The following is a 71282-nucleotide window of genomic DNA, read 5'->3' on the forward strand; positions in this document are numbered from 1 at the left end:
CCTTTGACTGGGATGAACTGTGTTATTGATGGTTTACATCGTTGGGGGGGAGAAAGTCTCTCAAATATCGAGACTAATGACGATAAAGCGAATGTTTGTATTCATTTTGCATCTATACTCACTTGCCAGTTCATTAGGCACACTAGTGAATGCATTCTAATGTAAGAGTCCTGCATTAAATCTTAGCTTCATGGCTGTTCTAATGTTCAGTTGATGTTGACACAGAGCAGAGAAGTCCTGGTCACTTCCTGCAGAAATATGGCTTCTAATTATCTAATGAAAATATGAATTTGATTGCTCCATTTAAGTTGCTGGTCAGTGATCTCCTGGGAGGTCAGATCAAAAGTGTCCAGCTTCAAGTACAGGTGTGAACACACCCAGGACACATTTGAATGATCTGATCTCAGACCACATTTTGGGTGGACTGGGACACATTTGACCTAATTTCTTTGGTAGTGTGAACACAAAATGAGTCCTCGGTCAGTGTCAGCAGTGACATTACTCTGAGGATGGAAGCTTCCAGGGTTCAGACCTAATCTGAGCTCTGTCTCCAAAATAAAGAAGAACTTAACATGTGAGAGACTTTACAGCTTATTCCAAAATATGGATCATCTCCCCAAGTCAACAGCTGTTCATGGTTCTGATCCAGAGGTAGATCCATTGGAGACAGCAGCTGTTACAATATTCTACTGACCACTTGATGACGCTGGTTATTTACAGAGAGACAAACTGAGATCAGAACTCAAGTGCTGGCTGGGGACGCATGTGGAGACACATTTTAATTAATGCCAGGTGTGAACATAGGTACTGAAATCAGGTCACTGGCATTGCCCAGAACAGATGTTGATGCAAAGTTTGAATGGAGCCAAAGATGACAAAGCTCACCAAAATGTCTAGCTGTCAGGTTTGCACCCGAATGCACATGCTCATTAATGCCCTGACCATGAGTTCCCATTCGACAGGACACTAATAAAACTTGTGTGATTTTACAAACTCTAAAAGGTCATTAAATAAGAATAAGAAAAAAAGCCGTATAAGAAAGAAGAAAGCAGGTGAGATTTCTTAATTGTTTTTTGTTGCTTCTGGCTCTTCAGTGTAATCAAATCCTCACGGCCATCAATACATCACCGCTGACAGTAAACACCCACCCAACAATCACACAGTGACAGCACCACACACACTCAGTGACAGCAGTGTCCTCGGGCTGATCCCTTACTTTCATTTTCATCTGACAGGGAGATGCACCAGAGAGTGTGTGCCTCTCCTCTCCGGAAGCATTGTACAGCAAGTAACTACCGACACATCAGGTCTCTCTTGGACAGTAAATACAACAAACAAAGAGCTATTTCTGAAGGACTACCCGAAATAACAGAGCTTGAGGAGTGCCTTGTTTTTGAGTAATGAGTCGAAAATGTGAATGTAGTTTGCACTGAAAACTATAGGGATAAAACATTGGTTTAAAGGTTAAACAACTCAGAGCTGCAGTGCTGTAGTTTTAAATTAAAGAGGTGTGAAAAGTTTCCTTGTAATGATCCCGCGTGGCTGATCAATAATACAGATAAATATGTTTGTGTCTCATCTGCCTAAATGGTGACAACATGACAGTGTTTTATTCATGGTGAGTTATTGTACGTTAGGGATGTCCTCCCCTTGTATTCTCCGAGAGTCGACTCGATTCAGTCCAGTAAATAATTCTGTCAAAGTTAATGTAGTGTGGAGAGCTTGTACCTTGTGTTCTCGCTCTACTCCAGAAATGTTCTGGTCATCCAGCGCTGCCATAAACTTCCTAACCGTCTCTGGAATATTTTTCTCCTTGACGACTGTCCCCAGGAAACTTTCCTTTTAAACACAGCGGCGTTCAGTGTTTGTTGTTGTTGTTTGGGTGCAGCCTTTGCCTGAGTGGACTCCATGGATTCTATTTAGTGATTTTATTGGAGCTGTTGAATCCAGTTGGTAGTACTGAATGATGATCTCCTACTACCACCTCACCAAACATCCGCATTCAACTATTTACTGTCTGATGACTTCATCTAAAGGTCTTCCACACAGCTGACATGTTTTCATCTTCTTCTTCTGGGATTTTTGTCAGCTTTGACGCCAACCAACTGCCATTAAAATAAATGAGGAATCAAACATGTTGGCAATGCATTGGTTGTGGTTAATGGTAGACCTAATTTGTGACAGTGCTGAATCTGTCTCTATGCAGATGATAGAGTTTTGTACAAGAGAGTAAAAGACTCTCACCTGAGGCTGTGATATTCGCTATGTTGCTCTTTTTCTGTAATTGCTTGTCCTCTGGAGGATGACACGGGGGCTGGAGCCTATCCCAGATGTCCTTGGGCGAGAGGTGGGGTACACCCTGGACAAGTCGCCAGTCTATCGCAGGGCTGACACAGAGAGCCAGACAACCATTCACACTCACACCTATCACCAATTAACCTAACGAGCATGGAGAACATTCATTCATTCATTCATCTTCTATACCTGCTTATTCCTGTTAAGGGTCATGGAGAACATGCAAACATGCATTTTGATATTTGTTCCAAACTATCTCAGTCATTAATTCATCCATATTCTTCCAGAGACTTAGCATCGACCATACAAGTCTTTTCCAGTTATCTAATAATTAGTCCAAAATGAAGGACCAACCGACCACCAGCATGTTCAGAAGCCTCTAGAAGACTCTAGAGATGATTTTTACGCTTTGTCCCATTTTAGAGGAAGTGTTGAGGAGCCTCTGCAGTGCCAGGATGGAAGAATCCCCCCCAGAGAGGAACTTCTTAAAAAATTAAAGTTTTGCTCCATTTTAAACTGCAGGAGCTACAAGAATACGCTCAGCTCATGGGGTCTGTATTAAAAAGAAACAACAAAAAAAACATCCATTATTCATTCATTAAGAAAGAACTTTCCTTCTTCCACACAGCTTCAGGATGTATGCATGAAGGAGCACTTAAAAAAAGCTGTGAATACATGAAGACTTCAAATCCAGTAGTTTTCCAGGAGTCTGTTAACCAGAGTACTTCTTCAGTCAAACCAGATTCTCAAAGTGCTCTGCAACCACAGTGAAGCAGTCCTCTCCTAACCTGAGACGTCATGTGGTTTACATGAAAATCCACTTCCTGCTGGACTTGCACGTCTGCGCTCTTGCTTCTTCGTTCCCGACTTACGCTCCAGAAATCTCCACTCTCCGCCTCAGGAGCAGCACTTACACCATATGACGGCCGATTTCTCCACAGCTTTGACTCTAATATTTCCTGAGGGATTGTTTCAGTGAGACGGCAGATATAATGTTAATGTGCAACAGGCTCCATCTGTCTGTCTGGAAGTGGCCTCGTACAATCATGGAGGCTTTGGATAAAGTTGTACTCTGCATCACTGCTTTTCCACTTACTAAATAATTCCATTGGTTTAAAACAAATCTTCGGACTCAAAATAAATAACTTGACTGATTGTTATTAGGTCCGACAACCAAAAGATAATATATTTATATTTCCAAATTGAACGACAGATGCACCACATTAAAGGTTGGTTGATGTCACCATTTTCATGCAATGAAACATTTAAACTCTAAACGTACATGTTCAAGGACTATGCCACCAAACTCCATCCTAAAATCGTTCATTTTTAAATTTCTCTACAAGCAGCAAACAGTGCATACTTTATGAAACCCTGCCCAACATTCATTTTTAATACTTACCGCCGGCTGGTAAACTCAGCACTTTAGTGACACATGCTGATCAATAACAGTGTCCTCCTTGTTGCCTCCTTATATGATAACTGTTTTGTGGATATTTCTGTAAAAAAGAAAAGAAAAGAAATGCATTATCTTATCTCTCTCTTAAACAAACACCAACAGAGCTGACAGATACAGATTTGACAGATTAACCCAAGAGCATGGTGTGACATGATATCAATTCCCAAGTCTTCCAGAGATCGTTAAGACTCTTTAAGGGTAATTAGGCAGCTGACAGCCATTAGCGGGGCCTTGAGACTTCAAATACTTTAATTGGGTGTCTTGTTTGAATGTTTTCAGCTCTGAACGTGTGTGACTGAGGTTTGTGTTTACTGTACTGCATCTTTCAGGTACCTCATAGAGTATGTGTGAGCGTTAAACGTCTTTTCGGCTGCTCCTTAATGTTTGATATGTGGGGAGTGGCGGCCGCTGCTTCATGTATTTTTAAAGGTAAAAAGTTACTGAGGCATTCTCTGTGCTTTGTTCTGCCTTTTAGCTGGCCTACTTTAAACTTTGCTACAAGAGCAGCAGCTGCAGAGAATCACACCGGCTGTCGTAAAACAACACTTTCACACCTTCTGAAGAACCAAAGGCGGTTCAGTGCACCTACTCCACGAACAAGAACAAAATCTACACATGAAGCTGTGACGTTCACTATGTATCACAGCATCTGGAATCTAAAACGCACAAACTGGAATCTGATCAATTTGCTGTTCTGTATTTTTAGGGGTCTTTTAGAACCTTATGTGCACAGTTTAACTCTGGTTCCGTTCAGACCTTCCATTAACGTCCATCCTGGGCAATCAGATCACAGGTGAATAATATTGAATATGAGGAGGCTGTGTATGATTCATCATGTGGTTAATTATTGATTTTGTTTTATTGACATTTGGGTTTTTTGTCATTTCTTGGCACCAGAAATTGCCTAATCACCGTATTTGCGCAGTCATCACCATCAATGACGAGACGTTGCAGCTCTAAATCAAAGGCAATCAAGCCCATGCATGAAAGACGCTTGAACTTTACAACACTGCAATTTACACTCAATATTTGAACCCTAAATGTCACTATCAAATAACTCAACACTTCAGAGACTGGACTTCAACCAACGAGGAAAGTTGCAGTGTGATGGAGAAGAAAACATCGGATTGTGAGCGTCGAGGTTCAGATACAATACAACAAAAAAATGCAGGTGTTTTACTTTCACCTGTTTACATAGTGAGCCTGTATTATCTCCTCCCACAGTGGACCAGTATGTGTGCGTGCGTACATCGATTTATTCATGAGTGTTTTTCTAAAGCGTGTGTTCACGTTTTTGTGATTAATGTGCACATAAAACTTTCATCTGTACACGTGTACATGCATTAATATTTGACTTTGTGTGTGTGTGTGTGTGTGTGTGTGTGTGTGTGTCTGCACTTCTGAATGTGATTGTTGCTTTACTGTTAATAACCCTGTGCCAGTTTTTTACCCCCCGAGCATAAATTATTCAAATACACACACATCCATGCTATTGTGCGATTGTGTAAGTTGGTCTGTCGCTGCTGCTTTTATCCACTCTGCTCTTTGATCCATTGAAAACTGTGGGTTTATTGATCAGGATTATGAATTATGAATTGTTGCATTTGAAAGATTCACAGAGGAGATTAAATATTACCCTGAAATGCACAATTTAAACATAGTTGGTTTGATTAACAAAGCAGATTTAAGAGGATGTGGAGTAATGGTGCCAAGATCCACTTATCACAGGGCTTCCTCCAAGATGGTAGTGCCTGGTAATTCATGGTGGTGGTGAATTAGTGCCCACTTCAACGTGAAGTAGCAGCTTAATTCTACAATGAGGACATTTTCTTTCCTTGCCACGTCCCCAGAGGCAATTCTGGAGTCTGTTGGGGCTCAACAGTCAACCAACATTACAAAAAAAAAGTCTAATTTAGCTTATTGTTCCCCTCTAGTGTCGTATAAAAGGACAGGTACAAGTACTAGCTTAGTCACCTTCCTCCAGCCTCCCGGCTAAGATAACAAATTGACTGGTGGCGGTGTCTCGACTCTTTTAATTTCAAATTGGGTGCCAAGCAGAGTTGTGTTATGAGAGGGGGGGCCCTTAGCGGGGTCTCCTACTGTCACAGGAAGTGCATCATGGAGCTCATCACATCCTAAAAGGTTTTTAATAGCCTGAAAGTCACTGGTCTGTGTGCTAATAAAACACTCTGCTGCTGCTCCTATGGTTCCTGTGAGTCCAATATGAAGCTGTAATAATAAAAAACACTTTCACAGGGAGGGAGGCGAGTTTTTTTAATTTCTAACTGAAGCCTCTTTAAAACGGTCACAGACTGCTTACAGCTGCTGCTTACTGTACATGTATGTCTCGTTGATTTACAGGCTTAATTATGCTCTTGATGACACGGCTCTGAAAGCAGCAGCGTCGTTAATAGACTCCTCCGAACTTGTTTAAGGTTACTGTTAAATAATAATAAAAAAAAAAGCCTCACAACTTAAACAACAACTTTTAGCCTGTTCCACTGCAGACATTTCAAACAAAGCAGAAAACTCTGATGCTCAACAATTAACACAAAGTGCCACAGTTCGTAACGTCCACAAGAGGCTCCAACAGCATGTCATTCCCCAAAGACCACAATGCTAAATGGCAAAAAACTGTTAAGTTTCTTGTGTCATGTGGAGGCCCCTTAGGGAGGTATCCAACTGTCATTAAATACTTTACCATCACCACTGCTATAGTGTCATTTTTGTGGTGTCAAGTAAAGTCTCCTTAGGGAGGCCTTCTACCATCTGTATAGCGCCCTACTGGCCTGGGAACCCAGGCAGTTCCAAGGGAGGCCACCAAACAGTCATTAAAAACTTAAGGCATTGCCATCGCCGTAGTTTAAAATTTGTCATGTCAGGTGATGGGCCCCTTAAGGAAGTCTCTAACTGTCTGTGAAGGCCTATACGGGTCTGGGGCCCCAAGAAAGCCCAAGAGAGGTCTCCTATGGTCACTAAAAACTTAAGCATGGCCACTGTTGTAGTTTAAAATTTGTCGTGTCAGGGGGGAGTCCCTTAGGGAGATCTCCTACTGTCTGTGAAGTCCCCTGCTGCTGGCCTGGGTTCCCATGCACGTCCAAGGGAAACGCCCAGCAGTCACTAAAAACGTAAGCATTGCCACTGCTGTAGTTTAAATTTAGTCGTGTCAGATGAGGGCCTATTAGGGAGGTCCTCTACCATCTGTGAAGGTCTATACTGGTCTGGGGCCCCAAGCACGTACTAGGAAGATCTCCTACGATCATTAAAAACTTAGACATTGCCACTGCTGTGGTTTAAGTTTTGTCGTGTCAGGTGAGGGGCCCCTTAAGGAGGTCTCCTACCATGTGTGAAAGGCTCCTACTGGCCTGGGGCCCCAAGCAGGTCCTAGGGAGACCTCCCGACAGTCCTTAAAAACCTAGCCATTGCCACTGCTGTAGTTTAAAGTGTAAAAATATGTTATGATTTAATTGGGAACAGACTCATTTTACAGAACCTCCTCCTTTAACGTGGCCCTGACTAAAATGCTGTGGATGTAATTCAACAAACACCTCATCCTCCAGGAGTATAAATGCAGCTCTGAGCATTCAGGAGTCATCTGGCTGTTCAACAAAGCCTCCACCCCACCCCCCACCCTCCTCCTCCTCCTCCTCCTCCTTGTCATCTTGACAGATCTGTTTACCTGTCACCTGAGTGTGGGGGTCTCAGCAGGTGAAGCGAACCAATTACAGCTGTTACAGGCAGAATGTGAAGCGGACGCAGCCATAAATGGGAGCAAAAGTCTTTTAGAAGCAAAATGTTTCTGCTGATTTCAGCATCTCCGCTCTCAGCACAACAAATTGTGTATTCCCCCTCCTCCTCCAGCCGGTTTCCCTGACACACACTGTTTCTCTGTAGAGATGTGTGTGCTGTTTACAAAATCCAATAATTTCATCTCCTGCATTTTTCTTTTCACACTTTCACTGTTGAGAATGTGCAGAGGTGTTTTGTTGTGTTTTTTTTTTTCAACAACTCTTTGACGTGTAACACAACAGAAAGCAATGCTATTTTAAATAAACACGATTAACTACGAGTTAGCCCACACGGCCAAACAGAAAGAGAAAAGAGGCCTGAGGCAAAGTGGTTGTGTTGGGCAGCGGCACACGTGTCAGATTTCATCTTTATTTCCCCCGGATCCAGTTTTAACTTATTTCCCAATTACTCAGCAGACAGAAAACAAATTAGCAATTTTAAAAAATGTTAATGTTTTAAGCAAACATCTGCTTCAGCTAAAGTAAAACATCTTGACTTATTGTTGGGCTTCAGCGAACAGATTCCATAATTTTTCACTGTCTTCTGTGTACGTTAAGATTTTTATACTTTCAAATAAACAATGTAAAAGATGTAAAACCTTTAGAGAGCTAAAAAACACAACATAAATCAATCTCCCCCCAATTATTTCAACAAAAGTCAAGAAAATTCACTGAGAAATATTTCAGTTACACACCATTTATCACATTTTTAACTCCTCAGTCATTTGATCTAGATGAGTCACTGTACATGTTGATATACTTTATTAATGAGGTGACAAGCATCACATCTAGTGGAAATAGAACATTAGAAGAAGGAGGAGGAGGAAGAGGAGAAGACAAATATTCAGGAGGAGCTAAAGAAGAAGGTGGAGGAGAGAGGACGAAGAAGGAGAAGAATGAGGAGGAGATGAAGGAGAAAGAGGTGAAGGAGAAGAAGGACACGAAGAAGAAGAATGAGGAGGAGATGAAGGAGAATGAGGAGGAGAAGAAGGCGAAGGAGATAGGAAGAAGAAGGAGGAAGAGAGGAAGGAGGAGAACAATGAGGAGGAGATAAAGGAGAAGAAAAAGGAAAAGAAGGTGAAGAATGAGGAGGAGATGAAGAAGTAGGAGGAGGAGAAGAAAAAGAATGAGGAGGAGCTGATGAAGAAAGAGGAGAAGAATGTGGCGGAGACAGGAAGAATAAGGAGAAGGAGAGGAAGAAGGAAGTGAAGAATGAAGAGGAGAAGAAGAAGAAGGAAAGAGGAAGTATATTCTCCTCCATGTTGGTGTCCACTCCTGAATGTCTAGAGTAGAAGAAGACAACCAAGATGTCTCTAAATCTCCAACGTTGCTGTCCACACGGATCCCAGCTTGGTTCATCTTTTCAAACACTTGTTTCAGCAGCCGTTTGTTTTTCTTCTTCCATGTTTCTGTCCCTCCTGGAAACTCCTCACCTGATGTTTACCCCACATGAGCAGACGTGCTCAGAAAGAAGAACTATGATTTCCATAAGATTTGTTTTTTTAATTCCTGACGTCATGTCCGGTAATGACACTTGGAACAGTTGCAGTTTGTCACCATGCGGGGGCGCCGTTGTGCCAACGCAGCCGACGTAATGCGATGCTTTCTTGATTCTGTTTGATTTTGATTTGCTAACTTCAAAGGCAGAAGTGCTTTTTACAGAAATAGAGAATCACCTGCGGGGACGTCTCACCCTGAAAACTGTCTTTTTGTACAAGTGTGAGGAAGAGGGAGAATGAGTGTGTGCATCTGGTGGAAACTCTCGCTTCTCATCTCTGACATTTCCAGGTCACTCAGTTATAAAATGGCTTCCCTGCCTCCCCTTCCCCCCTCACCCCCTTCTGCTTCCATGTCTGGGAGGCAGTGAGGGTGAAGGAGGAGGAGGAGAAGGAGGGAAGATTATGAGAAATGAAGCATCAGTATGATCACAGGAAGTTTGCCGCAAAGTCTTCAAGTCTGAACTCTAACTTCACACTTTGTTTTTGTAAATTAACCAAGGACTCGTTTATAATTTCATATGGAAGAGAAGAGATTCAGTTCTGATTCAGTGGCATCATGATTTAATTTCAAATTTGTCTTTCTAATCTATTTCCCAGCGCTTAGTCTCTTTAGTCCACTGACCTGAAACACAAAACACAATTAGACGCTCTCTTTTATATCCACTAGATTCCTCATTTAATCACACGTAGAGGATCTGGTGTAGAAGAAGCTTTACTATCAGCTGGTTTCTCTCTGGTTGGAATAAATCCATTCTCTCTGAGCATGTTTGTTCTACATGGGGTAAACCTCAGGTGAGGAGTTTCCAGGAGGGACAGAAACAAAGAGGTAGAAAAACAACCAGTTGTTGAAACAAATGTTTGAAAAGATGAACTAAGCTGGAATCCATGTGGACAGCAACGTTGGAGACGTGGAGACATCTTGATCGTCTTATTCTACTCTAGACATTCAGGGTTGGACAGAAAGATGGATTAGAATATACTTCCTCTTTCCTCCTCCTCTTTCCTCCTCCTCATTCTTCTCCTTCTACTTCCCCGTTCCTCGTTCTTCTTCTTCATCTTCCTTCTCTCTACTCCACCTTGTTCTTCTCCCTTTTCTTCAGCTCCTCCTCATTCCTCTACATCTTCCTTCATCTCTTTCCTTTAAAAATATCATTAACTACATCAAGGTAACGTAACGTTACTTTAGAGCTTCATTCAAAGGCTGCAAGGAACACTTTCAGAGTCGATTTTGAACCACAAGAGTGGCTTTGTTTTATGGTGACACTCAGAAACAGAATGATTCACCACAAAACTTGCAGCACAACCAACAACTCTACCTCTATTCTTCCACTCAAAACAACCGTAGCACCAACATGAACACATAAAAACAGGGCGTATGAAATGAAACGCTTTATTGTCTGACATTCATCACAAATACGAGATTCAAGCCTCGGGCGCTGCTGCCAGGCAATAATCCTCGCCTCAACCAAAGAGACAAAAACATCCAACTGTGTTTGCCACCAGACCTGAGCACACTGACTTGACTTCAGAGGAAACCGGTGAATAACCTCAGAGCGAGGTGTTTAAATCAACACTATTTATTTCTTTTGACCTCTGTTTGAAATAATAATATCCAGGACCGATTGGAAGGAGCCTGGAGGCAGGAGGATTAATCAGCCACAATCACCGTCTTATTTTCTTTCTGAATAAACACAGTCTGCTCACATGCTAGTGCCCACTCCACTTAAATCATTACAGTCTTTTTTCACTTGTCTTCATGCCCTTCATGTCTGAATCAAAGACCCATGGACTTTATTTCTCATATTTACACATATTATTACTTTTCTCTGAAACACATCTGTAAAGAATTCATCCATTTATTTGTCTATATCTCTACATTCAACCATCCATCCAGCAATCTACCCACCAAAACTTCCATCAGTCCAACCAATGTTTTGTTCATCCATCCATCCGTCATCTATCTGTATGCCCTTTATTCATCCTATCATTTACCTATCATGCCAGTCATCCAAATTCTTTATATCCATGCATCCATCCAGCAAGTCTCTTGTTCATCAGTTCAACTATTCAACACATTTTCACAGATGCATTTATCCATCTATTAATTCATCAATTCACCTTCCATCCATCCAGTGTTTTATCCGTCCATCCAATGTTTTATCCATCCTCTATTCATCTAGTCTCTTGCTCATCAGTTCATCCACACTTCTCACAAATGCATTCATTCATCTATTACTTCATTAATTCCATAATCTACCCACCAAACCTTCCATTAATCTAACCAGTGTTTTATCCATCTATCCATCATCTTTATCCATCCATGCATTCATTCATCTATTAATTCATTAATTCGTTAATCTACCCACCTTCCATCATCCATCCATCTCCTATCTATTCATCCCATCATTTACCCCTCCTTCCAGCTTCCTACTCAGTCATGATCAGCATCTATTCACCCATCCATCATAGCTTTCATCATTCAACTACTCATTTGGCAATCCATTGTTGATTTCTACACCATCCAACTATTTATCTATTCATTCATCCATCCATATAATCATTCATTCAATCAATTGTCTACCATCCATCCTGGCAGCTCTCCATCCAGCCATGATCATCATCCATTCATCTATTCATCACACCTGTTGTCATCAAGCTAGACTTTTATCACTTCATCCATTCATCTGTGTATTATCCATCGATCCATCCATCCTGTTATTCATTAGTCTGTCCATTCACCACACCTTTCACGAATTTATTCATCCATTTATCATATTATTAATTAATTAATCCTATCTACCCACCAAACTTTCTATACATCCATCCTGTCATTTACATTTACATCCCTTCCTCCATGCTCATCTTACACCTCTTTTTCATCCCTCCTAAGATGGCTGCTCCTTGATTAAAGCTAATAGAGGGGGAAAAAAATGTTCACAGACGTTACATCAAATCACATCATCATGGCAAATTACCCACAAGTCCCTGCTCATTTGTTTCCCATTGTGTCCAATCTGTCTGTCTGGCTCCAACGCTCCGGTGGGCAGCGCTGTTAGGCCTGACTGGTTTCTGGATCCTTCTCCCCCGATAATTGGGCCAGAATAAAAAGGAAATGGATCTACGGGGGACAGGAAGGGGCTGACGCACCAACGACTGCTAAATCCCTGCTAAGTGTCGAGTTAAGTATGGCTGGAGGGAGGGAGGACAGACAAACTACATCTAAAGACTCCAACTAGGTCACATGTTAGACGTCCTGAGTTTCTCCTTTTCTTAAAACGATATTGATGAAAACAAACTTTTTTAGCCCCTCAGCAGAATTTGGCACCAGATTCGGCCACTGCAATGTCCTAGCAAATAAACTGCACCTCATGTGTTCGTGCAACAACAAGAAGCAAGGCTTAATGTGGGATCTCTCGGGTCTGGTTTGTCTGTGTTCCTATTAGCTGGATTCAGGGACTCAAAAATAATAACCCGACAAAGAGTAAAGATACGAAAACATCTACACAACAGACAAACCGTCACTGTCAACATGAGGCTTCAGCTATGTCGGAAAAATTGTGAGCTGGTGAATTCAAAGTCATATCCACCACAGGAAGTTTCCCTAGGAACTAGGTCAAAAATAAATATTTGGAGAAATTATTTTACATCCAAAACATTCTCACAAAGGGTGTTTCAAAAGTACACGAACCTGGACAAATGTTTGGCGTTCAAGGTCCATTAGTTGTCATGAGAACACCGCTGCAAGGCAACTGTTGGCGTCTAGAAGACACAGAGGCTAACAGTTAGCAAGCTAATGAGCAGGTAAAATAATGTAGAAAATTAAAAGGCATAAAGGATAAAGCCATTGGAGAGATCAACGTTTTCCTGAGACATATTATAAATTACAACCAGTAGCTTCAGAAATCCCCCCCCCCCCCCCCCCCCCCCCCAAAACAACATCTGAAGTACTATTTTGTAATATGTTACAAGGCCTAGTAGTGTCACATGACATTGTTACAGAGTATGCAATAGAAGTTTGGGGTGGATGGATGGGTCAACAAAACACCACAGACCACAAAGACCACACATAAAGCGATTCTCTTGTTGCCCATCTCTTTGTAGCTGGTCTCTGGTTGCCTAAGTAGCCCTCATTTAGCAGATGCAGCTAGCTCTTCTTCTATTTGAAAAGAAAATACCCATTCAGATAAATATTTGAGGAGCAGTCTGAGTCATATGTCCTATTGGTCCTCGAAGTTAAGTTGAACTTTTCTGACTTCACGTTTCCAAAGGTTTTTGTTTTTTTTCCACTTTTATCATCGCAATGACTCAGAATTTTATCCATATTATGTGCTATATGACATTGTTTTTGTTGTTGCACAGTCTTATATTATTGCTACCAAACCTTTTATTAAAGTACCAAACCTTTAATATAAAATATGTGTGAGGAAACGGCTGCAGAGACATATGTCACGATTCCTACAACAACAAAATAAAACTAACTTGTGTTTCTATTTACATGAGGACCATCCATTGACATAATGCTTTCTCTGGTCTCTTACACTAACCACCTCAGCTAAGTCTCTAACCATATCCCTAAACACAACCATAACATTTAACCAAAAATCAAATCCTATCATGTTTTAACCAGCAATTAAAATGTCCCCACAGTGTTGGTATTCCACAAGGGTTTGGGACCCAAAATGTAATAAAAACCAGACTTGACACACACATAGCATTCCATCTCTGTCTATGGCCTCAGGTTGTGTGTTTACATCCTCTGGATTAATGATGAGAGCCCAGCTGGACTCTGGACAACTTTTCCTCTCTTGTTTTTTCTTCCAACTTCCTTTCTTCACTTCTGTTCCACAGCTCTTCCATTTCTCATCCCCCTCTCCTCCCGTCTTCCCTTCTTTCCCATGAAGCCACATGTGTTCTGCAGTTATTCCAGCCATCAGCTTTTGTCTTATGAACTCCCACATCCTCGTCCTCACCGCCTGCGGCCGTGCAGCTGTGAATTAAGGAGCGCAACGACATCCGACCTCCAGTCACTGATCATCGTCAGGAAAATAACCAGCGCGGGACAAAAAAGGTCTGAATCCATCTCAGCAAAATAATGTACCACAGAGAGTGAGCCGCATGCAACGGATTTTGGGTTATTCATAATAAGCAAACAATATATTTCATTATGTCCTAATTTAGATAAAAGAAGAGGCTTGTCCGTGTTGATGGATGGAGGAGGATTCTTTAGTGAAAGGACACAGTTATGGTGGTTGTTTCAGGAATTCAATATCGCTGGAAGGAGTCAGTCTCTCTGAGGTCTCTCTGACATTTTTCATCTCCTACTCATCTGTACGTTCAAATCCACAAATCAACATGATGATCTAAAATGAATAAACTATGAATAACGCGTAGATCAACAAATCAGCATGAATCAAGAGAGGCCAGCTCTGCAGGACGGTTTGTAACTTTTCCTAGCTTCCTATCCTCCAAGCCAATAGTAGTTCCTCCAAGACTCCTAGACTCTAAGCTAATAATAGCTCTTCCCAGCCTTCTAATATCCCAACAAGGAGTATCTCTTGAACGATAAATACAGACTACCACCCCCTGCTGGTATAAATTGTTATCAGGCATTGTACGTATGTACCCATTGTACAACGTCTTGTTTGGTGTGTCCAGGTTTTCATGCTAATCTAAGTAACTAACTGTCCGCATGTCTGCTGCTTTAGTGTATTAGCATGTCTTTAGAGTTCTTCCGAAAATGTCAAAATTTACCATCAAACTCTGATAAACAAAACTGCAGATCGTATGTACCAGCAGGTCATTGGTTGTAGTCTCTGTGGTGTGTTCCCGTGCAACTTTTTGGCCCAGAAAAAAAGAGACCTGAGGCAACGTCACAGTTATCCTTCATTAGCGGCAATTCTTTGATGCAGTGATGAAAGCAAAATAAAACACAGAGAAGTCAGTGAATCTCGTGCATATATGTACGTAAAGACAGGACAAACAACTAATTATATTTGTGTGGAGTAGAAGACGAATTGTTAAAATAATTTTGCAATATGTATTTGTCTATCTGTCCAAATAAAAGTTCAACTCTGCCCGTCCCTCTCTTTCCTTCTTCCCCTCAGGAGTCAGATTAGCAGTGTCTCTCTCTTCCCGGCAGTCAGTTTGAATCTACTGATTAGTCTTCAGCTAACGTGTGGACGACAGGATCCACCGGCTCATGTCCATCTGGATCAGGGTCGCCGGTTAATTTACCCTGTTGCTTCTGGCAAATTAATACCAACCCTGGAGGAGAGAGGAAAGAACACGAGAAAGGAAGAAAAAAAAAAAAAACGAACTTCCAGGAACAAAGATGAGAAAAAAGATGCTCGTGTCTAATAATAGAAAAAAACCTCTCTTTGTGTTCCCCTTGCCTTCTTTCATCATCGGTTATTTTACGTAACAGTACAAAATCCAAAAAACGACTTTCAGAAAACAATTGTATTTGAGTCTTTCTATGTATCATACATTTTATGAATCTGTGTGTGTGTTTGGCAGGGCCATTTGTCCAGCAGCTTCATGCTAAGGTCTTCACCAGACAACACGCACAACTCTATCAACCATCCAGACACATAACAGCAACACTTTGGACTGAATTTAATTTTTTTTTATGCTCAAAACTAAAACTTAAATGAGCATCTGGCACCAAAACATACAAAATGATTGCAGATAATTTATTTAGACGTTTGTCCGTATGGTTTAATGATGCGTTGGTAATGCCTCAGCACTCCAGTAGGGGGCGATCACTCCCCTCTCCATCACCTCTCAACTTACTATTTCCTCTTTAGGGTAATTTTTGTAAAGGTATGCTAATTGATGAACACCTTTTTTTCTCTAAATGAATCGTACACACATACAAGGGATTTGTGTTGGTGTTTGGTACAATTAACACAAATCTAAGAAATAATAAAAAATAGTTTTAGGTTTACATTTTGTGAAGCTACTGATGTTTTTCTTGCAAGGACAGAAGATGAGCTCAATGATCCAGCTCTGTGAAAACATGAATACGTCTACAGGCGTGATTTGCAAAGAATATTCGTTTTTTCCAGTTTTTCATAAGAAAGAGTAATTTCCGTAGATTTAGCGAGCATGAGAGTGAAGAGTTTTGCAAAGTGTTCCTGCAGATTCATATAAAGGCGCCAACCTCATCTCACTCGTGTGGCGAAGAGGTTTTTATTTCTCTGCCTTTGTGTGAGTGTGTGTCCTTCCACGGGGAAATCTTTCAACTTTTCAACACACTGTATTCCCATGCCTCTCTCTCTGTCCGCTCCCCAGTGTGTGTTGTGGTGTGTTTTTGTTCCCAGAGCACATTTGCTTTCTGCATCATTCAACACCCCTCCAACCATCTGCCACACACACACAGAAACAAACTGGTGAATCTAATGCTGACGCCTTTTATTCCTTCGGAATTCAATGCACAAACAGGCTGTTGTTAAAATTCCATCATTTAGCTGGGGAACACCGATCCAAGGTGACGTACCAGCAAAGCAACTAATGCTGCCTTCAAACTGAGTTGTATTTAATGTAGATCTAATGTGAACGGCACACTCTTGTGGCATTTTTAAGAAATGGTGGAGACCTGCTCTTTGCAATTTCATAACGTATGTGAGAAAAATACTGATATTCCTCATCCTTTTGTTACACCTTGTTTGTTAGGAGGTAAAAAAAAATGATCTAATCTCAACTTTAAGGACCAATGGAAGCAAAGTTGTGCTGGGAAATATATAGGAGGGTTACTTGGGCAACCAGAGACCAGTTGTCAGCTACAAAGTGATGAGCGACAAGATGTGTTGACCCATCCAAAAATGGAAAATGGAATGACACATAATGTTTACATGAAAGTAATTAAGAGCTCCCAAACTCGTGGACGAACGATTCCTGAGGAGCAGTTTTGAAGCCCAGTCTGGAGGTCGCCATTTTGGCTAACTCCACCTAGTTCCCAGCTAATTGAAAAACGGTCATATAGGTGGAGCATGAGTGGAGTTGAGGTAGGTGAGGGAAATTGGCTATAGAGACTAAAACTGTTTTTTCTACCAGGTCTACTCTAGTGGACGTTTGAAGAACTGCATGTTTTTTTCTGACAGGTTCTTAATAAACCAAGCATCACCTTATTTTCTTTCAAATCATCTCTCACCTGAGTTAAACTGCAGTTTACAGTTCTTCTTTTTGTTGTACAGTGAAGCCCTCCTCCTCCAAGTAGTTAGCTTCCTGCCATCGGCTCCTGTCAGTCATCTGGGTGAGCTGTCATCTCACTCAAGGCTGCAAAACCTGCAGGTCCTATCAATGTCGAGAGAGAACACTTGCAACTTAAATCTGTAATTACAGGTGTGTTTTGGTGTGTATTTGAATTTGCTTTCATTTCATTAATTCAACAACTAAAGAGAAGGGGAATAAGGAAAGGGAAGAGGAAGACAAGAGGAGGTGAGAAAGGATAAGAAGAGTTTTGTCAGTGACTGCAAGGTCTCAATAGAAAGGATTTAAGCACCAGTGCTTATATAAGACACCTCCACAAGACAGATGGACTTATATAACAGGAGAGTCTAAACTTAATTACAGTCTTGTTTACACCAAGATTAAGATGGTCCACACTGAGGTAAAGTAATCTCAGTCAAGATCAGATCATTGGTAGATCAACTAGATGACGAAAAACTTGATGCAGACCAGAACCTGTGTTTTTGTTTTCTTATTTGATTTAGCTATGCTAGTTTTCACCCTGTTTCCAGTGTTTGAGCTAAGCTAAGCTAAACACCTCCTGGATCTACATCTTCTCCTCTGAGGCTCATGATGTTGTTGGACCGCTGCTTTAACTGCGAGCAGCAGATGAAAGATCTCCTTTTCCTTGTCTTGCCCTGGAGCCCAGCTTCAGCAACGACAACAGAGCCAATGAACTTAGATCACGAACGGAAAAAAACATCAGCCAGCTAGCCATAACCACAGTAACTAGCAGCCCGAGGACACCGAAACGCAGATTTAATGAGTCGAACCGTCGGGTGAAAAACACTCGACTCAGCTGTCCTTTTCTTCTTCTCTGTGATGATCATCCAGTTGGGGACGCTGAGACGGACTCCTGACCTCCTTACAGGCTGCTCGCCACGCTGGTGATGGAGGAAATGAGGCTTCCTCTGCTCTTTCATGTCAGCATGGATATCAGGAAGCCCTTTGCTCAGTGGGCCAGCATTGAGTCGGTCTCCAATGATTTAACCGCAGAGGTCGACCAAAGCCAATCTGCCGTGACTATCGTCTGTAGCGCTGCAGAGTGTCCTTAAAAAAAGAATTTTGAAATACTCATGCTGTTTCATGCTATGTTATACATTACTTCATCCACATGACACAATGTCTGCAGTTTTCTACTGGAGTGAAGCCAAGAACTTAAAGAACTGAAGTGAATATGAAAAGAAGTTGGTTTTAAGAAGGTTTTTAGATGTGGAACTGACTCAGTTGAGTACTGAATCACATGAAGCTGAGAGAGAAGAAATTCACTCTTGACTTTAGTGTTAACTGGGGGAATCCCATCATTCCTGCAGGCAAGTCTTCAGAATCAATCTCAGACCATGATTGACTGATTGATTGATTAGTACAGAGCCCAAAGTCTCCAAGAAAATATCCCCCTGCCTTGAGCTGATTAAACTATGTTCACTGAAGTCTGAGACTAACTTTGTACTTCAGCTAGCTAACACAGAATATAGCTAACAACAGGAGCTTGCTCTTTATAGCAGCTAGCTCAATGTAGTGACCTTTGAACTTCAGCTAGCGAACAGTAGAATATAGCTAATAACAGCAACTAGCTAACAGCAGGAGCTAGCTCTTCATAGCAGCTAGCTCAATGTAGTAACTAACTTTGAACTTCAGTTAGCTAAAAGTAGAATATAGCTAACAACAGCAGTTAGCGAACAGCAGCTTGCTCTTTACAGCAGCCAACTAACAATAGGAGCTAGCTCTTTACATCAGGTAGCTGACTACTCTTTACAGAAGCTACAGAAGTATCAACTAGGTCTGTACAACAGCTCACTAATAGTAGTAGCAAGCTGTTGTAAATAGCAGGAGTTAGCTCTTCACTTTTTCTTCTCCTCTTTCTTCTTCAGAGCCTTCTGTCTCCTCTTACATGTCCTCCATGTCCTCCTCCTTATCCTTTTCCCCCTTCTTCTTCTATTTCCAGCAGCAGAAACACTTTTTGTTTTGATGTAAACTCATATATCTGATCAGATCTTTTTTTTTTTAATCTCCAATCTGATCGGAGTCATTGATCAGGCCGAGGCTGATGTGATCAGCTGATGATGAATTCTCTGTTTGTTGCAGATTTTCCAGATTTAGTCATCCATGACCTCCCTTCACCTGTGTGTGTGTGTGTGTCTGGAGATGTACAGTACAAACTCAACTCCCCAGGCAGCGACACACTCCGTCCCCAGAGAGCCTCATCTGCGCTGACATCCGGACGAACACACTCGTCGACTCTCCAGCTGCTCCCCCACACACAGCCCACTCATTTTTCAACCTGATTCATAATCTGCTCAGAGACTCTCCACACTCTCACAGCAGAGCTCCCACATAATCCAGCGGGAAAAATGTCTGTCACCACAGCTCCACCACATACTTAAAAAAAAACTTTATTCGCACAGAGATAGAGGCTGCAGGGCAAAACTCACCGTCACCTGCATGTGGAGCTAATGGGATTTCAATATTCAGCCCCTAAAGGTTCTATTTGACTTAAATGCAGAGAGTAACTGTAGAGAGACTTATCGAATTATTTACAGGAATTAATGAAAGGCATGATGTGCTTCACGGGCTGATCCATGCATTTTTATTTTTTAACTCTCCAGTTTAAAAATGCTTTGGAAAAGACAACACTTTAAATACATTAATTATTTAAAAATACTTTTTACTGCACATGATGACTCCTTATTTGGCTGGCTATGGCTACACACACCAAAAAGCTTACAAATTTACTGTCAAACAGATGAGACCATGGTTTTTGATAAGCATTGTTCTGCTAGTTAATGCTGTGTAGATATAATTGATGAAAATACCTGAGGAGTTAATCGTAGTTTAATAACATGGTGTGATAATTACTGTTACAAAATGTATAGTAGTTTAGTGTGTGTACTGCTTAATGTATCTTACTAACCACAGAATATTCCAGGCCGTGCAGGAATAGAAGAATGTCAGTAACAGATAAAGGAAGGGGATGCAGCAGGTCGAGATGACCCAACGCTAGATTAACCGCATGCCCATATCAGGGAAGAGAATGTGTTCTTTGTTAAGGTTGTTGTGTACAGGCACTCACTCGAGGAGATGGAGCGAGGATGGAGTCAGATGTTATGGGCGTGAGTGGCAGGTGAAGAGGAGAGACGGAGTCAGATTACAAGCCAACCAGAAGACGACACACCCAAGTTCGCCTGCATCCTACACAACTTTCTGAAGTAGTATATTAGAACTGGGCCAGGGGAAAGATAGGGAGTCAGACTTCATGAACTGACACGACTTTGTTGTTTGTCAGGGACAGGAAGATTTGGCCCAGAGCTCTGTAAGCTTATTTCTTTGTGTTGTTTTTATTAAATTACTCAAACTGAGAAATAGAAGCGTGCAGTGTCATCCATTAAACGAACGCACGGAGAAGAGGAACAAGGTCAAAAAGGGATCGTAATCTGTCTTCTCCAACAGTTGCCAGAAACCACCCAAAATATTAGATTTATATTTAGTTCAGGGTTTTAACAACACAAATAAGTAATAGTAATTTTAATAACGCCAGAATTAATTTAAACTAGCCTCCCAAATAATGTTTACCCACAAAATACAATTCCAAACAGCATGAGGGGCGTGAAACCACTCAACCTGGCAACGCTAGCTAGCTGCTGCTGTTGGATTATACTGTTAGCTAGCTGAAGTACCAACTGTTGGCTATGCCGACTGCTGGCTACTTTTAGCTAGGTCCTGTAAAGGGCGAGATGCTAACTCTTAGCTAGCTGCTACTGTTAACTTGCTGCTAATACATGTTGGATTCTAGTAGCTGCAAAGAGCAGTTGGATCGATGCCACTGTGAGCTACAGCTGTTAGCTATCTTGCCTTTAGTCAAACCCAGAGCCCGTCTACGGAGAGCCTTCCCACTCTCTATTAAGTGAACCAGAGTGGAACCAGAGTGGAACTGCAACCAGTTCAGAAGCCGGAAGTTCAGTGAGAGTGGAACTTCTCCCCATATTAGACGTTCTCTGGTCAAACCTATGACAAGATACGTACCAGTGGTGGGCGGATTGATCCAAATATCGATAATATCTATACCATTGTAATGAGATCGATATTTAAGTTTCAGTTTCTCCAAACACCGACCACCGATACCAGCCAGTAGAAGTGTGTCTGAACACTCTGCCTGAAAAATGATTTTCATTTGTCCTCAAGTGATCATTTGGTGTTGTTTCTGAACAAAAACTTTTATTGTGATAATAAAATATTGACTTATAAACTTTTCCCGAATTCTGTACTGGAGTTTAACTGATTAATTATCCAAAGGCAAATCACAAAAGCACTTAAACGTCATGAAAATTAATTCAGATGTAGATTGATTCAGATTGGTGACGCATCTATCGCAATTAATAAAAAAGTATCGATATCGGTATCGGTATTTAGTTGGTATCGAAGCAGTGTTGCCGTACCACTCCTCGTTAGTATAGTGGACAGTATCTCCGCCTGTCACGCGGAAGACCGGGGTTCGATTCCCCGACGGGGAGAAATTTATATTTTTTCCACTAACATTTCATATGAATTCAAACACTTCATTGCTGATACTTTCAAATGATGATGGTAATACTACTTGAATACTTTTACTACACGAAGCCAATGATACTTGTTTACTTTCACTGCATAAAACTGACAGTGACGGTGTAGTTTCATGATAGCGGTACTTGATGCAGCAGTACTTTTACTACATGAAGCTGAAAGTTGAACATCTCATCGTCTTCATGTAGTAAAAGTACTACATACTGCTAAAAGATTCTATTGATAAAGGTGTTAAATTATTTCCATTGTGAAAGACTTTGGCTCCATCTAATGGACACTGTGCAGAATCAGCTGCAGGCAGCTGAAGACAAAAAGGAAATGACAAAAAAAATAAATAAAACCAAATAAAGTAAAAACCCTTATTAAAACTGTATAATAGTCTATTTAAAAATCATCTGGAGACTATCTAATTAGTTTCATTTAATTATTTCTACTATTTAAATTGAATCATTTAAATGCAAATGGTCTTTATCAGTTCATTAGTTACATAATCAATTAGAATTAATTCACTGTAATTCAAATTATTGTGGCAGTGCCCTAAAACCTCAGCTCATTTAAAGGAAGAGCTGCTTTTAACAGACTGCCTCTTTAATATCCACACTTCACAGCACTTAATTTGACATTAAAAAAATTTTTAAAAAAAATTTAAAAAAATTAAATCTAAATTAAAACAATGTGGTAAAGCTTATTTTGGATTATTTTGATTTATTTCAGGAGTTGATTCAACGTCTTTACAAGATGCTAAAGAAAACGTTTCTGGCTCCTTAAGAATTTGCAGTTAAAGAAAAAAAAGCATTGAAGTAAATAAAACATAATTTAGCAAGAAAATCCATATGTTTTTTAATAAATCTTCCAGTCTGGATTTGCTAAATAAAAGTAATGAAACCGACTCATAATGAAGATAAAGTAATAAAGAGATTAGAGGGCCTCATTAAAAAAAAATCCTACCTTCATGAAGGTTTATAGACATAAACTAATCCAACTGATAATCAAGTGAAATGAGTTCCAGCTTCACTAATGTCAATGTTTACTGAATGAGGCTATTCGATCACAACATCGATGTCGACAGGCTTCAGTTTACGGACAAACATGATGTCATTGTCATGATCGAGGTCTGGTTCAATGAAGCCATTGTCCGGTTCCTCTTTGCAAACGACCTGCAAGGACTCGTAGTCCTCAAAGGGCAGCTCAAAAACTTTGTTCAGGTAATCTCCGTTTCGGCCATTTTTGGCGGCCATGGCGATGACCTGTGAGGCGATGGACCAGGCCAACTCCACCCTGCGGTGGCTCTGAGAGCTCAGGTCGAAGTTGTGCTCCAGGATTTTGTAGAGCGTCGGGACATACTGGTTACAGTTCTGTTCTACGTAGCGGTGCACCTCCAACAGGACTCCTCTGGTCAGAACCTGCAAGTCCAGCTTTTTTTTTTTCTTCGATTTAGAGCTGACATCGAGGTCCAGGCCAATTTCCTTGCACATCTGAAAGCTGCCGATGGTTTCTCTGCATGGCTTCAAATCCGGCAGGCTGTTTCTCGCCGGTTGTGGATTCAGCTGCGAACTTCCATTGTCTTTCACCGTCTCAGACAACAGAGTCCGGTTTGATTTTTGTTCCTGGACGCTAAACAAACATGAGCCGTTGGCCTGAGTCGAGACAAACACTTCCTCCTCTTCCTGCTTTACTTCTTCAAGCTTCTTATTTTCTGTATCAAATTCAACTGGACACATGTATGATGCATCCTGCCATATTTCTGAGGCCTCTCCGGGCCTCTGCCTCAGGTTTAGACTTCTCTTACCAGTTGTCGTTTGTCCTTCAGGCTCTTCAAGTTTTTTCCTCTTAGTGTACTTTCGTTTCTTCATGGCAGAAAGCTGAAATACCTCCTTTCTTAGAGTGTCCTTCTCCTCAGGTTTCAGACACCTGAATTTTCTTTCCATCAGCTTCTTTAACTGCATTCGAAACAGCGATCTACTGAATTCACAGTTGAAGTTTTGCTTGAGCAGTTCACAAACAATTTGAGAGTGCGAACCGCACAGTATGTTGGAAAAGTCAAGCAGCTCCAACATCAGTCCAATGGTGATCAGGTTCGGGTCCAGTTTCTGTTTGGGTGTTGTTTGAATGACGAGCGTGACGCCGAGCTCAGCGCAAAAAGGGTACGTTTTATTTGTTGGCTGTATGCCTCCTCGCTTCTTTATGACGTACGAGCTGCCATTGACTACATTAACGTCAGCCGTCTTGTTTTCCGAGGACTGGACGTTCTTGCTGCCGTCACTGAGCACTGAACAAACGCCGATTTTGGTCCATTTCATACTGTACCTTCCAGCCACCTCTGAGCTAGACGACGCGGTTACGAGGTTCGGATCAGGCAGCAGAAATTGTTCCTCCCACCGCTTTGGCTTCAACCTGACCTGCTCCTTCAGCTGCTTTATTTTATTGTGTACGCGGATAGCGTAGTTGTACCACTGCTGATCATTGTCCATGTCCACGCCAAGGTCAAAGTTGAAGTGCAGCATTTCAAACAGGAAGTACTTCTCGGACCTGGTCACTGTTTTGGCAAATTCACACAACTCCAGCATCACAGCGTTTGTCAGCAGGCTCTGGTCCAACTTCTCTGTCCTCTCCAGTGCCGCGTTGAACTCTAGGCCGATCTCAACCGACTCCGGGAAGGGAATGGCACCTTTCTGGTATCTGATGCCGAGGGCAATGCGGCGCTGCCAGATGTAGCTGTTGTCAACGGCGTCCATGTTGAAATCCAAACACTCAGAACTGAGGGACATCTGCTGGATCTTCTCCGTCTGGCAAATGAAACAAAAAGTAAACAGTTTTCAATCCTTAAACTTTCATCTTAGAGATGATCCATTTGTCATAACTCAGTATTCACAATAATATCATAACTTAACATTAAATCCTTTACAATTTAACCAAAATGAATTGTTCTGTTTATGATAAATGAATAAAAATGTCACTCAGTTCCTACATCCAGCTCCTCAAATGTGACTATTTGTTGTTATATATATCTTTCTCAGTGCTTCAGTGCTGTTTGAATGTTTTTACTGCAGGTTTTTTTTTGTGTGTGTGTCTACAGTGCCTATGAAACGTTTATTACTTTTAAAAATACAATAATACTTTGTAGAAACTGTTTTATTTATTTATTTTGCAAAAAAAAATTAAACATAGTGACCACGATTTAATTTATAAAAGCAATAAATAAACTAATATTTAATTTCTATCTCTATCTTTTTTTAACTATTCAAATAAAGTTTTAGTATTTTTATTTTATTATTATTTATTTGTTTATTTATCTAGAGCAGCTCTCTTCTACATGCTACAGATCTATAACAAGATGGCGGCTACAACTAACACAACTTCAGCTTCAAAGTCTGTAAACACTTCACTGAACGGGCAGTTAGTGATAGCGCTGTCTGTTCACAACAAGCTAACCGACGTGATTACAAAGCTTCAAAACACCAAAAACTCCCTTAATGCTAACGTTAGCTCATCGTATACATGCTAGCGTTAGAGTTAGCGTGGTTTCTCCCGGGTCAAAGTGACCACTGCGGGCATAAACGGCAGCACTTACCGGCGTCTGGAGCACGGAGCTTTCACATGGCGGCTGGAGACGTCGGTGTAACGTGTGGCTGGGGAGTTTCAAATGAGGCTGCATCGCTGGCTGCAACACGCCTCCTAAAGGCTGCGTTCAAGGACACATTGGATAGACAAAAAAAAAAAAAAAACACAAACAAACAAAAAAAATATTACCTTCCACAACGGCACAAAAAGGTGAGTAGCTCAGATATCAAGTTTACTTAGCTACATGAGTTATATTGTTACAATTAATAAAATCAAAAACTGTTTCCGCCCGGTTTCGAACCGGGGACCTTTCGCGTGTTAGGCGAACGTGATAACCACTACACTACGGAAACACCGTGCATAGTGTTTTCACAGGGTCGATAATATCGATACACACGATTATGACAACTCTTGATTATTTATGGTAGGGATGTCAAACTCATTTTACTTCAGGGACCACATAGCTTAATCAGCTTAAATTGATGTAAAGCGGACCGGACCAGAAATATTAAAGTACAATAATCTATAAATAACAATTGCAATTGCAAGTGTTTCCCTTTGTTTTAGTGTAAAGAAGTACAAGTACATCATGAAAACGACTTGGAAGTGCAATTTTATTGCCGTCTACCGTTTAGTTAGGGGTGTTGTGTTCTGTTACTTTTGTAGAACTCTGTTCTCTTATTATGGCGGCAACATTGCCTGGTGATTAGCAATGATGCCTCACAGCAATTCAATTTACTTTAATCACACTATTCATATCCTTTATATGGTTGGTGTGAGTAGTCTAGAATTATTAAGACGAGTCAAAGAGCAAAAGACTGTTTCCGCCCGGTTTCGAACCGGGGACCTTTCGCGTGTGAGGCGAACGTGATAACCACTACACTACGGAAACCACAGTGCCAAGTCCAACCGAGATAGATTGTGTACCTGGTTTGTTACCAACCATAACTCATGTTATCCTGACATGACTTGACAATGTTTTCACATAGCATCTTGTTAAGTGTGGTTACAATTTCTCCATACATATTTAATGTTTGACGTGTGAGTAATATGTGTTTTCTTTGTCATAAACTGCTCCCAAGGTGACAGTGATGTGACCCTGTATGTCTCATAGGCCATGGAATGAAATCATCTACCTTCTCCAAATATGAACAAAAGTTATTTTATTAAATACTTAACTCAGCATGGTGACCACTTAAGACCTGATATGAGTAATCCAGTATAAACTAAAATCCTGATCTATTTATTCAGATGTATGTCGTTACAGTGGGGAAGTTTGCTTATGTGGGTTTGTTTTTGTTCCTCTTTTCCTGCTGCAGATTTTGGAAATCACAAGAGAACCACGTTGCCCACATACATGACACAATTAGCCTGTTGCTAGAGGAATAACAATAGGTTATATGTGTGAAATTATGTGATGGCTACAATGTGTAAGTCACCAAGGTGTTTCCCCTTCTGGACAACTGAAAGGGAAATTCTCAATTTGCATCATTTCTTCATGTGTTATGTTTTGCGGTTAAAGAGAAAACAACTACTGATGTTACAACTTCTTGTAAATAGTTCTACAACTATTGCTACCATTTAACAGTTGCTCATAACACTGCACAGTTTTTAGGAAATATTAGTATATGGTCCTTTCCCCTTTTTAAATCATTCCTTGTCTCATACTCATAACAGAGTATCAACAAAAATACTGACAACACACACACTCTGCCAGAGAAAGACAGCTAGCTAAACAGCTACAGAAAGCTACCTACACAGCTACAGAAAGCTAACTTTATTGCTAAAGACGGCTAGCTAAATATCAACAGAAAGCTAACTACGCAGCTAAAGACAGCTAGCTAAACAACAACAGAAAGTCAAGTACTAGACAGCTTTTTTAACTTCACAAGATGGCTAAACAGCAACAGATAGCTAAATACACAGCTACAGAAAACTAAATACACAACTTTAGATAGTTAACTTCACAGCTAAAGACAGCTAGCTAAGCAGCATCAGAAAGCTAACTACACAAAAACTAGCTAAACAGCAACTGACCGCTAAATACACAGCTACAAAAAGCTAACTACACAGCTAAATACAGCTAGCTAAACAACGACAGAAAGCTACCTACATAGCTACAGAAAACTTCACAGCTTAACAGCAACAGAAAACTAAATACACAGCTTTAGAAAGTTAACTGCACAGCTACAGACAGTTAGCTAAGCAGCATCAGAAAACTAACTACATAGCTAAAGACAGCTAGCTAAACAGCAAGAGATAGGTAAATACACAGCTACAGAAAGCTAACTACACAGCTAAAGACAGCTAGCTAAACAGCAACAGAAAGCTAAATACGCAGCTACAGAAAACTAAATACACAGCTTTAGAAAGTTAACTATGCAGCTAAAGACAGCTAGCTAAGCAGCATCAGAAAGCTAACTATACAAAAACTAGCTAAACAGCAACCGGCCGCTAAATACACAAAAGGCTAACTACACAGCTAAATAGTAGCTAAACAACAACAGAAAGCTACGTACATAGCTACAGAAAGCTAACGTCACAGCTTAACAGCAACAGAAAACTAAATACACAGCTCTAGAAAGTTAACTGCACAGCTAAAGACAGCTAGCTAAACAGCAAGAGATAGCTAAATACACAGCTACACAAAGCTAACTACATAGCTAAAGACAGCTAGCTAAACAGCAACAGAAAGCAGAATACACAGCTACAGAAGCTAAATAAACAACAGCTTTAGAAAGGTACACAGCTAAAGACAGAGCATCACGCGTCTCTTCACAGCTACCAAAAGCTAACTACATACCTAGACTTAATGGCAGCAGACAGCTAGCTAAACAGCTACGAAAAGCAAACCACATAGCTAAATTCAGAGAGCAAACTACACTGTTAAAGCCATGGAAAGCAAACTATTCAGCTTAAGTAATACACAATCCTCTAAACACACTGCTAAAATCATAAAGAGACTGTTAGCTAAACATCTACAGGAAGCAAACTAGCTGAATTCAGAGGAAGGCAGCTAGCTAAACAGCTACAGAAAGATAACTACACAGATAAAGTCACAAAAGAACAGACTTTTTAAAAGCTACCGAAAGCTGTAATGTGTGGTCACATTAATGTCTAAAAAGTCTAAAAGATAATTAGCTTTTAGACTTCTAGACTACTTGGACCTAACATAACCATCGACAAGTGAAAGCACATTATTTCCTCATGTCTTTCTCTCTGTTATTATAATTTTTTGACTCCCAAAGGCATTTAAAGAGGAACTAAGGTCTTGCGGTTTGTTGATGACATACTGCGTTCACAGAGTATAAAAGCCTCGCAACTCTTGGCTTCTATGTGTGTTGGACTGTACGGCAACGCAACATGGAGAACATATACGTCAGGCATGTGGAGCTGCTGGGCTTCGAGAAACGCTTCTTTCCAAGTCAGCACTTTGTAAGTCTGAAGTATTTTATTCTTCTTCTCTTAAAAAGACTTCAAACTGTATTAAATGTTTATTTTTTAAAATAAAACAAAGTCTAAAGCTTTTAAATGTGTCCATTGTGCTTGTATAACGTTTGTGTAGGTGTACATGCTGATGGTGAAATGGAGCGACCTCTCTGAGAAGCTGATATACAGGACGTATCCTGAAATCCACACTTTCCATGTGAGTTCCTCTGCACACATAATAGAAGTTCACACGTTCAGCCTTACTTAAAGTGATTCTGTGTCCTAAAAATGTTTTATTCTTTTGTCACAGAAATCTCTGAAGGAGATGTTTCCCATCGAGGCTGGTCAAATAGAAAAGAAGGACAGAATCATCCCTTCGTTACCTGGTAGTTTTCACTATATTTTAACTTTTCTAGATGTTTGGTTGTACAGATTCTGCTCAGCTACAGATTTGAAAATCAAAATGAACATTTACACATCACAACCGCACACTAATATTAAACAAAAGATTAGCAGCTTTGTCCTCTGCTTGCTGTAGATCTCTTTCAGGAAGCACCTGTGATTATCAAACAGATGTGGTTGAGTCCACTTCCCTTTTTATACAAGTGCAACCAGGCTATCATGTGCCTGCGTCAAAATTTGAATCTTAAGCAGTTGTCAAAGTTAAATATACTCCATAGACCCACAGACCAAAACCAGAAGGCAAAATTACAAAAACTGCAGGTTACGTTTTACGTTATTTTATAAAAAATAATTTTTAATTCATGTATTATTTGGGGTCAGGTCAGTGTAAGTTTATGGACCGATCCATACATTTAGGAAGCACAGTAATCAGAATCACAACAAAGCTGCAGCTCCACTGTTCTGCGGTGGAGGTCAGATGGGGTGACGATGGGACAGGTGAGAAGTTTTTGAGACTTTCAGAGCCTCGGTTTCAATTTCCAGAAGTTGTGGCTCGTCTTTCCTTTTTTTGCAGCTGAAGATCTTCTGGCTGCAAGAGCTGCAGATATGTACTGATGAACTATTCTTTTGCTCTAATCTAAGCAAAGTCATAAGATCTTAGAGAAGCAATTGGGTTAATTAAATAAAATCAACACAGACCTTATCAATAGAGAATCTAAAACCAGAACATGTTTCTAATTAAAACTTATAGCTGTTGACACCTAGGTATAATAATAACAGGGATCGTCTAATCATTGTAACCTGATGAGTTCCCAGTTTTGAAACATTTGTTCCCTTTTACTTTACATTGCACAATGCCTTTATTGGAAGGCAAATTTCCATCAGTGGGATGAAGTTAAAAAGAGAACAGTTGAATTCCAAGTTCAATCTGGACAAGAGGTGATAGCATTACACCATGAGTCAGTCACATACTTTAACTTGTTGGGAGTTTTGAATATATTCCACATCATGTTTTAGATCCACTTGTAAATTTTGGGGATTTTTTTTTAACTTTCTTTTTTCACTGACATCCAGGTGTCTTAAAATAAAATGTGCGGATCGGACTTTTTCATTGTTGATTTCTGTTCCTGTTCAAACACTCAGTTTAACTGAAAACAGAACTACAACTTAACACATTCCCCTTGAGAAACCTTAATTACAAAACGGGCCGTTGCAGTATGGGAAAAAGGAGAAGCAAGGACCAGACCGCAAGCCTAATGCAACGGCTGTGTAAAGTTATAGATCGAGAAACTAACTTAATTTAATTCTTCTGCTGAGACTGCAGGCTAGATTTTGAAAAGCTCTTTGTTGTGATGTGTCTCGTGCTTTGGCATAATTAGACAATTATGCTTTAGAAAATGTCTTCTAATGTTTTATATTGTAGTTACACCAATTAATATCTACAAAAATCTAAAAAAAAGGCAACAGTACTTGTTGGGATGCTAGAAGACATTTCCTCTCCGCCTCCAGTTCTAAAAGACTTTAGGGTTTTATTGGGAATATCAGTGGGTGGTGATGTCTGGAAGCTTCCAGGGTTCAGTTAAGTGTTAATAAGGACTCTATCCTTCTGACCTGTAATTGTCTCCAACTGTCCCCAGCTCCACGGTGGGTGGAGAGCCAGAAGTCGAGAGAAAACAGGAAGATCACGTTGGCCGAGTACTGCCAGTCGCTCGTCAACCTGCCGCCTCACATCTCCCGCTGCAAACACCTCTCCACCTTCTTCAAGGTCCGACCCGAGGACGAGAACCCCCCTGCACCGAACACGTCAGTATATCACACTCAACCCTGTCGTCAAATGCACAAGAAATAAAAAATTAAAAGCCACAAATGATGCTTCCCTCTTCAGACTGAAAAGAAATGAGACATTCGTGGAGTCCAGGGAGATGGCCAGAGGTGTCGCATCTGGTAAGAGTAATTTTTTAACGGTTTTTACCTAATAGTATTCCAGTTCTTCATCTTCTACATTGTCCAACTGAGTTGCTTCTCTAACTGTCATCCCAGAGATATCCGGGCCCATCATCTTGGACACCTACAGGGTGATTGCAGACTTCGAAAAGACGTCCAAACATGAGATCAACCTGCACACCGGAGACCTGGTGGAAATTGTGGAGAAAAATACAAACGGTGAGAAAAGAGCCAAGCCAGAAATCAAAGTTTATAAAGATCACAAGTACATCAGGTGATATATGTCCAAACTGGAAACCAGTTGAATTACAGGTCAAGTTACAGGTTATAGTACGTCCATATCTATCTTGTATAATATATGCAGTGAAGGAGGGCTTTTGCAGAAGATAGGAAGAAGAAACAGGAGAACAATAAGTTATAAACAATCTAAAAGTGAGCATGAAGTAAGCTTTATTTATTATCAGTTGTGGTCGATATTCTACGATACCTAAAGAAAATGCTGCCACAATGATTGTCGGTATAAATATATTCACACTGTTCATACTGTTTTCCTACGCTTTGGTGTTGACCTGCTGTTGTGTTCAGGTTGGTGGTTCTGCCAGTGTGAGTCAAAGCGAGGCTGGGTTCCTGCGTCCTACCTGGAGCCTCTGGACGGACCGGAGGAGGCCGAGGACGCCGACCCCGACTACGAAGGCAAGCGTTGCTTTGTTAACAGCTGTCATGTGGCATGTCGTCGATTGTGTGTCCCTCTCTCTCTCTTAATGTGCTGTTTGCCTCTGCAGGAGAGCTCCACGTCACCATCCAAGCCTACAAGGCAGAGCTGGAAGACGAGATTTCTCTGGAGCAGGGTGAAACCATCGAGGTTATCCACAAGCTGCTGGACGGCTGGTGGGTCGTCAGGTATGATCCAAACACACAAGGCCTAATTAACAGTATCTGGGAAAATGGTTTTAGCCAAACATTTGTTCACAGTCAGTTGCTTTTTGCTGTTTTTCACAAACAAACTATCAGTAAATAACTTGATGAATTTGATGAAAACCTGATGATTCTTAGGCAGGTTTTGAACCATTTTCTGCCTCATCTGAAAGCATTGCAGCTACTACATACCTAACCATTAACCAGAACCTAAACCAAGACTGAACCCATAAAAATAGGATGAAAAAAATGATAAAAATTAAACCTTTTGACACAAATCCACCTCCTTTATTAGTGCATTTATTAGCAACAATTCAAACTGAAGCTGAGAACTGCTGGTTTAACCATTAAACTGCGTCTTCTTCCCCAACCTAACCCTTTCAGCTGGCAACAAGTTATTTAACCCCAAGTGATGCAATGAGTAGCTTCTCATTTCTTAAACAACCATGTCTAAAGACACATCCTGTGGTTGTGGAAAAGATGTTAGTCTGTTTGAGAAGGGTCAAATCGTTGGCATGCATTAAGCAGAGCAAACATCTAAGGAGATTGTAGAAACTACTAAAACTGGGTTAAGAACTGTCCAACGCATTATTAAAAACTGGAAGGATAGTGGGGAACCATCACACCAGGGTAAGAAGAGAGGCAGATGAAGTGATGCACCCATCATGCCTAGTGCCTACTGTACAAGCCTGTGGGGGCAGTGCTATGATCTGGGGTTGCTGCAGTTGCTCAGGTCTAGGTTCAGCAACATTATGTTGCCCGAAGAATGAGGTCAGCTGACTACCTGAATATACTGAATGAGAATGACAATACCAGGATTCATGGGTCTCAGATTGTGAAAGAGTGGTTCAGGGAGCATGAGACATAATTTTCACACATGGATTGGCCACCACAGAGTCCAGACCTTAACCCCATTGAGAATATTTGGGATGTGCTGGAGAAGGATTTGTGCAGTGGTCAGACTCTCCCATCATCAATACAAGATCTTGAAGACAAATTAGTGAAACACTGGATGGAAATAAATCTTGTGACATTGCAGAAGCTTATCGACACAATGCCACAGCGAATGCATGCTGTAATCAAAGCTATACCTATAGATATATATATAGAAATTACCTAAATCCTCACTAAATCAATGCACCATGCATATTAGTGGATTTCATTTAGATATTTACACAATTTTTCTATTGAACCTAATGTTGCGGTTGCGGAAGTTCATTTGGTAATTATTGTCTTTTGTCGTCCTCAATTTTCACAATTATAAGACCAAACCATAACTAATATATATTTTATTAATTCAGAGAAGAAATTCAGTGTCTCAAACATTTGTGTTTTTCAGTCAATCTTTGCCCGAGCAAGGACAGAAACAAATCTGCCCAAAATGCCCAACAGACGTCCGATAGCAACAAATTTTTCTTACTGTTATTTTATGTGAGGCTTCACAGGGTTAAGACACAGCAGACATTCCCATCTTTTGTACGGCACATTCCCCACAGTAACATCTTCTCAATGTGGCGTTTTGTGCAGGAAAGGAGATGAGACAGGTCATTTCCCCTCCATGTTCCTGCAAAAAGCCAGTAAGAAAGACAAATATGACGAAGCCAGGACGAATCTGCGGGGACAGAAACCGCCACCTCGAAGGTATGCGCCGTACTTTTCCTCATTAAGTTCAATTATGCATCTTTAAAACACATTTTACTGAAGTTTCAACTGCAGTTACTCAAACTGGTGATACAGGCAGGCGTGCAGGTTTGCACGTACGCCCTCTGTTGCCACTCTGGTGTTTTATTGCGTCACCCCAAATTAAGGAAGGAAGTGTCTTTTTCAGCTGGCTGCAACACACCTTGTTATTTAATTTCTTCTCTGCTGCAGACGGTCCTGAAGTTTCTTTATGTCATGGTAATAAAATTGGATTGTGCTAGGTTTTAATCATGAGAAGAGAATTTTTAGTACAAAACCTGAAATTTGTCGTCCTAAAAGTGCACCAAACAGCCATAACATTATGACCCTTTGAGGCTTGGACTCCTCTCGACCAATAAAGGTGTGCTGTGATATAGCACCAAGACTTTAGCTTGGTTTTAAGGTCAAGGTGTCTTTATTTGTCTCCCTTGGGAGAAATTTGTCTTGGGAATAGGGGTCTGCTGCACAGACAACACATTCAACACAGTCCACTCATGCATCCAGAATGAGTTAAAAGAAACACACAATTACATAATAAATAAAACTACATAATCTACCGGATCAGGTAAAAAGTGCATTCCTGCGTCTCAGTGCAAATCTGTTGTTGTATTGTCTGCAAGTCTGAGGATTGTTTGTTCAAACAGGTCTTGGGGAGTTACAGGTGGATGCTTGTTAGCGGTACTAATACCTATGTCCTGGTACATAGGATCACCACTAGTTCTGGAGATGCTCTGACCCATTTAAACATTTTTCCTGCTTCTAACATTCATTTTCAGGACAAATTGTTCACTTGATGCCTATTCCTACCTATTCCGCTCATCAAAACACCTCTTTGTCCTTCTGTCTCAGGTCCACCATCAGAAATGCAAAGAGCATCCACAACAAGTCTCGTCAGCGCATGAGCCAGGACGCCTACCGCAGGAACAGCCGCAAATACCTCCAGCAGAAGGGCAACCGCCGCACCTCGCCACACAGAAACTCCAAGAACTCTGCTAAGTCACCACTGAGAGAGAGGAAGAACGAAGGTATTGAAAACATGTCCATACATGCCCATAAATCTGACCCCTCTGAGCGCGGATGCCCCCTGATCATTCTTGTCCACTCTGTCCACTCTCAGACAACATTCCCGAGCAGTCCACCTCCAGCTCTGAGAGCGAGCTGAAAAAGGAGCCTCCTGTCATCCCTCCTCGGCCCAGCCCAGAGCTCATCCTGGAGCGCTGCACCGACAACACCCGGAAGAAAGTCAGCATCCACAAGGCGCGCACCAGCTCCACCAGCTAGCAAAGTGTGAACTAGTAGAAAGAGCTAAAAGCTACACCTTCAGCTAATGTTGACAAAAAGAGCCGTTAGGATGTCTAACTTTTTCCTGTAGTTTTGAATCAAACAAACACGAGAAACATGAGAATGTACCACATTTGAGCCTAAATAGTGTGTGTGTTAATGAAGAAATGTCACAGTCAGTGTAGTCAGTTATGTGTTTTAGTGGGTTGTGAACAAATAAATGTCTTCATCCTTCCAGAGCTCTATTTATTATGTTTGAAAACAAAAAGAAATTTCCGGGCATGCAATCTGCAGAACGTTGTTATATTTATTTTATCTGATTAATGGTAAAACTGTACAACAAGGAAACTTGTTGATCATGTATTGATCTGAACATTTACTCATTAACTGGATTTCAATTAGTTCAGCAAGCAGATATACACTTACTTGCTTCCTATGTAACAGACCTGCTCCAGTGCAGTTTTAATGTTCAGTTTATGTTGAAACAGCATCTAAACAGAATGTATTTTAGCACTATCTTGGTCAGCTCATGCAGAAAACGGGCTGGGATGTTGTTTGCAACAATATAATTAAAAAACAAACGAATACTAAAACTTTGACCCCGACGTGATTTGAACACGCAACCTTCTGATCTGGAGTCAGACGCGCTACCGTTGCGCCACGAGGTCCTGTATGCAACGAATGCACCCGAGATTATAAAAAAAGGATAAAACTGTGGACACGTCACACACACTCACACTTTGTCTGTGCGTTTAAACAATATCCGCAATAAAACATTGGCATAATAAGGAAAACAATAATTAAACTTTTTTTTTTTTTTTTTTAATGGCTAGGATTCAAGCTAATTGCTACTAGCGAACAAATATTAGCGAGACTATCTTGAACTTAAACTAGGTTAGCCGGTTAGCTGACGTTGATAAAATGGGGACGTGAACAAATGCTAAAAATAAAAGTACATTCTTAAAGGTGAAGAAAAATAATAACTTACCCGTAGTGGTACTAGTTAAATGCTAATAACTAATGGAGTTTTTATCAGGTGGTTCTAACATACGTAAGGTAATACAATATAGACATCGGGAGCTGTACATTAAAAGCATTAGCTAGTTGGCCACACGTAGCTGACACGGAATGGAGATGATGTGCATGTTAACGTTTATGTAAGTACTCGAATAACTCGGTAGTAAAAGTAGGAATAATAGACCCAATTTGCAACGCAACTTCACCGTTAGAAGAGCTAGAAGTTCAGTGACAGCGTAGAAGTGTGCATCCTTCCCTGGTGGTCTAGTGGTTAGGATTCGGCGCTCTCACCGCCGCGGCCCGGGTTCGATTCCCGGTCAGGGAACGTCTTTTATGTCGTTCAAATTCAATTTTTGTTTATTAAACATAACCAATTAACAAACGATAATTTAAGACAAGTATGAACCTGAACACAAGGCAACAGCAGCAACTGTTTAAGTAGGTTAATAAAATAAAATTGCAGTAATATGTATGCAGTCAATGGTTAGATCCCTGTTTTAACAAACGTTTAATTTATTCTATAAATGTATTTATTCTATTTATTATTTACATTGACCTTACCACACTTTATTTGCTTCAGAAAATATATGTTATATATTATTTATCATTCAATATAAAATACTAATAAATACAAAATTAATATAAATGCAATTATTAATTCCACGTGCACAATCCCTGATGTTTGAATCTTAAATATCGTGACATATCAATTTTCAGGAATGTAATATTTTATTGTATGACGTATTTTAAATATATCTTTATCTGTGTGTCATATACCTTCTAAATGTCTATGCAACGTACCTTTGTTTTATGTTATTCCTTAATATTTAACTATCAGAATAGAATTAACAGTGAAGGACAGACTGAGGCTTCTGTCTCGCTGTTTCTCATCTTCATCTTCTGCAGAGATTGCGTGTCTGGATTGCTGCAGAGAGAACTGACAAGTTAATCAGAATTAAGCACGAGAGAGCCGGATGCCCGACTGATTGTTTCATCCCTTCAAAATAAAGTTACGTATGTATGGCGTTTGTGAAACGTTTGACATTAGTCTGCTGGATTAAGAGGAATGTTTCCAAGACCGAGTGGCAGATGTCCAAAAAAACAAAGCCAATGCAAATGTGCCAAAAACTGCTCGATTACCATTTAGCCTAACTTAAAATAGAACTGTATCACTGAACTTCATCCACGGCTGTGCGTTTTTTAGGATTAAGTGGGCCCACTTAGAGCTTCAAAGTAATTGTTAGAAATCCTATAGGTGTCCATCATTTACTGTATATGTGCCCATTGTTTGAAGAAGTGATAGATGACCACTCAGTGCACACAAACGAGAAGTAAAATAATCATTATTTATACATTTGTTTGTGTGTGAATTGAACACCAAATCTAGAGTATTAAAGTATGCTCTAGACTGAAAACATATTCAAGTTTCAAGATTTTTTATTGTCAATTTCCCTATATGTTCACGGCATACTCTCTCTATGGGCTATGGGCCGACAGTCATTGTAGCTGGATGGGTGAGGGGTCTCTGGGAATGGGATTATGGTAGCAGCTTTGAAGTACTTGGGGACAACGATCTATGAAAACACACATAAACAAGTATGAAAACATATATGTTGTGTCAAAAACTAGTAAAACCTCCAAGGTGAGCTTCTTAAAGTCAGAGAATATCTACAAAAATATATTATAAGTTCATTTTTATGTCACAAAGACAGAGAAATGTCGTCAACAAGCTGATAATCAACAATAACCAACAATACTTCCACAGGGGGTCTAGTGTACCTAATGTTTTGGCATTGAAGGAAAGCATAAAACAATTCAGTATATTTTGATTTACTACAAGTAATACAATTAAAAAAAAATTGTTGTATTTATTCTATCACAATGTATTGTTCCTTACTTTATTGTTATAATTATACATGTATGGTGCCGTTTTACAGCGATATCTTATTTTGAAAACCTGACCGGAAACGGGATGTTGTTGTCGCTAGCTTGGTGCTAAATGCTGCAGCATCCTGCACGGTAACCTCACACGGTTACAGAGAGCGAGCGAGCGAGAGAAAGGGCAGAGAGGAGGACTCGCTGCTCGCGGTCCTGCTTCTCCAAATGCCACCGGACACCGAATCTGGCCTCGGACCGGACGGACGCACGACGGGACCGCTACGTACGGGACTCACCGGGAACATGGCGCCCGGAACAACAACTTGCTCGGTGGCGTAGGGTCGATAAATCAGAGGCAGAGGAGCATCACATAGCACAGGTCAGCAAATAAAATCTATCTCTCTATCTATCGATCGATCAATCTATCTAGTTGCTTATTATGTATAAAAATTATAATACAATATATTTCTTGAGTTATTGCATTAATTAATTGCTGTAATTAATTATTAATCACATGTTCCATATAGATACTGTGCAGTGCAATTCTTAATTATGGGTGTATAAAGTGAACAATTCTTAAATAATTGTCATTTTTTTCTTCAATTTTATCTTAAATTCTCTAAAAAAATTGTGTGAAAGGAGGACATGTCAGGGCTTTTCAGCTGCATCTCATCCAAATAAAGTCCAACACAGATCAGAAAGCTCACCTGCAGAGACTTTTTGTTTCTAAGAAAAAGCCAGATGTGCAGTGGCGTCGTTAGGCCTCTTTTAGGGGGGCTTCAACAGAACACCGTTAGGAGAAGAACACGAATGGATGGATGCGCAAATGGATATAAGAAAGTTTTTCAGGAAAGTTAGTGTTCATCACTACTGGTAGTAACAATTAGTTAGCTCCAGCCCCCAGCTAACAGCACAAAGTCCCATGTAATTAATGAAATGCTCCATGTTTGACAAATAAAAACCTGGCTTACACACTCCAACCCTTTGTTTATTGTTGTACTGTATTAAAAAAAACAGACTGGTAATAAATACTAATAAATAACTACTAGTAACTAATAAATCATTTCTCAATCTTTGCTAGCTGTTTGTGAACTTTTGTGCTCGCGCGCTCGTTTCCTCACATCCTGTGCATGCCCTTTAAACCTAGCGACACCTCTGCAGATGTGTATTTACAAACCAAAGAGAGGAAGTGGTTCGATGTGTTGGTATATAGAAAAGATTCAAGAGTCCAGTCGTGTTCATTGTCATTTACACAATATATCAGTAAAAACATCCAGAGATGTGAAATACAGTTTCTCCTGCTCCCACTGTGCTACATATACTGTAACTGTAACTACTGCTGCACAACTCTATCTACTTACACTACAGTCAGTCAAAGTCAGGAGAAAAAAAATATTTACTTTTCTGATTAGAAGAAAATTGCTTTTATCCAATAAATAGGAAGCAGCTGGAGATTAGGATTCCCTCAAGTTGTTGTTAAAAATGCGAATGGTTGATCATGTTCATCATGAACAGGAAGTGCAGTGTTCCAGTGGGTTACGTTTCGTTGGCCATGTTCAGATCATGTTTAGACCTTTAAAGGTGTGGAGCTGTGGTATCTGGCAGCAAGATGTTAGCACCAGATAAGTCCCGCAGGTTGAGAGGTGGATGCCTCCATGGATCAGTCTTGTTTGTGCAGAATGTCAAATTGAACTCGTTGTTGCTGTTCCTCAAACCATTTATGAACCATTTTAAGGGAATACTGTTTCCATGAAAGGGTAGACATGGTCTGCAGCAATGCTTGGGTAGGAGGTACGAGTCAAAATAACATCCACATGAATCCACCAGTTCTTATGCGTCCACAGCAGGAGCTTTCGTCAGAGGTCTGCATGGACACCCTGACTGGTCTGCAGCTACACAGCCCCAAACTAAACCAACTGTGATCCGCTGAGTGTTCTGACTTCTTTCTATCAGAACCAGCATCAATTTCTTCATCAGTCTGAGCTCCAGTAGCACGTCTGTTGGATCAGAACCACACGGGTCAGACTCGGTGACCCTTGGGCGTCTATGACCCTGTCTCCTGTTATTTTCCTTCCCTGGACACCCCACCAGAGCTGCAGTTCTGGACAAGGTTGCACCATCAGTACAAGCAAGCTAAACAACCCCAAGATGACTGCCTTGTGACAGCCATAAGCCTCCTTAAACCTAGAAACAGTGCATCAACAATACTCCCCTGCCTATGTTCAGCAAGTCTCGTTTGGACTCTTGTGAACGGTACTAGTACCTACGTCCTCCAACCGATGATGACCACTAGTTTTGAAGATGCTCTGTCCTTGGTCCTCGTCAAAGTCGCTCACATCCTTTCACCTGTCTCTTTTTCCTGCTTCTAACATCCACTTTGAGGACAAAATGTTCACTTGCTGCCACGATAAATCAGTCTGTCTGTGGTCATAATGTTACGGCTGTACATCTGCTTTAATGACTGTTAAGCTGCTTAGATGTACAGTACATTTATATTTATCTCCGTCCACAGAGGCGATGAGGGGAAACCTGAGGACAGCAGCCCGTTTCTAAGCAACAACAGCAGCAACGCAGCGTGCAGCAATAATACACCATGGGCTACAAGGTAACGTCATGCTGCTTCACCCCCATCGGACATTGGCAGGGTTTGATATGAAATATTCTCCCGGGAGTAATAGGAAAATGTTGTTGTGAGTGAAAATCCTCCAGATGAGTCAGCAGTAGTAACAGCTGCGGATTCATTCATCACAGTGGAAAGCAGTGTGAATCACGCTGGATGACTGTCACTCACACGCTCACAGAAATGCTGCAAAATAAAGGAAAGCTGAGAGGACGCCTGTGTTAAAATGTCACGGCAGTCCAACGGTAGCAGAACAAATCAATCTGTAGTAGTAAACAGAAAAAGAACCATCAACACAACATTTGTTTATTATGCCTGGAATAAAAACAAAACACTCCCAGTTTTTCCCTTGGCTGAAAACTTCCATGGGGGAACATGGTGGTAACAGCATCATGTTTCTGACCTACTCCTAGCTAACAGTAGCTCCTCATAGCTTCCTAGCCTCTAGCTAATAGTAGCTCCTCAAAGCTTCCTAGCCTCCAGCTAATAGTAGCTCCTCGTAGCTTCCTAGCCTCCAGCTAATAGTAGCTCCTCGTAGCTTCCTAGCCTTTAGCTAAAAGTAGCGCCTCATAGCTTCCTAGCCTCCTAGCTAATAGTAGCTCCTCATAGATTCGCAGATTCCCAGCTAATAGTAGCTCCTCATAGCTTACAAATCTCCTGGCTAACTGCAGCTCCTCGTAGCTTCATAGCCTGCTAGCTTATAGTAGTAGCTACTCCTAGCTTTCTAGCTTCCCAGCTAATAGTAGCTCTTTCCTAGCTTTCTAGCTTCCCAACTAATAGTAGCTCTTCCTAGCTTCCTAGCCTCTCTGCAATAGTAGCTCCTCATAGATTACAAGTCTCCCAGCTAACTGTAGCTCCACATAGCTTACAAGCCTCCCAACCAAGAGTAGCTCCTCCTAGCTTAGAAGTCTCCCAGCTAATAGTAGCTCCTCATAGATTCATAGCCTCCCAGCTAATAGTAGCTCCTCATAGCTTACAAATCTGCCAGCTAATTGTAACCCCTCATAGCTTCCTAGCTTGCCAGCTAATAGTAGCTACTCCTAGCTTTCTAGCATCCCAGCCAGTAGTAGCTCTTCATAGCTTCCTTGTCTTAAAGCCAATAGTAGCTCTTTCTAGCCTCCCAGCAACTCCCCCTCTCTTGAATGATAAATACTGACTAGTACCAACTGGTGGTTGGCTGTAGCCGTAGATTTTGTGTGCCCTTTCATTTAAAATTTCAATATGTCGATTATTTCTCCCTCACTTTACCGCTTGCTGCTGTTTGCATTAGAGTAAAACAGTAGAATTGATTTTCTGTCCAGTTCTGTGCCTCAGGGTGGGCAGTCATGTGTGTTCCTGTTCTGTAGGATCTGACCTATATGTGGTGGATTCAGTCAATGCCACATCAGTTTTGGTTGACTGACGTTCAAGTACAGCATGTTACTGCTTCAGTTTGGTACAGTGGGAGGAAGGAGTCATGTGCCGAGCATCTTTATCCAAAAAAAAACAAACAAAAACTGACACCAGGACTTGTTGGGTTTCTTGAAGATGCTTCATTCAAGTCTTCAGTTCTAAGAAACTGGTGGGTGGTTGGGGTTTAAATTGGAACATCTGTGGGTGGTGTTCACTTAAAAACTTGCAAGACGAGAGTCTGTAAACAACCAGACATTAACTGTAACCACACATTAACGACTCCAGTCTCAAGGTGTGAATGAGTAGATGATTACTCCTTCTATCAAACCATCTATTTTCTGACCATGACCTGGATGACTGAGACTGTCACTGACATATTGCCATGGCCATCTTTATATTCCATTTGAGATTTGCCTTCTTGCTTTTGGTCATCCATCACTTATGTCCTTCTCCAATAAAGACACTTTCAACTTCCAGATGTTTTTAATCGGTCTCTTCGACCATTTTTAGATGATTATCCAGGTCGAGATTGTGGTAGTAGCAGAGAAAGGAAAGTAGCCCACAAGCCCCTTTCTTTAGCTCCTCTTTGGGGAAATGAAGGTGTTTCCAGGCCAGATGGGATTTATAATCGACACAGTTTGTTCTGGGTCTTCCCTGTGCCCCTCCCCCCCACCTCCCCTGAGAGTCTCCACTTTTAAATGTTCGAGGGCTGTTACTGTTCCTGGGAACCCTGGTTGTCAGGGAGAAAGAAGCCCATCGTAGAGGCTTTCCAAAGCAAGACAGAGAGTGAGTGAAAAAGACTTTTACATATCCGCCAAGAACCAACAGAGTAACCAGAGAAACTGCTCCTAGTGCCAGGCCCGAGAGATAATGCAGTCCATCAGACGAGAGGCCAAAACTTTGTCAGCTGAATCAATGCACTTTGCATTTTCTATGTTTCATTCATATTCCAGGGTCATGAATCCTAGATTGCCTCAGTGCGTACATCAACTGCAACTGAAGTGTCTTTTCTACCTCGTAGCTTGTTTCTCGTCAGATGATTATGAGGTTTCAAATAGACTTAGACTTTGATAAACTTTATTCATCCACAAGGGAAATTGCTTGGTCACAGTAGCTTAGTTGCACGTAAAATAAATATGTCTGCCTGCTGACTTCTGGTTTAACTTCTGTTTTTGGTCTTAAAAAAACTCTTTATATCAAACTCTACAGATGGTGGAGGTGGTTGTGTTTGCGTTTTCAGTAATTATTATGTGTTGTCAGTATTCAAAATGGTCTGAAGAACCGAATCAAACCATGTCGTGTAAGGACATTCTGACCACGTGGCAACATACTGTGAAGAAGCATTTAACCAGTCTTGGTACAGGTGATTTAAGATGTTGTGCTTTAATTGTTTTCTACATGTTTTTGGCTGCCGCTGCTTCATTTAAAGAGATATCCTCCTCCTCCTCCTCCTAATTCCAGCTCCTACCCCCGATTTCACTTGTCACCCAGGGCAGTGATGGCATCCACCCGTGCCTTAATTCTCCTTTAGATTCACTGTTCTTACTGTATCAGAATGATCCAGCTCTTATGTCTGGAAAAATATTAATATTAAAAGCGCAAATAGAAAGGAAGTTGCCCTTTTAAATGCATCTCAATATTTAGTAAGTTTACAGGTCAATATATGTGCAAAAAATAAAAGCATTCATATGCTCGCCATTAGCATCTCCATTAGCGCCTGCGGTGGTTTTTGTGTTAGTACATACTGTAAATATAAATCTTCAGCTAGATTTACAGTATGAGGAAGAAGAGAAGGTGTCCCAGCACCAAACCCTGTGGATATCTCCAAATTGTCATCTGTAAAGTCGTGTTTTCCAGATGGTGATTTTTCAGCTGCACTGACGTCATGGAGTATTTGTGGAAACTCCCAGATCAAGGCTTGAAAGTCTCAGGCTTTTCAGCTGCAATAATGAGTTCCACTGTTTTGGACCAAAAGGGAATTGTTATAGATGGATCTGAAGCTGCCATGGCAATCTGGATTGAGTCCAGGTCTTTCGAGGATAAGGGGGGAGGGATTATTTTAAGGCTTGAAAGCACATTTTCCTTTCCTTCTATTATTCCCAGTATTTTCGTGTAGTATTTGAACTTTATCCATCTGTTTTACTTCTTTTTAATCTACCAAGTCTTCTGGTTTGTTTGTTGCTATTTGATGAGTATAATCAGAGCTGGTTGAATTCCCTAAACTCTGAGGAAGAAGAGCTTGAGTGTTTCCTTTCCTGTCTCGTTGGGGTTCGAGAGGAAAAAAGATCCCGCTGACCCAAAAAACTCACAATGCAGATCAGAGCTTCCAACAAGTGATATCAGGCGCTGTATGATAACAGTCCTGATTTATTTGTCAAAAGCATCCACCACGACTCATGAGAAACCATTGTGCCGGTGTTCCCATTAAGATCCTCCCTCCTTTATAACCCAATACTACACAATTAGCTTTGTCTATACTGTTGAAACTTTAACCTGGGGTTTAGATAACCATTGTCGTGCTTTAAAGGTTTTGTTTCTCGAACAAGAAAGTGGCTTGATCATATGAGCTGGGTTCTGCGCAAGGTTTCTTCCTGTTAAAAGGGAGTTTTTCCTTGCCACCATTGCCTTCAGGCTTGCTCTGGGGGTTTCAGGCCGGGTTTCAGACCAGATGTTGTAAAATGTCTTGAGATAATTTGTATCGTTATTGACGCTATACAAATAAATAAAATTGAAACGGGGCTGAGTTATAAATGAGGAAAAAAATGGACGGCAGGTAAAATAGCCTTACTATCTAATTAGTGGTACATCCAAAAAAGGTTTAAAAAAAGGCAACTGGACTTGCAGAGTTGAGGTTGCACAGAGTTGAGTTGACTTAAGGGTTTAAATAGGAAACTCCTACTCAAACTTGCTTGTTGTGTAAACAACCAGAAACCGGTGCAGCTAGTTTTCTATTTAAACCTCAAACTTTCCACAAGTCCCCTTGAACTGAAGAAGCTACTCGGATAAGTGGTAAAACGTCTTCTCAAAAAACTCTACAAGTCCAGTTGCCTTTTTTTAAACCTTTTTTGGATATACCACGTCCTGGATGACTGAGAACCTTCACATACTAATTAGCTGTAATATAAAAATGTACGAGTTACTTGAAACTGTGAAACCAGCAAGCATTAAAATTGGTCTTTGTCTTAAATTCTGTGTGACCAAATTTGAGTTTTGTCTTTAGATCCCAGGGGCCGCGATGGACAGAGTCAGTCTGCTGTGGCGTCTGAGACGTCGGGCTCGCCGCGGAGTCGTCTGCATGGCCCTCTTCTGCATCTCCATGGCGCTGCTCTACGCCTTCTGTGCTGAGAACAGCGTGCCGGTCACTGACGCAATATTTGGCATCCGAGCACGGACCCGGGCTCAACCTCGTGCACACTCTGTCATCAAGGTATGTGCCCTGTTAAACGTGCAATGCAAACTTATAAAAAAAAAAAGCTCAGTTTTGTTTTGGTAAGTTCCTGTAGTTGAAAAGACATAATAGTCGTCCATGTGTCTTCTGCAGGTGCTGCGAGGTGGCGCCAAACCCATGTACATCGACCCCCAGAAACTCCCAGGTGTTGTTCCAGGTGACCCTCACCGCCCCATTCCTGTCCTCTCCTCTCCGAACCACACCCATGAGGACTCGCCACCAAAGCGGAAGACGAGGGAACGGGAAACTTCCGGGTTTTTCTCCCGCCTGCTGCCGCGCCCCTTGACGCGGGCACTGGAGACCCTGTTTGGAGGACGCCGGAAAGGGGAGCTGAGCGGCAGAGGGGGGGACGCAGAGTTCTTTGGACCTCATGGGCTCTTGGGAGAGGTGTGGAATGACGAGATGTCCAGCAACATGCTGGGAAACAGGCTGAAGAAGGTGGTGCAGAACTACCAGGTGAGAGTTATTTTGAGGTTCAGACTTCTGCAATAAAATTGAACCATTTTCTGCTGCGTGTGGATGTAGTTTTGATATGTGTCTTACAAAAAAAATGGTGGCATTCCATTTTTAGATCCCCGAGTGCAAAGCTGAAACAACTGGAGTTTTCTTGAAGACCTTTTTAATCCCAAGTTCCAAAAGATGTTTTATAAGAAACATCTGTGGGTGTTGCCCACCTGGAACTCACATGAGTAGAGTCTGTAACGGAATAAGATATTGGAGGAATTTGTTATGATCCTGTCATGTCCCCCAATAACTGGTACTCTAACAGCCCATTAATGGCCAGTGACTCCAGATTCAAACTTGGAACGTCTTCCAAAAAACCCAACTAGTCTTGCATAAATCCAGTCTTGGATGTGTCTTTTTCTTGTCAGGCGATGAATAAATATGGAGTCGAACTGCCTGGCCATGGCGGCAACCCCAGCAGGCCAAAGCTGAGCGGTCCCGAGCTTCTCTGCCAACTTAAGGATACAGTCCAGGTCACAACTCTGACCTCAGATCTCCAGCCCTTCTCTTTGCTGCCATGGGCCGCTCAGCTACCACCAAACCCGCTGACCTCTGACCTTGGGCCATACAAGAGCTGTGCTGTGGTGTCGTCGGCTGGATCACTTCGCAACTCTGGACTGGGAAAAGAAATAGGTGAGATAAAAAGTCCCTGTAATTTACCCCAAGGAGAAAAAGAAGAAGGTGTTCAGTATCAAATACATTTAAACTAGTGTCTGAGGTCAGTGAGGATCACTGCTTCATTTCAAGATTGTCAGAATAAAAGCAGAGAGAGATTTATTTCCGTCAGAGGTTTGGCACTCTGTTAGTATTTGATAGCATTGCCTTAGGTGAAATGTTTCCAGGTTAAATTCCATGAGCTTCCTTCAATGAGTTGCAGGAAGGTTTCACAAATTTACTACAGGATTTGAGTCGGGGCTTCGTGAAGACAACTCCAATACCTCGACTTTGTTGTTATACTTGATATATTTTGGGTCATTGTCCATTTGGAAGACCCATTTGCAACCAAGCTTTAACTTCCTGGTTGACGTCTTGAGGTGTTGCTTTAATAAATCCTTAAGATCTTCCTTTAATTCAACAACATGATGCTGCCACCCCTGTGCTTAACAGCTGGGATGGCGTTCCCAAGACCAGAAGACATTTTTCTAAAAAGAAAAGATGTTTTTCCCCACGTTGAACCCCAGTCTAGCTTTTTAACGTTGTGTTTGGAGCTTCTTTCTTGCTGATCTGCATCTTTCAGGTAATTATTTTCTGTGTCCACCAGTGTCTTCACAAAGTCCTTTGCTGTTGTTCCAGGTAGAAATGTCCCGATCAAGTTTTTTTGCCTCCTGATCCAATCCCAATCCCCATATTTGCCAATCTGAGTCCCAACTCAATTTTAAAAATCAAATTAAATGTCCTTCCCTTGCTTTTTCTTCTCTTCCTTGTATTCCTGTGTGCACCGTGCAGCTGGATTCAGTCCAATAACCATTTCTGTCAAAGTTAATCTAGTGTGGAGAGGGTAGCTCGTACCCTGTGTCCTCTCCAGAAATGTTCTGGTCATCCAACGCTGCCATAAACTCCCTAACACTCTCTGGAATAATGTCTCTTTGACGCTGTCTCCAGGAAACTTTTCTCTTCTTTTAAACGCAGTGTTCAGTGTTTGTTGTTGTTGTTTGGGTGCAGCCTTTGCCTGAGTGGACTCCATGGATTCTGTTTAGTTCTCTTCTTCTTCTGGGATTTTTGGCAGCTTTGACGTTAGCCATTAAAGCAGAGAATGAGACAAAGTTTTGATGCTACAAGGACGTGTTTTTGGTTTACGGCAGACCTAAAATAAAAAACTACAAGACATGGGGTTTGGTTGAATCCTGATCTGATCATTTTGAAAATGTCAGGATCTGCCCCGATACTATCAGGACATCCCTATAACAAAGTAAGGAGGAGTAAAAGAAAGACATATGTGTCAAAATGGACAAACCCGGACTGCAACCCAGTCTGAACATCTGTCCGCACAAAGACCCCTCTGCCCCCCCCCGTTCACGTCTTTAGACTTGAGTCTCTGGACATTAATGCATCGTTAAGAGTATCATTCACTGGAGAAATAACACCGGATGGTAACAGATTCCTCCAATTCCAGGAGTATGTGGTCATTGACAGACCACCAACAGATGTTTCTATTTAAACCCCAACTCTGTACCAGTCTCTTAGAGCTGAAGACTTGGATGAAATGTCTCCAAGAAACTTCTACTAAATCCACTTTCCCTTTTTTCTGAACAAATCCGAAGCAGTAACATGATACTTGGACATCAGTCAAGCCAAACTGATGTGGCATTGACTGAAGCCACCACATATAGGTCAGACCCTACAGAACACCAACACGCATGACTGCCCACCCTGAGGCACAGAACTGGACAGAAAATCAATTCTACTGTTTTACTTTCATAAATACAGCAGGAAGGAGTAAAAATTCAAAATAACGTCTTTATCTGCTCCATGATCTGCTTTAGTTCGTAATTGTTAGTCTCAGGTTTATGTAGGATAAAGCCAAAAAGAACAGTTCAATGTACTGGGCGATGCACAAGAGATGATTCAGAAATGGTTTTATTTATAACAATTAACCAAGTGCATAGAACATCTCCTGAGACTCCCTCTTTAATTCAAGTTCCTGTTCTCAAGAACAAGTTATTTAAAGAAATAGAAGAGTCAGGAAGTTTGACTTGGTTTATTTGTATTTCCTTTTCTTTTTATTACACTACAGACTCTCATGACGCCGTGCTGCGCTTCAATGCTGCACCCACGGCCGGCTACGAGAAAGACGTTGGGTCTAAAACCAGTGTTCGGCTCATCAACTCGCAGGTAAACTCAGAAACTCTGTTGCGTTTACATAAAGAAAACTACACAAAAAGATGTACTGATAAATAAAAGGGATCATAGAAGCTCTCCACAGGTCTCGAGTCCAGTTAGAGAGATTTAGAAATTGCACATCAGCTTGTTTATTGTCAACTTTGAGCCCAATTCAAAAATAGAGTGTAGGAAGTATGTACACACTACCATCAGCTGTTAAACATGATAAGTTATCGTAATATTTCTATTCCTAAATGTTTTGTTTTTTTACTATAATTGTTTTTCTGTTTTTCAGTTATTTGTCGGTGCTTTCGTTTTGGAATTATTTGTGTTTCGTTTGTCTATTTGATGAGTTTAATGTATTTATAACAGCACATGTAGGAAGAAGAAAATGAGTGGAGCTACGCTCTCGATTAGCTTAGCATGAAGAGGTAGCCTAGCTTAGCATAACCACTTAACGTGAAGAAGTTCGGCTAATTACTTCTTTTGTCAGTCTAGGTGCAGGTTGTAGTCAGATGTTGTGATGTGGCTTCTACTGCGTCATTTAAATAGAGATTCAGTCTAAAAGCGAACAGTTCGGTTAGGCAACAATCTGAATTTATATCAAATATATACAGCTTGTTTTTGCATGAATACAGGACTCTAATATTTTATGTCTCTAATATATTTTGAGGATCTCGATCTCTGAGCTGTTTTTGAAGGCGGACTGTGGGGGTTTTACTGGCAGCAGAAGAGATGAGCATGTTTGTGGGCGTTTCTGTGAGAACACGTTGCTGTGAGAAATTGAACGAATACTTATTTAGCTTGAACCATCTCCACTCCACATATACAGCGCTTTATCCTTTATGATTCTGCAAACATGAAGATTTTCAAGCCCTGTTTTGAAAACTTTAAACTTTGAAAATTCTTAATCTAATCATTAATTAATCTGTGGATGCTTATAAATGAACAAATCATTCTTGTCTGAAATTTTTAAATTTGAACTCAGAGACTAAAGTTATATCTTGTTCTGTCCACCTAATTCAGAATTTACACTAAAATAAAACAGAGAAAGTCAATTATTATATGACTAATATTGATTTTTGTCTCCACCTGCTGGTTATTAATAATAATAATAAAAATAATAATCTTTACCTTTTTTTTCAGGTGATGGCATCAGATGACCATCGCTTCCTGTCCAGTTCGCTGTACAGCTCAGGGGTTCTGGTGGCCTGGGACCCCGCCCCCTTCTCCGCTGATCTCACACAGGTGACGTTCACACACCGTTCCTGCTGAGGAAACATTTAATCGTCAGTAAAACTAAAGACTATGTGTCTTCCTCCTGCAGTGGTACAACAGGACAGATTACCCCATCTTCACCCAATACCAGAGATACAGGAGGCTTCACCCTCAGCAGCCGTTCTACATCCTGCATCCTCGCTTCGAGTGGCAGGTCTGGCAGCGGATACAAGACAACATGGCCGAGCCCATCCAGAAGAACCCACCTTCCTCTGGCCTGCTCGGTAGGTGAAGCCCTCTGGCCACTTCCTAGCCTCCCAGCTAATAGTAGTTCTTCCTAACTTCCCAGCCAAAAGCAGCTCCTCCCAGCTTCCTAGCTGTCCAGATAATAGTAGCTCTCCCTAGTTTCCCATCTAGTAGTAGCCCCTCCTAACATCCTAGCCTCTCTGTAGTAACAGTACAGTCCACCTCCTAGCTTCCCAAAAGTAGCACTTCCTATCCTCCCAGCTAATAGTAGCTCTTCCTATCTTCCTACACTTTCAGCTAATGGCAGCTCCTCCTAACTTCCTGACCTCTCAGCTAATAGTAGCTCCTCATAGCTAGCCTCCCAGATAATAGTAGCTCTTCCTAGCTCCCTAGCTTACCAGGTAATGGTAGCTTCTCCTAGCTTTCTAGCTTCCAAGCCTCCCAACTAATAGAAGCACCTCTTAGCTTTCTAGCCGCCGAGCTAAAAGTTGCTGCTCCTAGCTTCTGATGGAAGTAAATCCATTTTACTGACAGTAGCACCAGGAACCATCTTAACTCAGTGTGCCCCTCCCGGAAACCTTTGGGAAATGGTGATGGGTTGTGCTTTAATTACAGATCTGGAACCTCCAGTGCAGAAACTATATATGTTAGACAAGAGATTGACTATTATATACAAAGAAAAAATTAACCATGTTGAACCGTGTCCTGCTTTGCTGCCCAGGCACTGTCCTCATGATGTCGCTGTGCAAGGTGGTGCACGTCTACGAGTTCCTGCCGTCGCGGAGGAAGACAGAGCTCTGCCACTACTACCAGCGTTTCTACGACGCAGCCTGCACGTTAGGCGCCTACCACCCTCTGCTATACGAGAAGAACCTGGTCAAACGGATGAACCAGGGCTCCGACCGCGACATCTACAACCATGGACGAGTCACGCTGCCCGGGTTCAGCATGCTGAACTGCACTCAGACTGCTGGAGGTGTACCCAAACACTGAGTGCACAAGCGACAAATGCAGCAAAGCAAAGTCGAACCGTGCATGAAAAAGGACTCGCATGAAAAAAAAAACACACACACAGATCACTCACTATAAATTTTACATGTCGTTAACACATATTTTCTGTCAAGGCACACACACCAGAGTACACCTTGCTGATAGATGTGCCTGCTGTAAATACATACATATCCTTATGAGGACAATCCACTGACAGCTTTCATACCTTAAAGGACGTACCAGTCAAAGTTCAATGCCAACTTAAAATTACTGCCAAAACAGTATGCATGATTCCCATTAATGTGCTGATTATGGGTCATGCTAATTTTGCAGTTTCCATGTTCGCTCCAGAGATTCAAACTCATGACGTAAAACACAATTACATTGAGTTTTTAGTTTTCAGTCTGACCTTTTTGCACAGGTTTCGAGCAACTCCATGTTTCCTTGAATCTCCACATCAAAGGTGGAGTGTTCAAAGCTAGCACGAGCTATACAGACACTTCAGATCCATTAATGGGAACTAACAGCAGCTGAAATAAAACCAGAATTGTCCTTTTAAGTCTTAAACTGAACCGGTCAAATGGACTTCAGAAGTGTCCTCACAAAGATCTGAATGCACCTTCTTTGAATTGTGCATATACCATAACAATAAGAACTCTTTTGCTTTGAAAAGCTCTTGTCTGGGTGACAGCTACCCTTTGAGGCTTTTGAAGACAAAGATGTCCACCGGTCCAGAAAAGGAGTCGTTTAAACATTAGGATTACTTTTCTAGATAGATCAGTGAATGGATCAACTCCTCACTGCCAATTCAGCTTCCTCTAACATGCAATCATACTGAGGACCAATCAGACTCTCTTGAGCTTTGTTTCATACTCATTTTACATGGCATGGATTTTAGTTTTTAAATTTTTTTTTACAGCCCTAGTTTATGGGCTCAAAAAACGCTTCTTCAGTCCGAAAGGATGTCGATGACTGAAGTGAGCAGTCTTCAAGCACCATATTTGGCATGGTATTACTCCTAAAGAAATCTCTGTAAGACCAGATACTAAATTTGCTGAAATAAGACCTAAACATCCATTGAACATTATGTGAAGACAAGTGACTCAACACAGAGTTGGATTGCCTTTCTTGAAGGATTTCTCATATATGCTGCCATAATCATTGGCTGCTTTTCCGTCACCCTGATCTCCAACTCATCTTAAATCATCTCTTCTGGGTTCAGGTTGGTGATTGTGGAAGGCAGGTCACGTGATGCAGATCAATCACTTCTTTCTTCTTCTTCTTGGTACTAGTTGAGTTCTTCATTCCTTCCTAGCTTCCTAGCAAATGGGATGGTGTCTGTCTAGCCATTCAAACCATCGCCTTGAATTGTGAATAAATGTTCAAGAGCAGCTGTTTAATTAACATGCATGGAGGCTAGCCTAACAGTCACTTCTACTCTTTGTGCTAAGCTAGGCAAATTGGAGGGTTTTGTTCAGTTAAAAGTCTGAATCAAAGTTAAGACACAAGCCAACAGTCAGCTGTTTTCTGGTGTGTCCTGCACTGTTGGCTTTTGAACACTGATTCAGCATTCCTTCCTATCTTCCTAGCTAATATCCCAAAAATCAAGCTGAACCAAGAACAGCTAGTCTTGTTGGTTTCTTGAAGACAATTCATCCAAGTAGCTTCTTCAGTTCTCAAAGACTGGTAGATATTGGGGATTTCAGCTTAACTAACAATCTCCCATTGCTTCCACTCTTTGTGGTAGGCTAACTGCATCCTGGGCCTTCTCCATTATCAGACAGCTTCCCTGTCACGATGACTGCCTCAGCACGATTACATACATGACTTACACATGCATATGCACTTCACTTAATGTGTTTATTGAAGGAAATACTGCCCGCCTTCTAACCCAACCCAACAACGTAAGAGTCAAACATTTTGTACCGACAACCCCGTACTCCCAGTAATCTTTTTATAATTCTTATGTAGAGTATATAATAGCAGAAATACCGACGAGGATGGTCTATACTGTGATTACTACTGTATGTAAAGCAGAACAGAGTTTTACTTCTACAAATGTTTGTATGGTCTCTTAGACAAACAGCCACTTAGCTCTTTAATTGAAACACAATGGCATTAAAATTATAATGCCATGATAAGCTAGCTGCTTGTTAGCCTAGCTTGGCTCTGTCTAAACATAGAGAAAAATCCTACCAGCACTTTTACTGGTCACTAATTAACATGCCATACTGTATCTTGTTTATGGAGCTTTGTGGGTCATATACTGGGCTAACTTTATTAGCTTTATGCTAAGAAAAGCTAATTCAATATTTCGATATAATGAGAAAGCACAACTAGCATCCCCAAGTTTAGGCTACGGCATCCTTTTTTAGCCAAATTTGTCCGTTTGGTGTCATCTATAGATGGCTAGATAGATTTTTTTTATTACCTATTTTACAAGCACAGTTTCAATGGTTTGAAATGGAGGTAGCTAGCTAGCATGAGCCTTTTATTGAGAAACACCAGCTATCAGTATTAGTGCTAACCGTGACTACACAGTTATGGTGTGGTTTATATTAGAAAATACTCGGTCTCCAAATCAAATATTTAAAAAAACGCTGACTATTTTTCTTGAGACCCTTAGCTTATTGGGCTAAACGCTGTTGTTTTGGATGATACTGATGCTAATGTGGCTTCCTTCGTTTGCCTTTCTGACCTTCCAAGTTTCAGGAACTAAATCTCTTGTCTGCTAGCATCTACATGTCTGCTATTTTTCTCATAGTAAAGAACATTCTCAAGGGCACTAGTACTTTTATTCTATTAATACTGATGCATGTGTAACATCTTTAAAGGTTTTCTCCAAAATAGTGTAGCGGCAGGAGAACAAGCTAAAAGTATAAAGTATCTGCAGCATGGAGCCAACGCAGCTCATCCTTTTTGATGAACTTCACAGTTAAACATTAGCATGCAAACAGACGGCAGTGAGCCTAAATTACCGTGTGATGCTTCTTGGAGGATGGATTTCATGGGTCTTTGTGATTTTTCACACTTTCTATCAGGACGGGAAAAAAATAAAATAAACTGTTCCAAAGTCTTGCACAAGATTATCAACCATGCAAAGCAACGCTTGAGCTCACACTGAATGTAAATTACAAAAAAAATTACAAATAAATAGGCAGCTTTACTTTATGTGATTTAAACGTAGCTTAATCCTCTAAAACTGAGTGAATTTCACAGCCACTCTGCTTGCAGGGCTAGTTAGCGTTTAGCAGATTATTTTTCTCCATGATCAGTTGTAGCTGCGGTTCTTCCTGCTGTACATCAATCACTAAGATTTTGAAGCATGAAATAATATACATGTATTTTGTTTTTCTTTAAATGAAAGAAATAATGCGTAAATTAGCTGTAGCAAAGACCAATGCACCAGCTAACTGTCATTAGCCACAATGCAGTCACTGCAGTTTGGATGTTATATGGTGTTATTTAAAAATTTCAACTAAACTGCACATTTCTGTGATATAAAAAAATGTACTGTGAATTAAGATGTCAGATTTAGTGCTTTGTTGTCAAAATTAACAATCTTGAACCAAGCGTCCAAGAAAGAAAATGGCTCTGTTATTGGTTCTCGAATCCTCTGACTTTATTCTTATTTTATTTTTTATTTTTATTCAAGAGGTGAACACATGAATTTTGATGTCATTGCGTTTCCAAGGACATTTTCTCCCTATGCAGTTGCACTCATGTCCCAAAATAAGCGTTTGTGTGAAGACTTGTGATATTTTATTGTTTAGCTTACAGATGCACTGGGGACGGGTTTGTTGTCGAACTGGTAAATGTATTTTTTTGATTTCTTTTGCTAACAGACATACTGTGTAATTCCAAACAATCATTTATTAAAAACAGTTTTCAACTGGGCTAGGAGCACACCACTAACCTTTGTAAACACTTTATGTTAACTTTATGGTTTTATTTTGTAGTACAATGTATTGCCAGCTCCACCGTGTTTTTCTGTTTTGAGTTTTCCTTTGAATGTGAAATGTCTGAAACTGCAGTTCTTCCTAAGTTAAGGAGTTCAAATTAAAGTCTTTTAAATGATGTTGTTGGTTGACACGATGTAAAAACACATATGATCTGTATTATCCTGAAGATCCTCTGTAGGCTCCTACAATATAAGATTTGAGGGGGTCAGAAGATGATTAAAGGAATAATAAGAAAAATATCCTTTTTTATTATTATTATTATTTAAATTTAAGTCTACAAAGTCTACACTGTTTAATTCTTAACTTTTAAAAGGAGTTGTATCACCTTGTAAAAGATCGAAAGTTTAATGGCAGAAGGTACGATTATTGTTTAGTAGTAAGTTAACCAAAGGTACAAACTATTCAAAGAATCATAGCCCTAAAAACAAGACTGAATTAATAATTTATTGAACTGAAATCTAAATCCTGGAAAATATCCGTCTTAAGTTGTTTCTCCTCCTTAAGACTATTTTTTTAATTTGTTCTCAGGTGTTCGTATACTCAAGGTATGGATCATGTGACTCTACACAATTACACTAAGATCAACGACAAATGAACCAAAATAATCTCTCATATGAAAGTGTTTTAGTAATATCACTAAAACACTTCCATACACCGTCTGTTCTTTTTGTGTGAAACCATAATTAACCTGTTGGTTGCCTCCTGCAGAGAGAGGTGTGTTTTCCAGGTCCAGGTCTTAAGGCTGCTGTCAGACACACAAGAGACAGAGGAGCAGATCCGAAGCCTCCTGCTGACGCCTTATAACAACGGATCTGTGTCCTTAGTGACCGAGGACTGAGCCGCATATGTGAGAGGGGTCTGGGTGCAGCAAATGAACTAGAAACTTGAAAACTAAAAACCATCTCTGTCTTCTTCTTGTGTCAATGTCTCGCTGCTTCAGTTAACTTTAGATGTAGTGCAGAAACCTACCAGAGCCTGAAGGGCCTGTTTGTGTGGCCCAACACTTCAGGAGGAAGAAACGCCACTCAGACGTGTCCAAAAGACCCTAGCCTCTATGCCACCCGACACTGGTGAGAGCTCAGACTGTTAGTCAGAGTCTTGATCATACACAGGACACAGTCACAGCTGGAGGATCATTATGATGACAACTCAATGATATTTAGAAGGAAAATGAATTAAAATCTGCAGCAAACTTCATTAAACTCTGTCCACAGAAACACAACGTTGGTTTCTGTTGTTTCTTTTATTTACAGATGAATAAATCTAATGAGTTAATGTTTTTATAGCTGGTTGATGCGTCAATAAATTCGGGTCTATGCGAGTATTGATCACATCCGCTGGTTTTTATTCCTGGACTCATTCTGTGTGTTGACATCAACCGATGGCTGTGCTGTAAAAGCATTAATCAGGAGCTCGGCGTTAAACGGCCGCTGGTTCTCAGCTGTGTACAGTCTCACATTAGGTCTCAGGTCCAGAACATTATTTTACAGTTAGAAGAGATCAGCTGATGGATTAGCTTGGCTTTAAAATAGAAGATATAGCCACATGACATACAGTTAGGTCATTTCAGTTTTTCTTTTTTAAACTTTCCTCCTTCTGTCTGACAGCAAACTGAGCCTCAGTACCCACTGGATGGCTCCAGATGTGGAGGACTGCCCTCCAGTGGTGGAAACTATCCCTGATCTGGAGCAAGTTGAAGTCACTGCTGGTCTGTTAAACTCTTTTCATTTCATTTTTCCGCCCCCTCCAGTTAAAGCTGAATGTTTGAGTGTAACAGTGTAGGACTATGTATGAGCAGAGTCTGGCTTTAGAAAGCTGCCGACTTAGTCCTGGTCCAATATTCAGCATCTAGAGACATTTTCTGTCCAACACTTAAACTTGAAAATAACTGCATATGCCTCTATTAAGGATTTTTTATGAGGGGTGAAGGAGAATGTGTATATGAATGTGTTTCAAAATGGGCCAAAGTCTGATGTATCCAAAGCCAGCAGTGTTTCTAATGTAAAGCCCTATTTCACTGTGTGCGTACTGGAACTTCAATAAAAACTGTAGGTCCTGACCCGTCAAGACTTTAAATGCTGGATCAGGTGGGAGATATTAAACGTCAGTGTCTCCTGTCCAGGTGGACACAGAGGCTGAGTGATACTGCAGCAAAGGAGGAACGTGGTCCAGCTAAGATTTAACCACCAGAGGGCACACAAGGCACAACCTCTGATGGTCTGGAAACGCATACTCTAATACTTGATTGTTCTTTTTAGGCAGGAACAATTATCATTATTACTGTCAATGAATTTCTAATTTACTTTCAATTTACTTTCATTTGTTCTATCTTCTCATTAATTTTGTCTCTAATGTACAAACAAATACACAAGCCAGTAATCTGATTATTTCACTGAAAGGGGGGGGGGGTAGGGTCGGACAGATTCAGGTCTGCTAGTTTCTATCTTTTAGTGGCACACTGGATAAAATAAATACACATAGCCTCCTGATTATGTGTTTTATGTGTCCAGGATGTCTCCAGGACTCAGGTGGACCCAGCTAACCCGGCAGATCCTGACCATCATCACCTACGTGGGCTGTGGAGTCTCATCACTCTTCTCTCTTACAAGGCCTTTGAGTAAAGACTCCAACCACTGAGCTGTTATTTAACACCCTGACTGTGTTTACATGCAGCCTGTCGAGAAATATTTAGAAAACTTTGACACATATTGGGGAAAAAAAGAGATAACCCTGACATCTGTTTTAGAATCACAGATTGTTCCGGGTGCTGTTTTCTGAGAATAAAGAGTTTAATGTCATCTTCTCTGTGTCTGACGTTCCACGATCATCAGAAAGCTTCGTCGAGACTATCCCTCTCAGATCCTCATCAACCTCTCTCTGGCCCTGCTGGGGCTGAACATAGTGTTTCTCCTCAACTCCTGGCTGTCCTCCAGGGGCCTGGACGGCCTCTGTGTGGCCGTGGCGTCCACGCTCCACTACTTCCTCCTGTCGTCGTTCACCTGGATGGGACTGGAGGCCGTTAACATGTACTTTGCCCTCGTCAAAGTGTGCAACGTCTATGTGCCCTCGCACATCCCTTGTCAGACACTAACGGGGGCGCTGACACGTTGAAAGCTCATAAATAAACAACGTGTTGTCCTCCAGGTCTTCCTCTGGTCACCTGCATCCTGGTGCTCATCGTGGACAGAGAAGCGTACGGCCGTCAGCTCTACACATATACTCAGTCTACGCTGGAGCTGCTGGACAACTCTGACAACTTGTGAGTTCTGGCTTCATCTTCCACGTCAAACACAGAGGAAGGCTAAACTATACTCCCCACTTGATGGTGCTGATGAGTTGCATGTTTAACAATAAGAACTCATATTAAAAAGTAAATCTTTTTAATATTTCATCAAAGCTCAGACAGTTAAATGTCCACAGACAGACCGGGCTTTGTAGCTCATGCACAACATCTCAGTAAAACAATATTCAACCGCCTCTCAGGTGTTTGCAGTGGTTCTGATCCAGATTCGTCGGATGCGGGTCAACAGCCCGGCCGGTTCACAGAGCAGACTCATGCATGACCTGAAGGGGGTGTCCAGTCTGACCTTGTTACCTTGGACTAACGTGGACTGTTGGCTTCTTTACCTGGGGACCAGGCAGAGTAGTTCTGGTAGGTTGTTGTTGTCTGGTTTATGTACAGAGACAGTTACTGAAGGCTGGAGAACGTCCAGCACGGTTAGAAGTCAAATAAAGAGACACACTTAGTGATTTAACTGAGATAAATAAATGTTTGATGCTTTTTAAAGATGGACTTCAGCTCTTAATCTCTTGATCTATGTCAGCTGTGTTAATACCTTCTGGCTTAACTAGCTCTGCTGAATTACTTATGTTACTGTTATGTTACTTACATTAAGTTTTATTTTTGAAGAGCAAGCACCGAGGCAACGGAGGTGTTGAAAACCTTTCTCAAGGCTGAGGATCAAACATCTTTGGTCTAATCGATCATGAACACAATGATGTGATCACTTCAAATTAATTCCTGAGACATTTAAGAAAGATTGGATCACTCTCATAATCATAAACTTACTGTGTTCTTATACGAGGTCTATTGTGTGCGTTGCTGTGTATATTTGTTCAGTTCAGTTTGTTTCCTCAACATCTTGCTTCAGGATCACAGTTCAAAAGAAACTCAGATAAAATAATGCATGATGCAACTGTTTCACAACTGGTCCTCTCAACTCAGTTGGTTTATCTTAGTCTGATGCAACCAGCTCTGTTTACGGCTAGAGGTGAGATGTCCGGCTCAAAAATAAAAATACTGCCATAAGAAAAGAAACCAGAATCCCAATCTAATTATCTCTCTTTTCTGTTTACTGCAAGACTTTTCATTTTCCTCTTCCACTGTCCGATGAAGGAGAATGTCAGGAAACTGGAGAATTCATCTCTGGTTCGGACGTTTCAGGCTTGAGGAGTTCTCTGGTATGACAGTAAACCACAAACTCTATGATGTGATGAGCTATCTGTCGGTTTGCTAACTGTGCAAAGACTTGAGATGCTCCGTTATGAACAACTTCCTCCTTACAACACATTAGGTCTGGGTTGTGACAGTGGATGTGTGTAAATCTGGGCCTGATTTCTGTTACCTGTGTCTGGCCTTGTCGTCCAGAGTGGAGCAACTCGGCATCTGTTGGAGTTCAGGCCAAACCCAGAACGAAACCTCCCGAAGCATCGGTACCGTCGGTCCGCTCGGTCGAGTCCAGCTCCACAGACAGCACATCAGCTTCCTCTGACTCCAGCCAGAGAGACTCATCCTGCAAGAGGCCAAACCTGGGTTAGGAAATGAAGCCTTTTACAAAGCATTTCACAGCAACGAGTTTGTCTAGAAAGGCTAAAGGTGATAAACAATTCAAGATTAATTAACTACATGATGATAAAAAGAAAAATAATCCATAATGAAAGGGCTTCTCAGATATTCAATTTTCTGTGGCATCTCTTTTTTTGACCTTGACCTCATCATGAATCGCTTGGTCCTAATCTCCTGTTAAGACATTTAAGTCTGCAATTAGAAGTTATAAATCATCCAGTTGAGATTCAGCCTCCTTCACGTGAAATGATCACAGATTTAGTCAGACATCAGAGGCCGTCTCCTGCCAGCATCACAGTGAAGGTCACTGCTTACATTAACGAGACGGCGCTGACGCTAAATAATTACCAGACTTTGTAATTAAGCCGATTTAAACACAACTAAAAGGACGTGATTGTTATTCCTCTAAAGGTTTCCTCCGCCACCTGACAGATCAGTTTAATCGCCCAAACTCCCAGGCCTACACTCCCAAACCACAATGGAAAAATTATCGGGTTTTCACACCTCTAAATTGCTGACAGATGTTTAATTATCTTGCAGGTCTTTTTGCGAATTCCCTGGCTCTTCCTCGAGCTCAGAGCAGCCTCTCGGGTTCAGGAGCTCTGCCTCCCTACAGCGGGACGAACCCAACGCCTGGCTGGAGGAATCACTTGCTAGACCAGCAAGAACAAACACAGAATACGTACACATGAAGAAACATGGTGTTCCTCAGGAGACTCAGAGATGTGTTACTCACACAGTGTAGAGCTGAATGTAAGCGCAGGGAATCATTGTGTTCCAGCTTCATTAGATAATTTGCTTCTATTGTTGTTTTAGTTTTTTGCTAAATATCGTAAAAGAGCCCGCAATTATGAAGACATGAGCAGTTGCATCAGTTCCAAGGAGGAGTTGGTTGCCAAGCAACTGGTGAGTGGAGCCATGGCGACAATGAACTGTGGTACTACACAGTTTGTGTAAAAATAAAATAATAAATTAAAGATGACACAAGTCTCACCAGAACATGTGGTCTTCAGATCCAACCAAACAATAGAAACAATCATTCCTTCACAACACCATGAAAACGTCACCGTGCCGTGTTTTAAACACGAGTGTTTTGTTCTCGTACGTTCTGACATCGTTGGTTGTGATCGACACATGATGGTTCTGAGTCATTTCTGCTGCTCTCTTTATGGATGCCACACATGTGAAGTGTTTTCAGACTACAGCCGGCATCGATCGAGGCTGCTATGTAGCACGGGACTTAACAAGAGACATAACTACGGTCTGAATCTCCTCGCCATGTCTGACAGTTTAATGGGAGCATTTTCTCCTGGTGCATTCATGTGGTTTGTCTCACCTTTACACCTGCACAGTTACTAGTTCTGTCACATCTCTCGAAACTATTCTGTTGAGAAAGTAGGTAAAAGAAAGAAAGTTTGTTAGCTGCACAAGTTCCAGATCAAATACAAAATACACCGATCAGACATAACATTATGACCACCTTCCAAACATTGTGTAGGTCTCCCTTGTGCCTCCAAAACAGTTGTGACTCATCAGAGAATGGACATGGGCCTTCTGAGGGCGTCCTGTGGTGTCTGGCAACAGGATGTTGTTAGTGGGAGGCCGTTGTGTCCTATGGGTTGAGGGGAGGCCAGGTCAACAACACCTTGTGCTGTTCTTCATCTGAAAGGTTGAGTTCATTTGAGTTGTTCCTAAAACTTTTGTGTGTGTGTCTGTGTGAGGCTGCATGACTGCTGCCATCAAGGAGTGTCATTGCTATGGGGTGGGGGGTGTCTGGTCTAAGTGGGTGGTACATGTTTAAGTAACATCCACAGTCCAGCTCCACAGTTATTTCTCCGTGTGCATCACTTAATTTCTATACACATTTTTTTTATTTTACACTACTAATTACAAGAAGAGTCAGAACACAGAGAGCATGTTTTTGTCTGGGGCGGTGTAGGTTCAGGGTGTCCATGCTGACCCCCGTCCACTAATGAACGCACCTTAAATGAGAACCTGCGAGCATCAGAACTCGAACCACGGAGCAAAGGAAGAAGGTGACCTGGTTGGATGAATCACATTTTCTTTTACATCACACGGATGGTCGGGCGTGTGTGTGTGCGTCAATTATCTTGGGAACACACACTTGGTACCAGGATGCAAGGAACACGCTCCCACCCTTGCTGTTGCCATGGGGATGAGCCTGGTCTGCAACGATGTTCAGGAAACATCCACATTGATTCCATGACCCAGTTTTCCCAGAGGAACGTTTTATTGTAATTAGACCTTCAACGCTATTCATGTTATTAGTCTTAGACACGTTTTAGTCATTTTTTATCTTTCATAGTTTTAGTCGAAACGAAAAGTCCGAACTTTTAATTATTACATTTAGTCAAACTGCACATTCATTTTAGAAGTTATTTTCTCACTTCAAACCAATTTAATTAAGCTTATACACACCAATCAGCCACAACATTATGACCACTAACAGGAGAAGTGAATAACACTGACAATCTTTTGACAATTCAATGTTCTGCTGGGAAACCTTTGGACCTGGCATTCATTCATGTGGATGTTACTTAGACATGTATCACTCACCTAGACCAGACCAGGCACCCCCACCCCATAGCAACGACACTCCTTGATGGCAGCAGTCATCCCCAGCAGGATGCAGCCTGACACAGACACACACATGAAAAATGGTTTAGGAACAACTGAAGAAAAAAAAAATAAAAATGAAGAACAGCACAGGGTGTTGACCTGGCCTCCAAATTCACTAGAACCCAAACTGATCAAGTATCTGTGGGATGATCCACGGACACCCCTCCCCTCAAAGGCCCCCCACTAACAACATACTGTTTCCAGACACCACAGGACACCCTCAGGAGGCCCATGTCCATTCTCTGGTGAATCACAACTGTTTTGGAGGCTCAAGGGAGACGTACACAATATTAGGATCATAATGTTATGCCTGATCGGTGTATGTAGCAAAAATTTTAATCCAGTAACAGAGTAAGCACTCTTCTACATACTGTATATCCTTCCAGATTTTCCAGATTTCAGCTTACTGTGCTGTTCTTGCTACTTTATAGGGTTGGATCAGATATTACAGATAAAAGGTGTTAGCAAACACAAGAAGGATTCATTCCTACATTTATGAATAATTTTAGTTAAATGCTAATTGCTAATCTATTATGCACTCTACTGTCCACTGTAAAAACAAAGAAAAGAAAAATCAACAGAGGGCAATAACTTCCTGTAGCACAAAACATTAACTAGTAAAATACTAGTAGATGAGATTTCTTTAACTTCATAGTTAACTTACCGACTGTGATGGAAGCTGCATGAATATCAGAGTGATGCTCCTTCAAATGTCGTATTCTTCCACCTGATGTAGCAGCTTCCTTCAATCGAGATCAGATAGACTAACGCCCCTTACCTAATATATGGACATTTTGAACGAGAGTACGAGGAGATCGTATATTTAAAAATATTCAAATAACGTTCTAGTCTTGTCTCGTCATAGTTTTTGTCGTGAGATATTAGCTTTAGCTCGTCAACGTCTCTTAACATTGGTTTTAATGTTGTGGCTGATTGTGTAAGTAAGATCTCAGCTTTACTGATGACTGTTTGCATAATCTGGTCGGTACATTAACATTGCTTTTTTTTTTTTGATGTACAAGATTTTGGCTAACGGACTACACCGCGACAACGCTGCTTAATTCTACTTGACACCGCAGAGAAAATGTTCCCCCGTGTTTATAATCTTGGCCTTTAAGCGACGTGTTTCCACCCACAACTGATTCAAACTGACTCCTCCGGTGCTGTGTAACAGTGACGTCTTGTTTATTTTTTTTCTCCAACTACACAAACTGAGAGCACTGAATCACTTTCAAACACAATTAGAAACCTGCACTTAAGAAACGTAAATCAAATCTCAAGAGGAACTAAAACAAAACACGACCAGTTTCTGGGTGAGCGTTTAAACACTGAAGCAATCCACCAGCTTTTTTGAGTTCCAGGGACCTGCATGGCTGCTCCGGAGCCTCTGTTTGACCAGATCTTTGACCGTCTGGTACACAACGGCTTCCACCTATAAAACAATAAACCCCTCTTACGGCACGTGATTAATGGCTTTACACACGGTCCTCAATGAGTTTTCACATACCTTGACACTGTGGTAGGTGGGAAGCCCCAGCACATAGGAGTGTCTACCCAGCTCTGCCACTTGGAGGAAGTAACTGTAGAAGGCTCTCTTGCAAAGTCTGCTGGAGAAGCCAGGTCCGCTCACAGAAGGAGAGCTGAGAGGAATATTTACTATAGTATGTATTAGTGCTTTTCAAATATTCCATGTTATATCAGGAGACAACTAATCCCTGCCCCTGTTATTGTCTACACCTCATGATATTCCTTTTTTTTTATTAGTAGCAATTAACTTCTTCCAGGCAACCCATAGCTAAAAAAAAAAGTAATTTGCATGTCACTTAGATGTTGATAAATGCAGCATCTCCTTTTGTTTCCTCACAATAAATCTGTAGGTTGTTCTCTGCATTCTTTCTCTCTCCCTGCAGACTTCATGTCCTGTAATCCTGCCCTTTAAATTCCTCTTCTTTTCTAGGAGTGTATGTATATTTTATTGTTTGCACCGTGCTGCAGAGCTCATCCCGACACCACAGAAAAAAGTGGTGTCGCCTAAAACTTAATAGATCAACACAGCGAGGAGAACGGGATCTGAAATCTATTTTTAGTTGTAATCTCGAGACTCGAGGACTACACAGCCTCCGGTGAGAGTCACGTCTGTGTTGCACTCGAGCTACTGGACATCAGCAGTTGTCTGCATTTCTAAAGCCAAGAGATGGCAGGAGCCCCAGGCCACACACACAGGCTGTCACACTAGCCAACTTCATGAGACTCTGCCAACAGTTTTACTCGCTCTCGTATTTCTTTCTGCTCCAGGAGTGTAAACAAGGTACACCACACTCAGGTTACGACTCCACAAGTTACTGCACATTTTTTCTTCTTACACACAGACTGATTTGTTTTGTATGACGCGTCTTACCCATCAGTGATAAACCCCTTGCTACTGTCCAAAACTTCCACATCCTTGTCTCCGAGGCACCAGTTGACGCTGAGTTTGTCGTACCACTGGGAGTTCGCCACACGCCGCACAGAGACGCCACAGTGAATAAAGATGTTGTGCATCTTGTAGGACGGAGGCAGTAAACCCTCCAATTCGTCACCCAGTCGCTTGTTGATGCTGTCAGACAATTTCTCATGGAAGACCCTGTGGCCCCCTAAGAAAGTGGAAACGTTCATAAACAGATGAAAGAAATTAAACAACTAAACTGGATTGGATGTAAAAATTCCAGTCTTTACAGTGATTTTGTGAAACTACCCTCAGCTGGATGAGAGGACTAATTCCACTTTTGTGTCTCTATACATGGAGCCAAAGCCAGCACCGATGGATTTATTAAGACAAATAGGATTACGCATGTTTCTGTGGAGTTCCTCTGGTGTTTTTTGGGGAAAACAGAGGATGCACGTTAGCATCCTCCTCCACTCGCTTCAGGTGACACCATGCTCATCCAAGCAAAGCAAGCGGACTTCCTGCTCTTTCTCACAGCTATTTCCTGGCTAGGAAAGCTAAGCAGCTGGCTGTAGCTTCATATTTAGCACACAGACACAGCGAAGTAGCCTCCTCACACAATCTCAAGACAAGACTTTTAAATAAGCACACTGCCAATGCTGAATGAATGACTGTTTTAAGGCTCTTTACCTAGCACCATGCTGGTGATGTAAAGTGGCTGGATGAAGTGGCTCAGTAATGCCCCCTGAACCCCGGTGACGGTCCAGACACACAACTTGTCGCTACCAGACATGCAGCAGACTCTGGCACCCCAGGTGTTCGGCTCAAGGTAGGCCACGGGAACCAGCAGGCCTTTGGCGTGACAGTGCAGCTTCACAGTGGTCCAGCTGTAGTCCCTGAAGGAAACATTACACTGGATTACATTACATGCACTTACTGCAGATGACTGACTGTACTCCAGTATTTTAGTTACAAATAACATACAAATGCCAGGTCCAAAAGTTTCCCAGCAGAACACTGAATTGTCACAAGATGGTCAACGTTATTTACCATTTACATCACCTGTCAGTGGTCATAATGTTGTGGCTGATTGATGTACATATAATTTAAAAAATAATCTTTGTGGAGTTTCATAATAAAATCCTTGACTTCAAATACACAAAAGTTTATTTTGCATAAATGCAACAAAACATGTCTCTTTTTTAATTAACCGTACTTTAAGTAGAAGTTCTTAGCAAATCCCTCGGGACACTGACTGGTGTAGAGGTGAAGACTGATCTTGGGCTTGAGCTGAAGCTGGTGGCTCTCTGCACAACTCTCAAATATACAGTTCACCTTCATCTTCGGATCAGCGTCAAAGAACAGAAGGAGCTGTTTGTACAGAAACCTGGACACAAGAAGGCAGAAAATGGAAGACGTTCGAGAAGTTCATCGTGAATTTTAAAGAACGGCAACATTTAGATTTAGACGACAGCTACACATGAAGTTATTTTTAATCCGCTGAAGGAATCAAATCATCAGTTTGTACCTTAGGAGAGCACGTCTGGCGATGACGATGGCGTGACAGTCATGGACCATCTTGCCGTCATAGCTGAGCCAACTGCTGCAGCTAGATTGACCAGCTCCTACCGCCACCACCTCGTACTGCTCACACACACTACCAGCTGTGTCCAACACCTCTGAAAGGAAATTAAACTATTGTTCTTTACGTTGACGAATGCATTTTTATTTTACTGATACCAGTGTCATCATTTACAATACTCTTAATTAGTGCACGTCTTTTTTTACAAGAATATTTTTTAGTCATTATATGTAGTGTTTGCAGTCTATCTTTATTTCTATTTTTTTAGTTTAGTGAGACTTAGACTTTAGTGATCCACAAGGGAAATTGCTTGGTCTTTTCAATAACAACAAAAATAAAAAATAAAGATAAAAATATGAAATAGAAATAAAAATAAAAATATATTCACCTGGAGCAATACCATTAAGATGAATATTTTAGGATTTAAAAGAGTAAAAATGCAAAAACATATTAAAAAAATATATATATAGTATAATTTATATATCAATAAACAGATCATTTAAAAACTAATTGTTGATTTTGGCAGCACCATTTACTTTTGACATCTCTTTGAGCATCGCCACAGCATTCTTCACTTCCATGGCGACCTCTTCGATCCTCGTCTCCACACAATTTAAATTGCTGCTCTTAATAAACTCTAAGATGCGTGTGGGGTCGTTCGCACATGAAAGAACATTCAGATGTCCAAGAAAAGGAGCTATTAGCCAAGTGTCCAATTAGTTTTGAACCTTTGCAATTAGGACATAACTGTTTGTGCTACAAGGGGCAACTTAAACACAAAGGTCTTTCTATACTGACACCACATATCTGCTATTTCCTTTTTGAAAGAAATATTCTGCTGATATTACTTTAACCACACAACATTATCCTTTAATGTCTGTGCTGTCAGATAAAATGAAAAATCTTAGCTTACAACTGAGCATGTGGACTAGAAATGAGCTTCTCCAGCTGTTTAACATGCTACTGCAATAATGATCTGTCACGGGCCGAGGCCTGGGTTATGAATTTCTTAAGAGTGAAATATTCTCCACTCTCTTCAACACTTGATAGTCATTTGAAAAAAAAAAAAAATAACCAGTTGACAATAGATTTTTAATGTCAAACCCAACGTGTACACAGAGCTTACCTCTTATCAACACGAACGCTGCCATGTGGCTCTTACAGGCTTGGAAATCTGGACTCATTTTCAGCAGTCTGTCAAACTTGTCACTGCTTATAGCTGCCATGTGATTCATGTGCCAGTCAGTTTTCCAAACTGGAACAAAACCGAAAGATAAGAAAACAAAAAAAGACAGCTCTATAATTGGAGATAGAGAATACAGTTGTCCCTCGTTATAACGCGGTTCACCTTTCGCGGCCTCGCAGTTTCGTGGATTTTTTTAGTGCAATTTTGCATGCTTTTTTTTTTTTTTTTTTTTTACAGAGCATTGTTTTCTGCGTCCTGATTGGCTAAGGGAGAGCCTGCGCGTCATCTTCTGCGTCCTGATTGGCTAAGGGACTGTAGACCATTGTCAATCAATCTCCTCCGTACGGTGTCTCTTGTACAGTACAGAATGCGTTAAGCTTGCCAAATGTACATATACAGTATCTTTGATCGCTGGCAGTGTGACTGAAGTGCGGTCTGTTTGCAAGTTATTGAGAAAAGTGTATAAAGTGTGTAGTGAGGTGTTTTGCAACCTTAAAACATTTATAATCATTGTAAAAAATAAAGCTGACTACTTCGCGGATTTCGCCTATCGCGGGTTATTTTTAGAACGTAACTCCCGCGATAAACGAGGGACCACTGTATATATTATTGTTTTTTATGACATACAAGTCAAGTCAGCCACAACGTTATGACCACTGACGGGAGAAGTAACTAACATTGAGCATTTTGTGATAATTCAATGTTCTGCTGGGCCTGAAATTCATGTGGGTGTTACTTAGACATGTACCACCCATCTAGACCAGACCAGGCACCCCCCGCCCCCATTAGTGCATTCAGTAAGAATGTAAACACTTGCTTTGATCGCTTCACTCTGGGTGGAATCAATTCTACCTTTGTCTAATGAGGGACACAAATGTGGCGGCAGCAAAACATGCCTGTAAGATTCAAACACATGATCAATTCTTACAGGAGAAGCCAGATTTGAAGTGAGAAGATTGAATGAATTTTTTGTTGTCAGCGAGCTTGAGGGAAAAACGTCTCCTCCCGTTAAATTGCAAATAGATTCAACGCAGCACGGTCAAATTAAAGTTAAATTCTTTTGACTGTTTTGGGGCATGTAAACACAAACACCTTATCAGATCATTTAATTTAGCGGCAAACACAGTCAGTGCATATAGTGTGACTGTGGCTTAAGAGAAAGCAAGAAGCACTGTCCTGTCGGCTCTTTGGGCAACATCCGTCTAGACTAGCTTTTGGCAGACGCAGAAAAATAAGTTTTAACTGTCAAACTTGCAGCCCCGTTTTTTTTTTTTTATTATTTTACTCTTATGAAACTACTACTGCACCTTCAGTCTCAGTGCTCTCGTCTGGATTGTTGAAAGCCTTGATCTCGGCCATCAGAGACTCTTCATCTGACAGCACCCTTTCAGGAGATGACATGCCACAAAGGGAGAGGACGGCTGGGTGATCGTCAGAGTCTTTATCCTGAGAAAGATTTAAAGAACGCAACATAAAAGAAAAAAAAAATTGTGGTATTCTTCTCTTCTCAACTTTTAGCCTACTTTATAAGAGTTAACTTGGGGAAACCATGTTGTTAACAAGACAAGAGAGACAATATAAGAGACAGATAAACACTGGTATGAGGCACTGAAGTCCTTGCCAGACAGGTAAGTTAATGTTAATTATCAGAGATGTTGAGATGTCCTTTTGATGTCAGATCTTGAAGTATGGCTTAATACCATTATTATTTCAGTCATCGTTTTGTCTGTGAAGGACACTGTGACGTTTTCCCCTTTAGGTGATTAGCTGAGTATGACGGAGGCCGTCTCAGCTTTGAAGATTTAAAAACCTTGACAATAACGTAGTACATTTAACACACGACGTTTTTATTGCATCTGCCCATCTTGTTTACCTCATTATCTGATAGCATGTCACCGGAATCACATTTGTCTTTGGGGTTGGGGATGGAAGGCCTCTCCGCTCTGGATCTGTCACTTCCATCAGAAAGCGAAGCCTCTTGATCTCTGTCGTCATCTCCGGCAGCAAATGCATTATTCCTGGAAGGAAGAACATTTACATGTGCCGCAATAACTGTGGCTAGCCATTATATTTTGTAGTCAGTAGCTGTAATTCTGAAAGTGCCAAGCAGGGAAGAAAGGCTGAGGGTCAAGAACAAGGCTTTACGCCAACACTCACTAGTGCCTAATAAACCATTTTCTCCACCCGCATGCTTCAAGCAGAATTGTGAAGGAACACGCTCCGGACTCTCAAATAAGATCACCTTGCTTCATTCACATTTCAGGTATTCAGCTGAAATCTTTCAAGGTCTTTGGGGGGCAGGGGTCTTAAAGATGGTTATTATTATGTTAAAGATGGGCATTTGGTTGCAAATTTTATGAAAGATAGAGTCAATTAAATAATCTGTGAAAGAGGAAAAAGCTCAAAGTACATGGTTTGCTTAGTGTCCTGAAACTATCGTTGCATTCATTAATGAGCTTCAGTAATTGACAGTGTACACTGTGTGTGGCCTAGTGGGACTGGACACAATCGTTAGGAAGTAACGAACCTTTCCTGTGGTAAGAGAAAGTCATGACACAATAAAAAAATCCTAATTGCGGTTGACAAAGAAATAATTCCAGCTTGGCTTATTGACCTGAAGTGATAGACAGCAGCCCCTCGTAAATAAAAAAGGGAATTAGTTTTATTAGTCTGTTCCGATGCATCTGTCTTGTTTAAAGAAGGCAACTGGACTTGCTTGAATGTGCTGAAGTATCAACACTCACTGAAGCAGCTTCTTCAGGTCTAAATAACCAAACCAAATCAAGCATTTTGCCTTTTTTTTTTTCTGGTGCCTATCACGACGAGGACAGCAGAAACACAAACCTCAGCCTAGTAGCTTCGCCATGAACTGTCTCGTCATCCTCCAGGTGGTCCTGATGATGGCGAAGGTGTAGGCTTGGCTCTAAGTCTGGTCGAGACTGAAAACAGGCACCACCACCTCTTTTCGGAGCGTATTTAGATGCTTCTCGATCCGCCATGCTTTGCAAGTGAACTGTAGAAAAATATAATAATGTTAAAGCTGCAGCTTTGCCAGCATATTCAATAAATCATATAACACATTATGCAGCGTTACGGGCGAGAAAATCATCTGCATGAATAACCATCTGCATGACAAAGGTTTGTTTTACAGACAAATTAAAATATGTATTTTTATACTGCAGCAGGAAAAACATTAAATTAGCCCTACGATAATCTGAAATGCACGGTTTTTAACTGCATTCGTTTTATATTCATCTTTCTCTATAAATATAAAGATGTGTTTCTTTTGATGCAATATTTATGTTTTATTCATAAATTTGTCTATTTTTAAATTCATGAGATGACATGTACTAACATATGTTTTAATATATATTCATAATTATGTCTCACACATTAGCACCTGTACATAAAAAAAAGGCTAATAGACAGCTAATGGTTAGCTTCACGGGGCTTTGGAAAATGATAGGTA

General features: G+C 41.0%; 4 protein-coding genes across 6 annotated transcripts in view; 2 read left to right on the forward strand and 2 right to left on the reverse strand.

The window, feature by feature from the left end:
- Positions 1-22625: 22625 nt before the first annotated feature.
- Positions 22626-25505, reverse strand: LOC311502104 (uncharacterized protein). Its single transcript, XM_084564227.1, has 2 exons — positions 25399-25505; positions 22626-24613 (listed from the first exon to the last, which is right to left on the reverse strand). Exons 1-2 carry the CDS (start codon positions 25480-25482, stop codon positions 22868-22870), a joined length of 1830 nt encoding a protein of 609 aa, XP_084420353.1. The 5' UTR covers positions 25483-25505; the 3' UTR covers positions 22626-22867.
- A 30-nt stretch (positions 25506-25535) lies between these two features.
- Positions 25536-35591, forward strand: ncf1 (neutrophil cytosolic factor 1). Of its 2 annotated transcripts, none has more exons than XM_084564228.1 (12): positions 25536-25598; positions 26708-28823; positions 28954-29034; positions 29128-29203; positions 30857-31022; positions 31105-31163; positions 31260-31382; positions 31749-31856; positions 31946-32063; positions 33606-33719; positions 34608-34783; positions 34876-35591. In XM_084564228.1, exons 2-12 carry the CDS (start codon positions 28752-28754, stop codon positions 35037-35039), a joined length of 1257 nt encoding a protein of 418 aa, XP_084420354.1. In that variant the 5' UTR covers positions 25536-25598; positions 26708-28751; the 3' UTR covers positions 35040-35591. The 2 variants fall into 2 exon arrangements, with proteins under 2 accessions (XP_084420354.1, XP_084420355.1); XM_084564229.1 differs by having other exon boundaries at positions 25587-25598; positions 28693-28823.
- Positions 35592-44990: 9399 nt separating this feature from the next.
- Positions 44991-55615, forward strand: st6gal1 (ST6 beta-galactosamide alpha-2,6-sialyltranferase 1). Its single transcript, XM_084565309.1, has 7 exons — positions 44991-45373; positions 45488-45850; positions 46267-46531; positions 48633-48730; positions 49865-49966; positions 50046-50220; positions 50904-55615. Exons 1-7 carry the CDS (start codon positions 45182-45184, stop codon positions 51173-51175), a joined length of 1467 nt encoding a protein of 488 aa, XP_084421435.1. The 5' UTR covers positions 44991-45181; the 3' UTR covers positions 51176-55615.
- Positions 55616-63781: 8166 nt separating this feature from the next.
- Positions 63782-71282, reverse strand: part of adad2 (adenosine deaminase domain containing 2) — an 8291-nt gene continuing 790 nt past the window's right edge. The window contains exons 2-11 of one of the 2 annotated variants that reach the window (XM_084564555.1): positions 70658-70826; positions 69687-69831; positions 69121-69259; positions 67754-67882; positions 66574-66724; positions 66262-66432; positions 65736-65941; positions 65019-65253; positions 64128-64260; positions 63782-64052 (exon numbers count right to left, since the gene is read on the reverse strand). In XM_084564555.1, the coding sequence (XP_084420681.1) occupies positions 63942-64052; positions 64128-64260; positions 65019-65253; positions 65736-65941; positions 66262-66432; positions 66574-66724; positions 67754-67882; positions 69121-69259; positions 69687-69831; positions 70658-70812 (1575 nt within the window). In that variant the 5' untranslated portion in view covers positions 70813-70826 and the 3' untranslated portion in view covers positions 63782-63941. Of the gene's footprint in view, positions 64053-64127; positions 64261-65018; positions 65254-65735; positions 65942-66261; positions 66433-66573; positions 66725-67753; positions 67883-69120; positions 69260-69686; positions 69832-70657; positions 70869-71282 lie in introns of those variants that run through there. The other variant, XM_084564554.1, reaches the window with a different exon arrangement.

This window comes from Chelon labrosus (genome assembly GCF_963514085.1).
Source record: "Chelon labrosus genome assembly, chromosome: 17".
Classification (NCBI taxonomy): domain Eukaryota; kingdom Metazoa; phylum Chordata; class Actinopteri; order Mugiliformes; family Mugilidae; genus Chelon; species Chelon labrosus.

What these genes read in the sequence shown, in the direction of transcription:
- LOC311502104 (XM_084564227.1), bottom strand. Translation starts at nt 25,482, where the DNA reads ATGCAGCCTCATTTGAAACTCCCCAGCCACACGTTACACCGACGTCTC. An exon ending in GCTCCGTGCTCCAGACGCCG is followed by an intron (nt 24,614 to 25,398) that starts GTAAGTGCTGCC and finishes TTCATTTGCCAG; the next exon opens with ACGGAGAAGATCCAGCAGAT.
- ncf1 (XM_084564228.1), top strand. Translation starts at nt 28,752, where the DNA reads ATGGAGAACATATACGTCAGGCATGTGGAGCTGCTGGGCTTCGAGAAA. An exon ending in GGCCAGAGGTGTCGCATCTG is followed by an intron (nt 31,164 to 31,259) that starts GTAAGAGTAATT and finishes CTGTCATCCCAG; the next exon opens with AGATATCCGGGCCCATCATC. An exon ending in GAGAGAGAGGAAGAACGAAG is followed by an intron (nt 34,784 to 34,875) that starts GTATTGAAAACA and finishes GTCCACTCTCAG; the next exon opens with ACAACATTCCCGAGCAGTCC.
- st6gal1 (XM_084565309.1), top strand. Translation starts at nt 45,182, where the DNA reads ATGGACAGAGTCAGTCTGCTGTGGCGTCTGAGACGTCGGGCTCGCCGC. An exon ending in TTCGGCTCATCAACTCGCAG is followed by an intron (nt 48,731 to 49,864) that starts GTAAACTCAGAA and finishes CTTTTTTTTCAG; the next exon opens with GTGATGGCATCAGATGACCA. An exon ending in ACCTTCCTCTGGCCTGCTCG is followed by an intron (nt 50,221 to 50,903) that starts GTAGGTGAAGCC and finishes TTTGCTGCCCAG; the next exon opens with GCACTGTCCTCATGATGTCG.